Raw genomic sequence first — 61,709 nt, forward strand, 5'->3', positions numbered from 1 at the left:
CCCAGAGAGAAGAACTGGGGGACTGAGCGACTGCTCAGCACCCACAAGCCCTGGAGTGTCTACAAAGAAAGGGGAAGACTAAATATGTAACACAGAGAGCAAGTGCTTATTCCAGCCTCACTGGCTGTGCATCCCTTTCATGGCTCTCCTCCAAAGAGAGCCAATGAGTACCTTCAGCTGGAAGGTTCCTGTCTGCATTGCAATAGCTACCTGGCTACTATTTATATACTCGGGGTGGGGGCAGCAAATGTCCTTTCATGCTCTGGAGCCCACCCACCTCCCCTGGGGCCTCTTGGATCTCACCCTTAGGTACAGAGACTGTAGGGGAAATACCATGTCTGGTGTTGGCAACCCTGCTGGTTGGGGTTTCTTACTACCTGTTGGACTTCTCAGTCACCAAGTGACAACCTGCCTCAGATTCCCGAATGAACTTCTCTTTCCCCAACCCCGAGCCTTCCTTGAGTTCGGGGAAATCTTGCAGTCTCAGCCTGGGTCACTCTTGTAAATGCTTGCTTAGGCGAACTTCTGATTTTGTTGCAAAGCCAACCTGCCTGATCCCTGTACTCGGTCCTCTTCCTTAATGGCACATTTAGTACATAATGGATAAATGTGGCTCCAGGTTGCCATCTCCTTCTTTGACTGGTCCACCAATTCCAAAGAAAGCACAGAGAAACAAGAGAAACATTTTTCTTGTTTTTCCTATTTTGTTTTTGTACCAGAGATTGAACCCAGAGCTATTCTACCTCCAAGCTATACACCAAACCCTTTTTAATATGAAACAAAGTCTCCCTAAGTAGCTGAGGGGCTTGCTGAGTTGCTGAGGCTAGCTTCAAACCTGCAATTCTCCTGTTTTAGCCTCCCAACCACTGAGATTATAAGTGTGCACCACCATGTCTGGCTCTGAAAATTAAAGAGCAGCGGATTCACAAGGCATTAACTACAGATCACTGAGTGTTAGAACTGGAAGTCACGTTCCTTTCTACCCTTTCATAGACAAGGAAAACCCATCTCTCAGGGTCTTATGTAAGTGGCCAAACTCTGACCAGAATTCAGGTCCTTTGAATTTTTAGCCTATCATTCTATTCCCTATACTATGACGCCTCCCTACTAATTATCTAAAATTATTTTCCTACAATTTTGATAATAGCATTAAAAACTACTGAAATAAATCCAGTCCTCATCATACTCTGTTTGCTGACATAAACTGACCAGCTCCTTGCAGAAAAAAAATGAGTTAAAAAATAATATTTTAGCCAGGTATGGTGGCACACGCTTGTAATCCCAGTATTTAGGAGGCTGAGACATGAGGATCAAAGGTCTGCAGCGAGCCTCAGCTACTTAGTGAAGCTCTCTACAACTTAGTGAGACCCTGATTCAAAAATAAAGAATAAAAATATAGGGGGAGGTGTAGCTTGGAGGTAGAATCCTCCAGGTTCAATGCCCAGGACTACTACAACAGCAGCAGCAGCAACAGACTACAGCTCTTTCTAGGTTAGGAGTTCCAGAGCTTAACTATTCTTTTGTTCTTCATGTTCAACATTTATTTATTTATTTATTTGTTTGTTTGTTTATTTATTTATTTATTTATTTATTTATTTATTTATTTATTGTTGCAGTACTGGGGATTGAACCCAGGTCTTGTGTGTGCTAGGCAAGCACTCTGTCACGGAGCCACACCCCTAGCGTTCTTTGTGTTTAAGAATGGGTGTGTGCACTCGTGTTTGTGTTCAGGTCCTTGCTTGGTTAGGGTTGTGTCGCAGTGATAAGCTGATGGGGCCGAGGCTTTGCCATCCTGGGGGGCAGTCCGCTCAGGGCTGCTCTCTTGTGAGTCAGTCAGGATTGCCCTGCCTGCCAGGGCCCCACCCAGGCAGGAAAGTCCAAAAGACACTGGGAACTTTGAACTTCAGGTGGTGGTGGTGGTGGTGGTGGTGGTGGTGGTGTGTGTGTATGTGTCTTTAACTTAAAATTTACACAAGTAATGTGCAATCATTTTTAGAAATATTAAAAAGACAAGACGAAGAGCATCAGCCATCATCCTGTGTCTTACACTATTAGCCTTCTGATGTGTTTTCTTTCAGACAGCTTTTTGCACGTGTTTATGCAATGCGGAGCCAGGGGTGAGTTTTGTGAGCCGGACAGAATGAGAGGCTCACGGAAGTTGAGATCAGAGGCAAGGAAGTGGCTAATGACTGTGCAAGGAATTTAAACTGATAAGGAGGGCATGATGGGAGGAGGGCAGAGAGGAAAGCTGACATGAATTGTCGGTCTCAGTGGATCCAAGGAATGTTGAATTAGGTTTAAAATAATAAAAGAAGCTGGTTAAGAGAGGGTGGCTTGAAATTCAGATGGTAAAGAGATGAGAAAAGGTCTCTTTGTTCTTATGCTATGCAATGTGGGGCCACTGAGCACTAAAACTGAACAAGTCCAAATTGAGATAGACTGTCAGTATAAAATCACACCTAATCCTCATAAATTAGCACCCCAAATGTAAAACATTTCAGCAATAAATTTAAAAATTATTGAAATGATGTTTTAGATATATTGGCTTAAGGTACACTAGTAAAATCAATAAGTAATTAATTTTTTTACTTGTTTTTTTTTTGATACTGGGGATTGAACTCAGGAGCATTCTACCTCTGAGCTTCTGAGTTACCCCTCCAAACCTTTTTTTTTTCTTCTACTTTTGAAAGAGGGTCTCACTAGGCTGATGAGAGTCTCAATACTTGCTGAGGCTGTCCTTGAACCAATGATCCTCCTTTCTCAGCCTCCCAAGTACTGGGAACACAAAGCTATGCCACCATGCTGGCTTATTTTTTATTTTTTGAAAAATTATGTATCTGGCTGGGCGTGGTGGCACATGCTTGCAGTCCCAGTATTTGACAGGCTACAGGGCAGTTGCTGGTTTGAGGCTACCCTCAGCAACTTAGTGAAACCTATTTTAAAATAAAAAAAATAAATAATAGGGCTGGGGGTATAGCTCAGAGGTCAAATATCCCTGGGTTCAATCCTCAGTGCCACATACATATAATCACACACAGTTATGTGTGTGGCTGATGTGATATTTCTATTATATTTCATAGGGGTAGTAGTGAAATATGGTAAAGTCGTGAGTGGAGAGAAATTCATGAAAGGGAAGGAAGGGTGATCTACATGGATACCGGTGTGAGAAAGCAAAGCAATCTTTTATATTGAATTAGTCATGTAGAAACAGGCAGTCTTCCATTTTGTAATTGTAGCTTAGCTATCCGCTTTGTACACGTGCCTCTGTGCTCCACTCCCAGGTGTACTGGTTCACGTTTTTCTTGTAAAATCTACGCAGTGAAAACCAGCCAACCAGACTCGACTGTAAAAGCCAATGGGGAACCGCGTTGTGTCTCTCCAGTTAGGGAATAAAAGGTCGAACTGCCCAGCCAGTGTGAGTACACTCTTCTGCGCAGAAGCCAGTTGCCTTGCTGAGTTAGTTTTGGTTTCACGAGGTACTTGCGGCTTCCCTAAAATCCATGACTAAGAACTCATGGCAGAGTCGTTCTGGAATGCGAGGCAGTGACCTAGAACATAACAATGTTCAAGAAATGACTTCTGCCCCGGGTGAGAGAGAATTGTTTTTTTTTTTTTTTTTTTGGTGGTACTGGGGGTGGAACCCAGAGGCTTTCTACCTCCAGGCTATACTCCCAGACCTTTTTTTATATTTTATTTGGAAACAGGGTCTCACTAAGTTGCTGAGAGCCTCACTAAGTAGCTGAGGCTGGCTTCGAACCTGCGCGATCCTCCTGTCTCAGCCTCCCAAGCGCGGGGATTACACGTGTGCACCACCACGCCCGGCTAGTGACAGATAATTGTGCCTGCAGTTGTATCCAGTTTAGTGAAGTGGTGTCAGCTGAGAGATCTCAGGGAAGGTCAATTATTTAGACGCAGCCGTGATGATCCACGCAGGTATTTGTTCCAAGGTCAGGGTTAATGGTACAAAGGTTGTGGTGAAGACATTGACTGCCACTTGGAAGGTCGCAGAGGGGTGTTCTCAGAGGATATCCGGGTTAGGGCAGGAAGGGAGAGAGTGCTGGAAGAGGATTTGCTGAGAACGGTCTCTCTGGGCTGGACGGGGCACTTTGGTGCCAAGAGTTGAGCAGGGGACTGAAACTTAGGATGGGCTGAGGACCTGGACACACTGGGATGAAGAGGCTTAATGACGTGAGCTCTGGTGGTCTCTAGGCAGAGTGAACCGAGGGAAGCGAGGCCTTAAATGCAGGAGGGCTGGCGGGGAGGTGTCCTTTCTTCATACCTGATAGGGACGTGGTTTCCAGGAAAGGGCAGTGGCACTGGAGACTGAGGAAGGGCGTGTCTCACTATTCCCCCGGCCACCAAACGCTGGACTGCACGAAAGCCCGTCATCCTACGCTCTCTTCTCCACTTCCCACTCAGTCCTGGCATTGTGGTTGGATCTTGGACGAATCCAAAGAATCCCATGTTGAAGGCTTGGTCAGCAGCTCCTGGTGCTTTGGGGACTTGGCCAAAACTTGAGGCAAGGCCAGGCATGGTTCTGGCATGCCTATAATCCCAATACTTGGGAGGCCGAGACAGGAGGATCTGATTTGAGGCCAGCTTCAGCAACATAGCAAGATCTTGTTTCAAAATAAATAAATAAATAAATAAGTATCTTGTTTCAAAATAAATAAATAAATAAATGAATAAGTAAGTAAGTAAGTGCCTTGTGTAACTTGGAAGTAGAATGCACAAAACAAAACTTTAGGTGGGGTCTAGTGAGTGGAAGGAAGTTAGCTGATTGGGGGCGTGGCCTGAAGAGGGATCCTGGGATTCTCTCTCCCCAGCCCCCCTCTCTTTCTCTCTGCTTCCTGGAATCCACAAGACTCCAGCCATCTTGACGGCTTCTGCCATAATGTGCTGTGCAGCTACAGGCCCAAGATCAGTGGGCCAAGAGACCATAAACGGAATCCTCTGAAACCATGGGCCAAAACAATCCTTTTCTTCCTTTAAGTTGATTTATTTCAGGTGTTTTGTCACAGCAGTGGAAAGCTCACATAGCGTGATAGGCGATTTCTTCAGCCAGTAATAACTTTACTTCTCAGAAGCAGGTGATTTATAAATGTGAACCTTCCGTATAACTCTCTCTGCTCTGCCCGCTGTATTCTGGCTCACTCGGGGCATGTCTGGGACAAAGCTTGTGTTTCTGCTCGGCCAGCTGTGCCTCTCAGCGGAAAGCACCACCTTCCACAGGGGCAAGGCGTCTGCCAGTGCTGGGGGGAGCTCACCCCGGCTCGCTCCCTCCCTCCCGTAGTCAACCCATCACTAGGCTCCGTCTGTGACTTCATGTCTGGGAACCTCTCTGTCCACTTTTGCTCTTCTCCATAAACCTCCCCTCTGTGTGGAGATCTCCACCATAGCCTCTGAACTCCTGCTATCACTTACGCTGCCCTTGGGGTGGTATCTTCAACATCCCCCATTCTTTTCAGTCTTTGTTAATCTCAAACTGCAGGGCTCCCTAATGTTCTCAGGATAGAGCCAAAGCTCTTTTTCACCTGGATTCTCCCTGGCCCCATCCAGCCTTCTCTCTATACAGTCTTCCCGTGCTGTCTGAAGTTGTCACAGGGCCTTGCAGGAGCTGCTCCCTCTGTAGGGATGCTCACCTCCCGGAGGCCTAGTCACCTCTGCTAATCTTTCAGCTCTATTTGGACAGCCCTACCTTGACCTCAGAGGCCAGATCAGGTCTCCCAATTACTTACTCTTTCAGGTCCCAGAAACAGTTGCAGTTTTATTTTTGTTATTATTATTATTGTTCTTATTGTTATTATTTGGTACCCGAGGGCATTCTACCTCTGAGCTACATCCTAGCCCTATCCCTATTTTCTTTTCCCTTTCTTTTCTTTTCTTTCTTTCTCCTTTCTTGCATTAGGGATTAAACTCAGGGGCATTCAGTCTTCAAGCTATACTCCCAACCTTTTTTATTTTTTGCTTTGAAATAGGGTCTTGCTCGGTTGCTATTAATCTTGTTAAATGGCTGAAGCTGGTCTTGAACCTGTGATCTTCCTCTGTTAGCCCCTCAAGTATTGGTATTACTTGAGTGTATGTCCATCACACCTGGTCTCCAGCTCTATTTTCTATATTTTATTTTGAAACAGAGTCTCAGCTGGGCCTCATGGCCCACACCTATAATCCCAGTACTTTGGAGGCTGAAACAGGAGGATAGCAGGTTCAAGCCAGCCTCAGCAACTTAGGGAAACCTTGCTTCAAAATAAAAAAGTATAATAGGGCTGGGGGTGTAGCTCAGAGGTAGAATGTCCCCGAGTTTAGTCCCCAGTACTACAAGAAATTTAAAATAAAATAAAAAATAAATAAGAGAAAAAAAAGAAGAAGAAAAAAGGAAAGGAAAGAGACAGTCTTTCTGAGTTGCCGAGAGTCTGGCTGAGTGGCTGAGGCTGGCTTCAAACCTACAAGTCCTCCTGACTCAGTCTCCTAACTACTGGGTTCAGTAAATACTTTTTGAATAAACAAATGATTTGAAATATCATAAAACCCTTATGCTTCATCAAACACAGAGCCTGTCTTGCTCGATTACGTGATTTCAATGGTTCTGAAAGTCAATTTCAGTCAATAAACATTTATAGGCCCTGGCTGTGTGCCAGGCCCATCCTCCTCGGCTGTTACTAAGCGGACTAGGAACTCGGCTGCAATCACGAGCGGCACAAGCGTCTCCGGCCACATCTCACACTGGAGTACGAAGGCTTTTGTACTGGTTTGCGGGCGGACGTGTCTTAGCATCTTCTGGTCTTGACAGACACCTTTCTTCTTTCTGAGACAGTGTCCCCTTGCCACGTAGGTTATGCCTCTGGGTGGTGAGATGAACAAGACACTGGGTGGCAGGAAGGGCACCACAAAGAAGGTTGGGCAAGCTCTGAGGGTTAGATCATGGGTACCACTTCCTGCATTGGGCCAGCCTAGTGGATTTCTGCTAAGCCCACCTTCTTAAAGGCAGTGGGGGTGGTGAGCGGCTGGTGAGATGTAAGTAGTGTCAGCTTCCTCTATAGACGCACCCCCTTTCATGAAGTACTTGTTCCCGGTAATGGTTTAATCGGTGAGGCCCGGCTCTCTGATTTTGGCTTCCTCTGGGTGCAGCAAGGAGGCAGCAGCAGATGGCGCACTAGCAGCCGCCTCGGTGCCAGCATCCTGCCTGAGCTGCCCTGGGTGCCTGGGTCTCTTTTCCTGTCTGCTCCTCTCCGCTCCCGGGGCGGCTGACTTTTTGCCATCTGACCATCTGCCTTGCTCTGCCTCCCGCGTTTCTGACTTGCTGACGCCTGCAGTGCCTTTGGGTGCCCATCTGGTCCAGCCCTTGGGATGGAGCACCCCTGCCTTCTGCTCCTCCCCTGACCTCATCTCTGTGGCTGTCCTAGGCAGACCGGGCTCCCCTGGACCTGGAGACCCTGCAGCGGCTGCTGCTGCTGCGGATCTGATAGGATGATGAGGTTTCTGTGGTGGGGAAAGGCCACCTGCATACTGGCATTAGTGTCCCACATCAAGAGGAGGATTAAGATATTTTTGTTGTTGTTTGAGGGCAGACATTGGAATTACTGCTATTTATTTATTTATTTGTGGTACTGGGGATGGAACTCAGGGGATATACTACCTCCAAGCAATACCCCCAGCCCTATGTTTTATTCTTTATTTTGAAATAGGGTCTCACTGAATTGCAAAGGGCCTCCCTCAGTAGCTGAGGCTGTCCGAGAACCGCGATCCTTGAGTCTCAACCTCCCAAATGCTGGGATTACAAGTGTGCGCCACCACACCTGGCTGGAATTACTGTTCCTTATATGGATAGTACCTACAATACAGAAGTTGCTTGGTAAATACTGGTTGGGCTGGGGCTGGGGAAGGGGAGGGGCAGCACCCAGGGAGGAGGCTCTGGTGCCCCCCTCCTAGGCTGCCTGGCAGAAGGGAGGCTGTCAGTCCTGCTCTTCTGTTGGGGAGTTGGCCCTGGGCGGAGCAGGGAGCTGCTGGGCTCTGGCCTCCGCTAGCTGGTTCCCTCCCCTCACCCTACACCTCTACTGTGTCTGCAGTCCCACCAGCAAAGCATTCTTTTGTCCTGACAAGCAAGTGCCAGCGGGATTAGGAGTGCAGGAAATTTGGCAGCAAATGGGAAACTGCGCCCAGTGCCCAGGGTGAGGAAAGCTGTGCAGCAGGCAGGGAGACACGGCGGTTCGCTTCTTTCCTTTGTCTTTTTTTAGATGATAAAAGAAATACATGCTCACAGAGAGAACGAAGACAGTGTAAAAGCCTTTTACCTCCCTGTGCAAGATTTTTGAAATACCTTTTGAAAATGCACTAGTATATAAAAGCATGTATATATACAACTTGCAGGTACAGAGTGTGTGTGTGTGTGTGTGTGTGTGCATGTCGCGTGTATGCAGATAGATGGAATTTGAGGATGTCATGTGATTAAAAGAGAAAATGGTGGTTCTGGGGTGTAGAGTTGGGTTAGAGCTACTTAGTGAGGCCCTTTGCAATGCAGTGAGACCCTGTTTCAAAATAAAGAATAAAAAATAGGGCTGGGGAAGTAGCTTGGAGGTAGAATGCCCCTGAAGAGGAGGAGCCACGCAATACCAGGATGAAGGCAAAGCTGGGGGATGGGGCATGGGCAGGAAAGTTTAAATGATAAAATATTTTTGTTGCAAAAAATTGCACGGTGGAGCTAAAAATCTAACATTTAGTTAGTCGCAGTTTCCTTAACTAAAAAAATGGGATAATAATGTATATTCTGGCAGGTTTACTAGGAGGATTAAATGGATTATAAAGAACTTAGCATTGCAGCTATAAAAACCTACTATGAATTATCTGAGCGTGTGCTATTTGTGTGTGCATGTGGTGCTGGAGGCTGAATCCAGGGCCTCATGCATGCAGGTAAGTGCTCAATTACTAAGCTACACCTTCAGCTCTGAGTGTGCAGTGTTTGAAGTCGTTCCTGCCACAGTGGTACACGGCTGCCATTAGATTGTATAGCGTGGTGCCTGGAACATAATCAGTCCTCTGTCCAGCTGTGGTCAGCATATGGAGAGGTTCTCTTGATAGTATAGCTCTTTTCATCTTGGAATTCATTTTTTGGTTACTAACCTGTTTCTTCGTTTTTTATCCATGAATGCTTTGGCCTTCTTACTTGAAATCTTTCTGGTACCTGGTGGATATGTCATGCTAGGTATGTAGGGATGCTTTAGGTAGCAAAGGTTAGTATCCATTTTCTTTCTTTTTCACCCCGGCCTGGTTCTAAGCTGTGGGGCATACTTTAGGTGGGGACATCCATGGATTTGCTGAACTTTATGCATACCTGAGGGTACTAATCAGAATTGCTTGCTTAAGCTGGGCGTGGTAGAACATGGTTGTAATCGCAGTACTTGGGAGGAGGATGAGATTGGAGGATTTCGGATTCAAGGCCAGCCTCAGATTTTTAGTGAGGCCCTCTCCAACTTACTGAGAGCTTGTTTCAAAATAAAAGAATAAAAAATAGGGCTGGGAGTATAGCTCAAAGGTAGAATGCCCCTGGGTTCCATCCCCAGTACCACCAAAAAAAAAAAAAAAAAAAAAAGGGCTGGGGATGCGTCACCCATGACGCACTAAACCAGGCATGGTGGAGCATACTTGGGAAGTTGAGACAGGATTGCAGGTTTATGTCACGCCTTAGCAACATGCAGTCCTCTGCAATTTAGTGAGACCCTGTTTCAAAATAAACAATAAAATAGGACTAGGGGTGTAGCTCAGAGGTAGAATGCCCTTGGCTTTGATTCCCTGTACTGTACACACACCAAAAAAAAAAAAAAAAAAAAAAGAAAGAAAGAAAGAAAAAGAAAAATATCTAGTCAGACTCTGTGGTGCACACCTGCAATCCCAGTATTGGGAGGCTGAGACAGGATGATCACAGGTTTGAGGCCAGCGTCCGCAACTTAGCAAGAGCCTCCGCAACTTAGCGAGACCCTATTTCAAAATAAAAAATAAAAAGAGGGAGCCGGGTATGGTGGTGCAGGCTTGTAATGCCAGTACTTGGGAGGCTGAGACAGGAGGAGGCCTCTTGGCCAGCCTTAGCTACTTCGTGAGGCCCTCTGAACTGAGACCTTGTTTCAAAATAAAGAATAAAAAATAGGACTGGGGATATAGTTCAGAGATAGAAAGCCTCTGAGTTCAGTTCCTAGGACTGTAACATAAATAACAAGTAAATAAAGCAAGGAAGCGAGCAAAATCGGGGGTATAGCTGAAAGGTAGAATGCTTCTGGATTCAATCTCCAGTATAAAAAAAAAAACCCAAATACCCCCATAAAGCCAAAAACAAACAAACAAACAAACAAACAAGCATCTACAAATCCTCAGGGATTTGCACTCCTGCCTAATGCCTGCACTTTAAAAGCATTAATTCTGAAGCTCTGCTTGGGCCAGAGATTCTGTCCTTCTGGGAAATTCTGTGTTTCTACTTGTATTGCGGATGGCTGGCTCACAATGCTCGGTAAAACTAAGCTTGCCTACGCACTTTTCTATTCTTGATTTATAAATAGGTTCAGCTGCCTAACAATTACACATATTCCATTTTACACACACACACACATACACACACACACTCCTTAGAGACTCTCAGAAAGTAGATGAATTTTACCCTTATTAGCTTATCTGGAAACTAACTTTTTCACTTTTTTTCCAAGTGGGCCTATTTTGAAGGATGGTATGAGACCATAGGCCTGCAAAGCCCAAGAATCAATCTCCAACGTTCTCAGGAAATCCAATATCAAAATTCTAACAGATCTTCATAGGGACAGACCCATGCCCTGTATGTTCACGTGGGAGAGGTGTACATCACACATTTTGGGCCATATGGGACCACACATGCTGTGGCTCTGAGAAATATCAGCCACAAAGACAATCAAATGCCAGAGAAAGCAGAGACCAGAGAGTCTGAGAAGGCCATGGTGATGGAGTCTTAGGGATAATGAAGGGCTTAAGGTTGAAGGAAAGGTCCTGCCTGTAGGGACACCGCGGAGAAATCTGCCTGGCAATCAGGAAAGGAGCACAGAGGGAAAATTGCCTGAGGCTGACTGGGTCACAGTTTCCCATTCTGGGTGGGACTGGGACTTGAATACTAGTATTGAGTATGGCAAATTTCAGATATGGCAATTCATCCCCCCGCGAAATGCAATAAGGCAGGTGGACTAAACACCATCACTTACAGAGGACTAAGTGCAGCCAGTGAAGGAGATGTGTTGGTTTTGAGTGTCCAGCCCGGACTTCACTCTCTGGAGCACTCTGCTCTCTCCACCCTTCACCTGACATGGGAGGGGGCGCTCTGCTCGAGACCCCGGGCCCATCTCTTTTGGCTTGCGTCTCTCATAAGTTAAGGGGGTGACTCTGCACAACTCTAAAGCATAGCTCAGACGTTCCTGGGCAGTAGGGTGTAGCCGACTGGAAGGACCAGCCCCTGGAAGCTGAAAAAGAGCATGAACAAGTCAGAAGTGGGTCGGGGATGAGAGAATAGGAAAACGCCTAGGGGCGGATATTGAAGTAGAGGTCGGAAAGCCTGACTCCCGGAAGAATTCAGACAGCGAGTGGATTAGTTCCCCTGTGCCATTTAAGAGAAATAACGAATCCAGGTCTGGTCTCTTTTGAGTAGCCTGGGGCGCAGAGTCACAGGCTGAGGAATCCGGTCGGACCAGTGGGGGGCTCCACCGAGTGCAGCCTCGCGGCTCCCAAGATCCTCACCGTGGCCCAAAGGCTCCTTGAAGCGGTGGGCCGCGGAGAGCGCCGAGGAGCCGTGGCGGACGAGGGCTTGTCGCCAGCATCTGCGTCCGTCATTCCGGGTCCGAAGTGTGCGGAGGGCCCTCCCTCGCCTGGTCCCCGCTCTCCCACCTCGATTCCGCGGCCCGGGCTTTCCCTGCGGCCAGGGATCTACAGGCTGCGGCGCGCTGGCTCTGCGAATTCCTAGATGCCTTAGGAGGTTGCCCAGCATTGGAATTTAGCATCCCCCAAGAACTCCTGAGGTTCGTGTTTCTACCCCAGCCGAGCTTGGGGACCCCCGCCCAGCCCGGAGCCTAGTTCCACCCTAGCCCCTCCAGCCTGGGCGGACTTTGGGGCGCGGGAGCAGGTAGAGGCAGGCGGGGAGAGGGGGCTGGGATGCTCCGGTACCTCTGGGGCAGTGGCCCGCCGGCTCGGCCCGCAGTGGGGTCGGTGAGTCAGATCTCCGGCACCCGCGGGCCGGGCCGGGAGGGGGAGCAGGTCAGGAAATGACATCAGAGGCCTGTGCCTGGGAGGGTGGTCTGTGCCCGGCCGGGGCGGCGGGGAGTGGGTGGCGGCGGGTGGACCTCAGCGGAGCCTCCGGCCGGGGCAGGATCGGGGGCCCCTTCCTGGGGGAGTTTCCTGCCGGGTCCGCCCTCCCCGGCTCTCCCCGCCCCCTCTCGGGGCCGCTCCTTGTATGGTCTGGGCGCGCTCTCTCCCCGCCCCCTCCCTCCGCCCGCCGTCTCTTTTCCCCGCGATCGTCCTCGCCCGGCTGGAGGCTGCTCGGGACCGGGACGCAGAGCCCGCGACCGGCGGCGAGCCGGCCCGAGACGCCCCGGTGAGGCAGGCGCGCGGCGGCCCCGAGTGCCGCGTCCCGGGGGAGGCGGCGCGGGCCCCGGCGGGTGGGGGGCGCCCAGGGGAGCTGGGACCCTCGGGGCTCCCCGGCCCGGCGCGGCGTAACCTGGCCACCCATCCCCAGCAGCCCTGCCCGGCCATGGCGGCCCCACGCCCGCCTCCCGCCATCTCCGTCTCTGTCTCCGCGCCGGCCTTTTACGCTCCCCAGAAGAAGTTCGCCCCGGTGGTGGCCCCAAAGCCCAAAGTGAATCCTTTCCGGGCCGGGGACAGCGAGCCCCCCGCGGCGGCCGGGGCCCAGCGTGCACAGATGGGCCGAGTGGGCGAGATCCCCCCGCCGCCCCCGGAAGGTATGCGCCCGGGCTGGGGGCTGGACCCCCGCGCTCCGGGGTGGGGGCGGTGGCTTTGCGAATTTGGGGTGTCTGGGAATGTTGCCGCGGAGGGGGCTGGGCGCAGCCGCCCCGTCCCGAGCAGATGGTCTTACCTCATCGTGGAGCGCGTGGCTGGGAGCCAGGGATCCTGGGACCGTTCCAAGTCCCCGGCCTGGGCTCGGGAGGCGGGAATGTGGGCCACGAATCTTCGCCTCCGGGTCTGTTCTCCGAAGTGTAACGGGAGCTGCCAGCGCCTCTGCCGAGGCCCGTCCTGACCCTGGGCTCCCAGGGCAACCTGCGCTCCGGGACCCCAAAGAGAGTTCTTGGGTCAGGAGTTAGAGCTGTAGAGGGGGGGGGGGTTGGGGAAGCAGGCCCCTAACAACAGCCCTCTCTCCTTCTCCAGACTTTCCCCTACCTCCCCCTCCGGTCCTTGGGGATGGCGACGACTCCGAGTGTGCTCTGGGAGCTGCATTCCCACCGCCGCCGCCTCCGATCGAGGAGTTTCCCCCTGCACCCCTGGAGGAGGACATCTTCCCTTCCCCACCGCCTCCTCTGGAGGAGGAAGGAGGGCCCGAGGCCCCCACCCCGCTCCCGCTCCCACCGCAGGTAGGAAGGCTGGGGAGGGGGCTGCTGCTTAGATGCTCTGAGGAAGCCAGAGGAGGTTCTTTGCTCTTACTGCTGGGTGGGGTGAGAGTAGAGGCCTGACCTGGAGCTCTGGCCGCCCCCCTCTAGCCCAGGGAGAAGGTGAGCAGTATTGACCTGGAGATTGACTCTCTGTCCTCTCTGCTGGATGACATGACCAAGAATGATCCCTTCAAAGCTCGGGTAAGGGACCAAGGGTCTTGGTAGGAGAAGCTGGCCCAGGGGAAGAGAAGAGGGTGGCAGCCTCTTCTAACTGGGCTTCTCTCCCCTCCTCTCCTCCCATTTCAGGTGTCATCTGGATATGTTCCCCCGCCTGTGGCTGCTCCATTTATTCCCAAGCCCAGCACTACTAAGCCTGCGGCTGGGGGCACAGCGCCTCTGCCTCCTTGGAAGGTCCCTCCCAGCTCCCAGGCTCAGCCTCAGAGCCAGCCCCAAGCCCAGGCCAAGCCTCAGGTCCAGCTCCAAGTTCAGCCCCAGCCCCAGGCGCATCCTCAGCCTGTGGCTTTGACTAACACCCACCCCCGAGCCCCCCCAGCTCCAGCTCCTAAGTTTTCTCCAGTGGCTCCCAAGTTTACCCCTGTGGCTTCCAAGTTCAGCCCTGGAGCCCCAGGTGGACCTGGCTCACAGCCCAGCCCAAAATCGGGGCCTCCAGAGGTACCCTCTTCCACCAGCACAGGCTCCCCTCAGCCCCCCAGCTTCACCTATGCTCAGCAGAGGGAGAAGCCCCGAGTGCAGGAGAAGCAGTACCCAGTGCAGGAGAAGCAGTACCCAGTACAGGAGAAGCAGTACCCAGTACAGGAGAAGCAGTACCCAGTGCAGGAGAAACAGCACCCAGCACCTCCACCCGCTCCAAACCAAAACCAGGTGAGAGCTTTGGACAAGGCTGAGTTTAGGGGGTTGGGGACGGGGCTAAGTCAGGTGCAGAGACCTTTGGTGGCGATACTGGGGCATCAAGGTGGGCATGGGGGTGGTGGGATTGTAGTTTCCATCCCATAGGGTTGGACTGGTTAGAAGTGGTCTGCAGCAGGGGCCTGGCTGGGTGGGGCCTGACTTCCCAGGCCAGAGCAACCGTGCTCTGAATTAGAATGTTAAAGGAGAGGGTGAGCTCACCAGTCAGTCCAACCTTTTTCCCATTCTTGGGCCTTGAGTTAATCTCCCAGCTCCCCAAGCTGTCACTGCCCGAGGGCCCATCTGGAGATAAGAGGCAAAGCACCAGGTAAACAACTGGCCGAGCCAGCATCTGCGCCAGCATCTGCGGAGTGCCAGGCACTGTGCTCTGTGCTCTGGAGCCTGGGACACCTGGGACACCGGAGAGAAGAGAGCTCTCCAAGAGGTTCAGCCTGCAGGAGCTGGTGGACCAGGGATAGAATTCACAGGCTGTGAGACCTGGGCAGCTTAGGTGAACTTGGAGTCTGTTTCTCCATCTCTAAAATAACATCATCTGTCCCATCCATGCGCTGTTACACTTGTGAAGAGTAAGCTAACGCTCAGGAGGTGCTGGGTTCTCTGTCTAGTATAGGGATGCTCAAAGTAGAAACAGACAGATGGTTCTTGCTCTTCAGTTCAGGAGATGAGATCTTGCAAGTTCAGGGGATCCTGATGGGCCCCTTTTCCCGCCATGCATAGAGTCTGACTGATGCTGTGAATGCCTTTGTGTTCTCAGAGGCAGTATAGGAAGTGCTTCCAAGTGCCAGTGAGCTCTTGTAACTCGGAATCCTGTGACTTATAGGAACCAAGAACAGAGGCAGCAAGGAGTTGGCAAGTTAGGAGAGGCTTTATATGGCCTGGGTGCCTAGAAGGTGGGGTAGGTCTTAGGAATCCAGAGAGGAGATGGACAGGCGTTCGGACAGGAATAGCATCGGCCAAACTCAAGGGTGAAAATACACAGGGGTTTTCGGAGCACAGAAAGCAGAAGGTTCCTGTGGGAAAATTATAGAGCTATACTTAGAGAGGTAGGTGGGGGCCAAGAGGACGTAGGAAATGAAATCGCGCACCAGGGAGCTCGTCCAGTCTGTATTGGAGAGTCATTAGTGGTTTCTGAGTAGTGTGCAGCCAGGTCAGGAGGATTGGTGAAAACAGTGCTTTTGGAAGCTTTCTGGAAAGTTTTTCCAGCAGAGATGTGTGCTACAGGTAGGGAGGGAGGTCAGGAGCGAGTGTTGAGTTCACTCCTGGGCCACTGTAACATAAGTTGCAATGAAAATAAGACCCAGGGATGAGAGCTGTTATAAAGGAAGAGGCAATGGGAGGAGGCTACTGATAAGCGGTTGGGAGAGGAGAGGAGAGGAGAAAAATGAGGGGGATATAGGGTGGGGTTCCGAGAGCCTGATGTTTAGAGAAGTCCAGAAGAGGAAGTGGCTCAGAAGGGAAGAGGAGGGGTCCAGCTGTCAGCATATTGAGCAACAGGTTCCAGGAGCACTTGCAGCATCAGGCTAGGGCTGTCAGTCAGCTAGAATGGGCGGGCCGAGGATTCAGGAGCAGCCCCAAACCAGAGGTGTGCATATGGCTGTGTGCACCCAGGCTGGGAGCCTTCTTGGCGCTGTCATTATTTTTCTGTGTGTGCATTATTTTTTTGTGTGTGTGTACTGGGGATTAAACCCAAGCTATAGCCTCAGAACTTTTGTGTTGTTGTTTTGAAACAGTGTGTCCCTAGGTTGCAGAGACTAGCTAAGTTGCTGAGGCTGGTCTTGAACCTGTGATCCTCCTGTCTTGGATTCGTGTCTCCTCCTTTAACTTTCAATGGTGGTGTGCACAAGCCATTGAGGCAACTGGAGCTGACAGGCTTCCAGGGACCTGGATGAGGGGAGCTGAAGGCCTGGGAGGAACCTTGGGTACTTCCATGTTGGTCTGGTGGGAGAGTGAGCAGGCTGGAGCCCTTCAGTGGGGTGTGAGGAGTAGGAAGACCCAGATAAGGCCAGAGATTTGACTCTTAGGACATCCTTGATGACCTTGGGGTAGCCTGTTTGTGCCTCATGGTGGAGAAAGAATGTAAGGTGTTAAGAACTGAGTAGGTGGTGAGAATGTGAGTTTGTTGGGGGTATATCTTCAAAGGATGGCGAAAAGGAGGGCTGAGACGAGGACTCTGTGTGTATGTGTTGGTTCAAGTTAGGGGATGAGGCTCCAGGTGTACCTGTAAATCTGGAGGCCCATGATACCGGGAGCAGGGACCAGCAGGCAGTCCCAGAGTGCAGGGACGGGGTCGCACGCCGATTGTGTGTGTGCAGAGGTAGCGCACGCTGGCTGGCTGCCTGCCATCTTCCCAGTCTTGTAGGGGGTGAGGTCATCCGTGAGCGTGAGGGGGCGAAGCTGTTGGGGCCCCCGAGGAGATGGAAAAGGCTTGGAACAGCTGCAGGAGCGGAGGCAACTGGGAAAACGCCGGAGCCAAATACCAGACAGACGAGCCAGCCTGCGTGGTGTGGGGGTGCTGCAGTGTTGTGCGGGCTCTCTGCAGTGTTCAGTGATCTCTCCACCTACTTTCTGCAGCTCGGAGGCAGAAACAGGAAACAGGCGTGGTGTGCCCTGGGAGTGGAGATCGAGCCAGATAGCTGGAGGGCAGCTGAGGGCGCGGGAGTGACAACCGGAGCCTGGTGGGTGGGCATAGCTGGCTAAGGGGCCAGCCTGGGGTCCTGAGGAAAAGGGACGTGGGCAGGTGGGGGGCAGGACACACAGGGCTTCTGTGAGGGTCACTTAGCAGCAATGAGTGCTCAGAAGGCGAGTCAGGAATGGCTGGGAAGGATCTTGGGGGCAAAGAGAACTGTGAGCCTTGGGTCTAAGGTGTCCCGAGGTGGGAGGTGACTGGTGAAGTTTGGGGTCCTGGGAGGTGAGGGGGTCTAGGTCCTACTCCCTTAACTGTGAAGCAGTGGTTTGGCTGCTGGCAGGCTGAGGAAGGAAGTCGCTGATGGAGCGTCCTAAAGGATGGGGGTGCTATGGAGCAGCGATGTAGCTGGAAAGGTTATCCTTCCAATTAATGGAACAGGCATTTTCAGTGGCATCGGGGAACAAGGACCAGAGGGTTTTTTCTCTGCCCCCCTCCCCCATGCCAGGGAGGGAAGGCTGGACAGGTGGAAGGTGGAGCTTGCATTCAGGGACTAGACTCAATCAAGGGTAGGAAGTGGCAGGAGCCTTATGGGAAGGGGCTAAGACCTGGGGGAGCCCCACCTCTATGGATATGTGCTTCCCTGGGTGAAGCAGAGCAGGTGCATCTGTGGGTGCAGGGGTGGGGCTGTGGGCAGGGGAGCCAGGCAGAAGCAAGAGTGACCGAGGGAAGGGGCAGCAGGAGGCTTGGCAAAGGTTCCAGGTGTTGGAGGGATGTAGGTCCAGTACTCTGGGACGAGTCACGGTCCATGGTGGCCTCATGCAGTGGTCAAGAACCACGTAGCAATCTTGTGGAGCGTTGCATGAGCACGCTGGAGTTCTGGGTTCCAGCAGGGCCCTGTCTCTAAAATCCACCCCAAACTCCATCTTCAACACTCACGATTCCCGAAATACAAGAGGTGGGCTGGTATTTGGACCTCCTCTGAGGCATGAGGGGGAGGGTGGGTCAGGTAGACCAGAAGCCCCTCGCTCAGGAGGGACTCAGGTCTTCCCATGGGGACCGGGGCTGGGCTCCCGCCAGCAGCTCTGAGGGTTTAACCTATACTCCTGGCCTGTGTTGCCTCCTCACGCTGACAGGGGCTGCTCAGCAGCAGGCGGGACGGGTAGGTGCGTGTGCACGTGTGTGCACGCGTTGCGTGCCCCCTCTGTGGGGCGCTGTGTCTGAGCATGCACTGTGAAGTTGGTCGTGACCCTGGCGTGTTCGGTGCTTCAGTGACCTGAGCTGCTCTGTGCGTGGCTTCGTCATTCTGGCCTGTCTGTGACTGCTGGCAGGGTGGTGTTGGGCTTTGGGGGTAGCGGGTGGAGAGGTCTCACTGCTATAGGAGACCCAGGCTCAGGTTGTCTCCTGCCCGTGTCATGTGCGTGGTGCTGGGGCCCGGGCAGGGAGGGAGAAGGAGCTTTCAAGGTCAGAGCCGAGCATCTAGGAAGTAGGGGAAGCTGAGTCCTCTTTGGAAGGAGCGGGTGAGCTGGCCTGGGAGGGCTCTTGGAAGGAGTGACCCTTGAGAGTGTGAAGAAAGTGTTGGGGTTCCAGGTGCGCTCTCCTGGGGCTCCAGGCCCCCTGACCCTGAAGGAGGTGGAGGAGCTGGAGCAGCTGACCCAGCAGCTGATGCAGGACATGGAGCATCCTCAGAGGCAGAATGTGGTCGTGAACGGTGAGCCCGCCGCCCGCTCCGGTACCACACTGGCTGGGGCCCGAGCTGTGAGATCCCTCGAAGGTGAAGTCCTTCCTCCACTGACGGTGCCCTTCTCTGGCCTTCCCAGAGTCCTGCGGTCGGTGCCACCAGCCTCTGGCCCGCGTGCAGCCCGCGGTCCGGGCACTGGGGCAGCTGTTCCACATCACCTGCTTCACCTGCCACCAGTGTCAGCAGCAGCTCCAGGGACAGCAGTTCTACAGCCTGGAGGGGGCGCCATACTGTGAGGGCTGCTATACCGTGAGTTGGGTTGAGGTTCTGGGGCAGGCTGGGTGGGGCTGAGCCTCAAAAGCTGCCCCATGGCATCAGTTCCCTGCCAACCTGCTCCTTCTCCCTCCGCAGGATACCCTGGAGAAGTGCAATGCCTGTGGGCAGCCCATCACTGACCGCATGCTGAGGGCCACGGGCAAAGCCTACCATCCACAATGCTTTACCTGCGTGGTCTGCGCCTGTGCCCTGGAAGGCACCTCCTTCATTGTGGACCAGGCCAACCGGCCCCACTGTGTCCCCGACTACCACAAGTGAGTACCCTCTCTGCCATGTACCTACTTTCTTGGCTCTTCTCTGGGCTCCAGCCATGCTTTGGTACCCAGGGATGCCTCCTGCCCAGATACCCACAAACTCCTGGTCTTGCTATGAGGTCTCGTGTCCTGCCCGTAGATAGCTAGGAACAGCATAGATGGATTTAGCTGTGTAGTCGCCCCAGGCCTGGGTATAAAGTCCTGCGACTGGCTGCTCTCACCCTGGCCCTCGGCTTGCAGAGGCTTCTTTGGGTGTGTGTTCAGCACTCAGCTATGTGAGCTGGGAGGACTTGGTTTCACACACAGGTGGGGTTCTGAAAGTGCCTTTGGAGATGAGTTGTGGTGAGCACTGATTTCTCCCTGGAAACAGCGTTTATAGGCAGCCACTTTCTTGGGCCAGCTGGCAGAATAGCCTGGTGTAGCTGAAGGGTAGGCTGCAGATGTGGGCCTGAGGGGTACATTTTCAGGATTGCTCTGGGGTGGCCAGGTCCCCGTGTCCTGCAGCGCCCATGGGTCAGGGCATGCTGGGGGTGGGGGTTGGGTGGGGGTGGAGCCTCCCACACGTTTCCTGCTGAACTGTGGGTGTGGATGGGATTGGGATGATGGTAGGGCTTTGGTGGGAAGACCACCGGGACACCTGTGGCACAAGGCGGTCTGCCACGTGGCCATACAGCCTGGCTCTCATCCCTTTGTGCTCTCCAAGGGGAGGTGAGCAGGCGGCGCCCCAGCCTCCCTGACCGAGCTCTGCCCTCTGTCTCTCCCAGGCAGTACGCCCCCAGGTGCTCGGTGTGCGCAGAGCCCATCATGCCGGAACCTGGCCGCGATGAGACCGTGCGAGTGGTCGCGCTGGACAAGAACTTCCACATGAAGTGTTACAAGTGTGAGGTCAGCGGTCCTTCCCCTCTCCTCGGGGAGGGAGGTCAGCTTGCATCTTGAATAAATTAGGGAAGGGCCTGCCCAGTGGGAGGAGTTGTTCTGTCAGGGCACGGGATGGGAGAGTCAGGGAGGTTCTAGAAGAAAGGTCAGGGGGGAGAGGCCTCAAAGCCTGCCTTGGGGTAGTGGGGGTGTGGAATCTCCCTGCTGCCCACCCTGCAGAGAGGCCTGGTGGGCTGTGAGGAGGGGGAGGTGGTGTGCATTGCCGGACACCGGCTCTGAACCACGCAAGCACTTGGCCTCCTTGTTCAAAGATGGAGCTGGAGGACATTGGTGTGGAGCAAGGACTTTCCCAGCCAGTGCCCCCCTCACCTTTCCTTTTTCCAGGACTGTGGGAAGCCCCTGTCCATCGAAGCGGATGACAACGGCTGTTTCCCGCTGGACGGCCACGTGCTCTGTCGGAAGTGCCACACTGCTAGAGCCCAGACTTGAGGACAGGCCGCCTTCCAGACTGCAGGTCTGCCCATCGTGGACCCCCACACTGAGACCAGTCCTTGCCTCCGCTGCCCCGAACCTCCCTCCGTTCCAGCTCCCACCCAGCGTCTCCAGGGCTCTGACCCAGCGGTGCCGAAGCCCCGCGCCCGCCTGTCCTACAGGGATCGCCTGGTCCTCCAGGGTCCCACCCGAGGGCCGTCAGGTTTAGCGTTGCTGCTTCCACTGCACTGACACCCTTGGCTGGCTTGGTCAGCCTCTGTATTCTGCTTGCTGAGGGTGGGGAGGTGCCCTGGCCCCCTGGGAGCCTGGCCTGACCAGCTTGTGGCTATAGCTACAAATTAAAAAACAATAACAAAAACTTTTTTTCCAGAATGTTTAGTAGTCAACTCTTTTGTAGAGCCTACAGCTGTCAGGAGTATCACAGAAAGGGATAAACATCAAAAGAGCAGGAGTAGGGATGAAAACTCAATCCTGTTTATTTACAAAAATATATATGAATATGTACGTATATATATATTAAACCCTCCCCCACCGCCCACCTGCCCACAATTGCCTTCACATCTCCCCCACCTCCCTTTTTAAAACAAAGAGGCCCCCGGGGTCCAGAGACAGTCCTGGGGGAATGGGCAGGAAAAGCACCGATAACCTACTCTCGTAGGTTGAGGAAGGGCCCCAGGCGGGAGTGACCAGGGCCCTGCCTTGCTCCCTGAGGAGGATGGGAAGGGAGGAGCGAGCGTGAGGTATCCACTCCATGGCTGTTCAGTCCTTAAATCCCTGTATACTGCAAAGAATGCGCTTTTGGTGGCCCGGCAGCGTGATTCCCATCTGCGTCAGGTCCCTGTGGAAGAGGAAGGGGTAGGCCTTGAGTCCCGAGGTGGCTCTGAACCCGGCTGCCCCCGCCCAGGCTGCCCCAGCCCGGGTGCGCACTCCGCCGTCAGCTCCAGCACACACTCCATGGTGTCCAGCCCGGCCGAGCGGAAGTGTAGGATGTAGCGCTTCATGCGGATGGACTCCAGCCACTCCGAGACACTTCGATAAGGGATCCCGTCTGAGCCGCTCAGGCTGGGCAGGCGGAGAGTCACCCTGGGGGATACAAGGTAGATGAGCCTCCGGGCAGCGCAGGGGCTGGTAGGCCTCCATTGCAACATCAGCAGCTGGCAGTGCAGTGGCCACACAGATCAGCTAGGCCTGGGGGATCAGCTGGCCATTGTCTGAACTCGCTTCCTGGCCTGTTATCTGTTGTGTGCACAGCGGCGATGACAGCCCGGCTATGTGGACAGACCGAGGGGAGGTGGATGCCCTGGGAGTCCCTAGCAGAAGTGGACACAGGCCCATCAGTTCTGGGCACTTGACTGGCTGCTGCTCACACAGAAAAGTCCCTGCTGAGAGGAAGCTGAGCGGGGAGGGCAGCGGCTTTGTGGGGTGCGGGGTCCTGTCTTTTCTCAGGGACTAAGCAGCCCTCGTTTCCCACCTTCAACCTTGGCTGTTATCCTGCACTCTGACACCCACGATACAATGAGTATTCCTGTACTAAAGCCAGCCAGAGCCAAAAACCATTAGCAAAATAAATCTGCTGGGGGGGAAAATATCCAGCATTCCAGAAAGATTAGCACATGCAGTCTCCAGTGGATAAGGGAGCCGTGCTCCAAGAGATAGTTTCAAAAGTTGGAACTTGGAGCATGTTTTTCTACCAGAAACAAGGTTATATATGGTGGTTTGTTACAGAGGCCAGGGCGCCAGGCTGGTTCACCCTGGGTAGAGCACATGACGTACAGCATGCTCGGCTGCCCCCTCACCCCTCCTGCCGCTTTACTCTCTACACGTTGGTCTTGTTTTTGGTGAAATGCAATTTTGACCATGGACACATTTGAAAAACAAGTCAGTTCTCTGTTGTCAATAAGACCAACCCACCCAAGAGGCTGGTCCTCTGCTCTCACCCCTGCTGCCTCACCGCCCTCGGACCTGCTGTTCCTGAACTGGTTGCTGTTGCATCCGCAGCCTGTCGGCCCTGGGCTCTGCAGGCTGGCCACGTGCCTGGAGAGCCTTCCCAGACCTCCGTGCAGCCCCTGTCGCTCCAACCTTGCTGCCTAAGCTCCCTGGGGGTCCCTTAGAGTTCCCTCAGAGTACCAGGCTCTGAACCCTGAGGCATCTCCAATCCCCAGCAAAGAGCAGCAACGTGTAAGGCATGTGTGAACCTTTCCTCCATGTGCAAGGACATTTCTAAGGGGGTGGGGGGGCAACCTGAGCCCCTCATCCGGGCCACAAAAACTGCCCGTACGAGGATGTCTTTGGTCATGATATAGTGGGACAAGGAAGGGTAACTCCAGGAAGGGTCCCAGGAGAAGTCAGGAGATTGGGGCCTGGCTGAACCTTTCTGCGTTGTGGTTAATCTATAGTGGATCTCTTTTAATGTTTATCTTGCTTAAATTCTCCACGTGCATTCCACCTCTGTGTGCCTGCTCCCCATCCTCAAACTACAGCAATAGAGGGCAGGACTACATCTTCATCAGCGGGCTCTCCAAGGGCACGAGCTAGGGTCCGTCATACTCAGATCCTGTCCAGAATTTCAGGGCACAGCTCATGGTAGATGTAGTGGAATGCCCCTTCCTTCCTTCCTTCCTTCCTTCCTTCCTTCCTTCCTTCCTTCCTTCCTTCCTTTCTATCTTCCTCCCTCCTTCCCTTCCTTTCCCTTCCCTTCCCTTCCTTCTCTTTGTCCTCCTTTTTCTCCTCTTTCTCCCCCACCCCTTGCTTTTGTGGTACTGATCGGGACTTAGGGCCATTTTACCTCTGAGCTATACCCCATCCCTTTTTGTGTTTTAGTTTGGAACAGGGTCTCACTAAGTTGCCAAGACTGGCCTTGAATCTACGATTGTAGAGGCCTGCCTGGGTTGGGCTGCCTATTTCTGTTCTTCCAGATCTGCTTTCTGAATTCCCACCCTTCTCCAGCACGGTTACCTGGGGTCAAAGTTGGCCATGGTCCGCAGGGAGTGGGGGTTGGCGAGCAATTGCTCCAGATGTGCCTGCAGCTGGAGGAAGTGGGGCCGCCGGGCACGGTCGTATGCCCAGCAGTTCTTCATGAGCTCATACAGAGGGGCAGGGCAGTCCACCGGAGGAGGCAGCCGGTACCCGTCCTCGATGCTCTTCATCACCTGCAGCAGGGAGCGGGGAGAGCTGCCTTAGGTAGGGAGCCCACCTGGAGGCCCAGGAGAAAACTGTCCACGCAAGGCCATCGCCGTGGAGCCTCTAAGCACCCCTGCCTGGGGTGGCAGGGATAGAGATCAAGGCGTGGCGCAAAGGGCCAGGGGAGACAGGAGTGCAAAAGAAAGTTGGGATCAGGTAAAGCAGGCACGTGCAGGAAAGGAACTCGGGAGGGATGTGCAGGGACAAACGGGGATGGCATGGGGAGGAATGGCAGGCTCACCTCCTGATTGCTCATCTCCCCATAGGGCTTGTCCCCAAAGCTCAGCACCTCCCACATCACAATCCCAAAGCTCCACACGTCACTGGCCGTGGTGAAGATCCTATGGGCAATGGCTTCAGGGGCTGTCCAACGAATGGGGATCTTTCCTCCCTATGATGGGACAGAAAAGTGATGTGTTTCAGGGCATGTGCAGGGGTAAGAAACAAAAACATCGAACCATGTGGGAAGGGGATGGAAGGTTATTGTGCTGACATGCGCACAAATCTTTGTGGCTGCACACGTGTGAATGGCATGTAACGGCGAATGTGGACGTGGACACAGCGTGTGCACAGCTCTCACCTGGGTTTCATAGGTGCCATCAAAGTCGTCTAGGAGGCGAGTCAGGCCGAAGTCAGATACCTTGCAACACAGGTTCTGACTCACTAAGATGTTCCTGGCGGCCAGGTCCCGGTGAACATAATTGTGGTCACTGAGGTAGTTCATGCCAGATGCTATGCCCTGCAGCATGGCCACCAGCTGCCCAGGGACCAGCTGGTCCTCCCGCTCCTGCAGCGGGACAAGTGGGTGGTTCAGGGGATGGGCAGGATCTCCCTCCCTAGGTGCAGGGCTCCATGCCCAGCCCTTCCCCATGGTCTGCTGCCTCCTTACCCTCAAGAAGGTATCCAGAGCGCCATGCTCCATGAACTCTGTGACGATCATGATGGGCTTTCCTGAGACAGAGGCGGCCATCAGCCCCAGAACCAGCCTTCCCGCCACTCCTTCCTCCCCACACCCTCCCCAGCTCACAGAGACCCTGCCCATACTCTTGGTGATGACACCCTCCAGGTGCAGGATGTGCGGGTGGTTGAACTGGCCCATGATGGTCGCTTCTCGGAGGAAGTTCCACCACTGGCCGTCTGGGGACGTGTCTTTCAAGGTCTTAATGGCCACGGTCTTGCAGTCTTGACTGGGGAGCCTCAGGGTCCCTCGATACACTTCCCCAAACTCTCCTGGGTGGAAAGAGAACCTAGCTGTGGTCTGATGCACTGTCGGGCCTCCTTAGGGTCCAGCAGGGATCCCCTCCTGTCCTCCAGCCTCTCCTCCTCTGGAGGAGCAGAAGCATGGAGTGGCCGTCCTGAGTCAGGGCTTGGGCTGTCCTTCCTGGAGAAAAGTCAGTCTGGAAGTGGCAGGAAATGTTGCAACCTGCCCCCCACCATCTTGTAGCATGAACACACGTTTGGCTTCTGATGGGTGCTCACTAAATGCTGGGGGAACGAGCCCTGAGCTGTGGGCTGTGTCTGTGAACAGCAGGCCGGTCCAGGGCCAGTGCCCAGTGGTGGGGAGGCTGACCCTCACTGCTGGTCTTCCAGGAGTTCCTCCTCACGCCTCAGCCAGCCTGGCTGCACAATTGGCAAGGACACTGCCAGGCTTTGTTCTCTGCTCAGATCCATGTCAGCTGGTGAGCCAAGGGTTCAGGGCAGCCCAAGGATATTAGGCCCCCGACTGGGCAGAATGCCGGCCTCGGCCTGTGCTGGGTCACTGATTTGCAAACAGCCAGAGTCTTGGTGTGGCAACATCTCTGTGGACAGAGATGATGTGCAGGACACGCTATCAGAAGCCCCACAACCACAGAGTATGCAAAAGAGGGCTGTTCCGAGGTAGGCTGTTCTGAGAGGGGGTTTAATGAGAACATGGCAGTTCAAAGAGCAAGTGTAATCACCTGGGAACTCTGGGGCCAGAGGGGAGGCCAGCCGGGCTCCCCCAGGGAAGGCCGGAGGAGCTGGCTGGGCTGCAGGGCAGGGCTCACCTTCCCCTATGACTGTGTCCACCAGTAGCCAGGCCGGGTCGAGCTCCTGGGTGAAGTCCAGGGCTCCCTGCGCAGGGTCCTCATAAGCTTGGAGGTCCACGTAGGGCTTCAGCCACAGCTTGTCCTCTGTGGAGAGGTTGAGAGGGGGGTTCAGCTTCAGGAGACCCTCTCCACGGCTCAGAGCATGGCAGGCGAGGGAGGGGCTGACAGCTGAGCCCGCTCTTCTTGTTTCTCTGCTCCCTGTGCAGAGCCCTGGGTTTTGGCTCACGTGGGAGAAAGTCTCTATTCTGAGTAGGGAAGCTGCCACATTCTGGCCTCTCTTCTTCCTGTCCACTCTCCAAGCTGTGTCCTCGCTCCCCGGGGTTCAGAGCAGTGGGTCAGAGCCCAGATCCAGAGAGCAAACTCCCTGCCTAGAGTTGCCCAACTGTCCCCGGGTTGGTGACCTGGCTTCTGTCCCCAGGCCTCTCCTGTCAGCCACACCTCATTCTCCCCCACTCCCGCCACTTGGATAGAGGACCGCTGGCTTCTCCTTTGGCAGGGCCACCTAATGAGGTGACAAGCAGGAAGCCGGCATACCTCAGCTGCCTCCCATCTCCCTCCTGCTTAGCCTCAGCCCACAGACAGCCCCCAGGATGGGGAAGGCTGCTCGGAGCCCGGCCTGGTGGTGCAGCGGCCCAGCCAGCAGCTAATGGCGTCAGCGCCACTGACGGCTATCAGGGCAGAGTTAATTAACCAGAGTTAATTAGGTGGCAAAACACAAGAGCCCTAGGGACAACAAACCTGCCTGCACACAGCCCTGGAGTTGACCTGGCAAACGTGGTCCCTCGTTTGCTTCCCAGTGGACACGCACACGCACCCAGGAGACTCACCTCGATCCGCGTCATTGACACGGTCCCGCTGCCTCTGCTGTTGCCGTTGGACTCTCCTGTGTAGGGGAGGGGTCTTTTCAAGGTCCCAGAAACTCCTCAGCCAGTGCCCCAATGGGCTCTGCCTCAATTTCCCCCAGAGACCACGGGGGCTGGGTGTGGAGGGTGAGTTTTAGGGACATGCTTAAGTTTTGGTAGTATTTAGGGGAAGGGAGAGTCATCAAGGATACAGTTGGGAATTCTTTTTTTTTGTGGTACTAGGGATAGAATCCAGAGGCATTCTACTTCTGAGCTACACTCCCAGCCCTATTTTTTTTATTCTGTATTTTGAAACAAGGTCTCACTACGTTGCAGAAGGCCTCACTAAGTAGCTGAGGTTGTCTGCAAACCAGGATCCTCCTGTCTCAGCCTCCCAAATGCTGGGATTACAAGTGTGCTCCACCACGCCGGGCTATTCTGACCAGACAAAGGGACTGTGGGTGGGTGGGGAGGGACACGAGAGGAGCCAGCACCTTGACCGGAAGACATAAATCCCAAGCAGCAGAGCGAGGCCAAGCAGCAGCCCAAAGATGATGGCCACAATCTCGCCTCCCGTCAGGCTCCTGGCAACTGTGGACACAGAGGATGAAGAATTCGGGGTTCAGCTCATGGGGTGGTGGAGGCTGAAAGGCAGAGCCATGGGGTTGCCCAGGGGTGGCCCCTCTGCAGGCATTAACCATCTCTGCCCTCCAGAGCAGGGAGGTGGGCGTGTGTGTGGAGAAGAGGGGGGCCACCGACTGGAAGAGAAGCGGAGGCGCTTCTGCAGATGACCAGCGTCTAACCCACCTGGTGGTGGGCTTGTCCGAAACTCATGTTCAGGGGAGAAAGGACCAGGGCCCAGTGGGGTCAGCGTTCGGACTCTGACGATGTACGTGGTGTCTGGCTGTAGTTTGGTCAGCAAGACCCTGGGTTCTAGAACCATCTGGTGCCATTCTTCATCCTGTGGGCGGGGTTTGTGTTAACTGGGCCGAGTTGAGCCAGATTGGATGGGGGTGATAGACAGTCATGGGGGATTGTACAGATTTTTGTCCTAAGAAAGCCCCCCGCTGGCTTGCACTGGTGAACTCTCCATCCCATACCCCAGGCTAGGAATGTTAGGTGTGTCCAGGCCTGGGCACCAAGGACGTCTCCCAGGAACATCCTGACCTGGTTCAACACATGCAGCTCGTAGCTCAGGTTCCCCCCAGGGCTGCGCGGTCGGGACCCTGCCCAGGTCAGCTCCAGCTGCCTGGCTTCTTTCTTCACCAGTTTCAGAGACAGGCCCGACAGTGACTCTGGGAGGCCGGAGAGACAGAGCCGGAGGTGAAGGGAAAGCAGGGACCACACAGCTTCCTGCCTCCCCACTTGTCCCCATGGTCTCAGACTCTGGGCTTGCCCCAGGTGTCTCACCTGCGTGCCCCATGTTGATGCTGAGCGAGGCGCTCTCTGGGCTGGAGCCACCCAGCCCCGACACTCCGTTTTGGGATTTGATGTGAAAGGTGTAGTTGGCATAGGGTTCGAGGCCGTCCACTCGCACAGTAGGCAGGGTGAGCCCCCCAGGCCCAGGCGAGAAGCGCACTGCTGTCCCGCAGGGCTGGCAGGGCCCCCTGTCCTGGGCCGCGCCCTGACACTGCAAACACTCCACGCTGTATCTGACATCCTGGCGTCCGCCCGTGTCTTTGGGGGGTTCCCAACGCAGGGAAAGCTGAGCCCCTGATATAGAGAAGCTCAGGTTTCGGGGAGCAGATGGGGGGCCTGTGGGAGAAGAGGGGCTGTCAGTAGGTAGCAGCCTTGGTGTCACCTAAGCTAGAGACCCCTTGTCTGCCCCGTTCCTGCTCCCACCCACACTCTAGCTCCTGAAGCCCTCCTAAGCCTTCAGGAGGAGATCAGACTTCTGCTAGAGAGAAAGTAGTATAACCACATCTCTGCATTCTCCTGGGGAGGGCAGAGGGTGGGAGGGGGACTATGAGTAAGTGCCTGACACCCTGGACAGACTCCAATACCTGAGAAGCTCTAGAAAATTCTGATTCTAAGAAGGGTTCAGCAGAGGTCCCACAGCTCCCACCCCAAGATGGCCTTGCCCTGCCCCTTGGACTCACGACTGCATGCCGCCGGGTGGCCCTCCCCAGGGGCTCGGTAGTGGCCGCGGTCACAGGTACAGATGGTGGCGCCCTCAGACTCTGAGCTGCTGTGTTGGGGGCACTTGAGACAACGGGGTGTGCCCATGTCACTCCGGTAGGAGCCCGGAGGACAGGCTGGAGAGAGAATTCAGCAGGGCCTTGACTTCCAGATGTTTTCCCAGGTAGAACCAACCCCACCCTCTCTCTGCCCCAATCCCTAGTGCCAGAAACACTTCTGTAAAGGTGTACCCTGGTGTTCTTAGATGCACAGGTTAAAAATCACTGAGTTAGAGCATCTGCTTTTTGTCCTGCCCTGGTACCCAGGAAACCCTCCCAAGTGGTCCCTGGGGATTCTCCATGTTCCTTCCTTACCAATGCACCCCCCATGGCTGCTGTCTTCCTCATAGCCGGGCTGGCAGTGGCACCGGCCCACAGGCACCAGCCACTCGCCGTCAGCACTGCAGTGCATGCGGGGTGTCCCAGAAGGCCCGGGGCCGGCCTGTGCATGGGGCAGGCAGGTCCCCTCCACTTCTACCAATCCACTAGGTCCTGGGAGGGTGTTAGGGAATTGGGCCAGGTTGTGCACAGCCTTGGGACAGTGCTGGTAAAACACCCGTACAGACACCAGGGCCACACAGGCACCTGGGTTGTGGAAAGCAAGGTAGAGGCCGCGGCGGGTCAGACGGCCCAAGGAGCTGCGTTCCACATTCAGCTTCACGGAGCCAGATGCCAGGTCACGAGTGGTGAAGCTCTGGTCAGCAGCCACCGTGGTTACCTGGGAGGTTGGAGGGGAGAAGAGAGAGAGTGATGGCAAAGTCATGCTTTGTTCCCAGAAACCCCTGTTTACTTAGTACAGGTTGAGTATCCTTAATCTGAAAATCCAAAGTCTAGAATGCTTTCAAACTTGGAACTTCCTGAGTGCCCACATGATGCCACAGGAAAAAAAAATGCCACACTTAAGTTAATGTGACAGGTTACAGTAAAAACATGGGCATAAAGCTGGGCGTGCTGGCACACAGTTGTAATCCCAGCATTTGGGAGGCTGAGACAGGCGGATTGCGGTTTGCGCCCATCCTCAGCTACTTAGTGAGGCCCTCTGCAACTTAGTGAGACCCTGTTTCAAAATAAAGAATAAAAGATAGGGTTGGGGGTGTAGCTTGGAGGTAGAATGTCCCCAGGTTTTATTCCCAGTATGGCAAAAAAATAAAACAACAACAACAACAAACGACAGGCATACTAAAAACGTTGCACAAAACTACCTTCAAACTACATGTATAAGGTGTACATGAAACATAAAATCATTTCATGTTTAGACTTGGGTTTCCTTCCTAAGGTGTCTCATTATTCACATGCAAATATTCCAAAGTCTGAAAAATCCTGAAATTGGAAATACTTCGGATGCAGGCATTTCAGAGAGGGGATGTTCAACCCCTCCTTTGCACCGTGCCTAGCCATGACTGGAAGGCATCGTACACATGAAGCATCAGGCTAAGTATTTGGTGTGCACTATGTGATTTGGCCCATGCAATGATCCTGTGAGGTAGGATGTCTTATCATCTCTTCTTAGCAGATAAGGAACCTACAGCTAAGAGCGATTAGAGGCCTTGTTGAGGCCATAGCGTGATGACGTGATGGTGCCAGGACTGGAACTCGGGAAGCGGGACTCTTAATAAAATTTCCACCACAGGTCGGTGTTCCCAACCCTGGCGCCAATCAGGTGATCAGTTAGTTATATGGTATGCTATAACTAATTTATCACTAATAACAAACTTTGCCACATGTACTCTTTGGAAAGACATGAGAACACACCCTGTAATCTATTTCCTGAGCAGAAAAGAAAGGGACGGGATTAGACACCTCCAGCAAGAAGCTGCCGACTACAAAGCTCTAGCTATATTCGTTGGGGTATGTTGCACATGAACGTAATTGCTACTGATAGAAAAAGCCTAAATACTTCTGCACTGCACACCCGTCCTCCTCCACGGCACTGTCATCTCAGTGCACCACAAGAAGCCTCTAGAATAGAAGAGGCTGGCCCTATTTTATAACCCGGAAACCAAAGCTTGGAGAGCTTAACAGGCGTATCAAAGAGGAGCTCAGATCCAGCCTTTCTGGTTCCCAGTGCCACATTCTTTTCACTATTCTACACCTGTACTCTCTTTCTGTCTCTGCCACTTCTTAGCTGTAGAAGCCAGGCAGGGGCTGGTGTCAGGAAGGAGATGCGTGGAGGGGTGGCAGTACCTTTTGGAACAAGGGCCGCCGGAGCTGGATGCCCACATCCTGGTCACTCTCCATGTACAGGAGGTTGAAGGTCTCCTTGCAGCCCAGAGGCCTGGCTCCCCCGGGGAAACTCTTGCAGTCGCGAACGGTGAACTGCAGCTCCACGAGGACGCGCGAGGCCTCCTCCCCTCGGTAGATCCAATTGGAACGAAGCCAGTGGTCAGTGTCTCCGCCTTCCTGCAAGGGGCAGTCCTGGTACATGTACAAGGGCGTCCCGTTCAGCATCTGCTGCACCTCGCTCCACTGGGAGAAAAGAATCAGAGTCAGGCCCCGAGTTGACCAAGAAGCAACTGGCGCCTGACGTCTCCACTACTTGTCCGGCCCAACCTGACCTCTTGGCCCTGGGCGACCAGGTTGGGTGTTTAAAGTTGTAGATCTGCTGGGGTAAGATGAACGAGATAATCGACCCTTGACATCCCTGGTCAGAATGGTCTCTTTGGTTAGCCTACTCCAACTAGGAAGAGTTTGCGCACCACGTGTTAACTATTATACCAGCGGCACTGTATGTCAGGAACCCCAAAGGCAGAGCTTATTCACAAAACTGCTTATCCATTCAGTGAAGAGGAGACTGATGTAAGGAATACAAGAATACACAAAGAATTGTCTGCATAGGGGAATCGCACCCTCTCCAATTACTCCCACTGGTTATAGTCATTATAAAAATCAAGGGCACCGGGCGTAGTGGCGCACGCTTGTAATCCCAATAATTGGGAGGCTGAGACAGAAACATCTTAGGTTTGAGGACATCTGCAGCAAGTAGTGAGACTCTCATCAACCTAATAAGACCCTGTTTGAAAAATAAAAAGAAAGGGTAGGGCTGGGAGTATAGTTTGGAGGTAGAATGCCCGAGTTCAGCTATGAAGAGAGAGGGTGGGGACAGGAAGCCAGATACTTGAGGCTCCAGAGTCTGTTTTTTGTAATTTTGCTGCACTGGGGGTTGAACTCAGGGCCGTGAGCATGCTAGGAAAATACTGTACTGCTGAGCTATGCTCCCAGCCCTTTTCTTCTTATTTTTATTTTGATACATGGGCTCGCTAATGTACCCAGGCCGGCCTTGAACCTATGACCCTCCTTCCTCAGACTCCTGAGGGTAGCTAGGAGTACAGAGTGTACCATCATGCCTGGGTGAGTTTATTTTCTTAATCATTACACCTCTGTCTGCGTATGATAAAAAGCCAAGGAATAAAAACTTACACAGAGTAAGAAGATTAGGTCCCTTCATCCTTCTACCCTCGTTGCCAGAGGCAGCCACTCAAGGATTCCAAGTAAAACTTTCCAGACCGCTTTCAATGCCTCCAGAGAAATGTCTAAATATTTCTGTTTTTTTTTGTTTTTAACATAAGTGAGATCATACAAGTCTTATTCTGTAACCTACTTTCTGTTTTAACAAGTGTGTCTTGGGAAATCTATATGACTATATAGAGACTTGTCTAGCTTTTTTTTGCCATCTATAAATATTATCCCATTGTATAAACATACCATCACTTATTTAATAATTTCCCATATTGTTGGGCATTTAGGCAGCTTCTAGTTTTTGTGGTTTTTTTTTTTAAAAGAAAATGTAGAGATTAATACAAAATTTGTGTAGAACTGCTGCATCAAAGGGCAGATACACTACACATTTTTTTTTTTTTTTTGGTGGTACTGGGGTTCCTGGAAGCCCTCCTTCCTCTGGGCTACACTCTCAGACCTATTTTATATTTTTGAAACAGGGTCTCTTACACCAGCACGGCTGGCTTCGAACCTGCGCGATCCTCCTGTCTCCGCCTCCCAAGCGCGGGGATTACAAGCGTGCGCCACCACGCCCGGCTACACTACACATTTTATAAGACACTGTTAAATTGCCCGCCAAAAGGCTTTATCAATTTATACTTCTACCAATAACACAAGGGGGCTCATTTTCTTAAAAATCTCATCAACACTAAATATTAACGATCTTTTTTACTTTTTGCCAACCCTGTGGTCAAAACAGCGTCTTACAGTAAAATTTCCATTTCCTTAAAGAGGAGGCTGTGTGCTTTCCTTTCGTTCCTTTGATATCTCTGTGTTTATGCAATTATCTGTTAATAACCTCTGTCTGATAGTCTGTTGTTAGCATACGATCATTCACGTGGATGAGGTTTCTTTTTGACATGCTGTGGACATTAATCATTTGCTTGATGTGTTATTCTTCAAATATCCCCTGCCACAGCACTTCTTTATGAAAGTTGTCTTTAAGCTGGCTACACATTTCCAATTTTTACATCGCTTTCTTGGGAGGTTCTCCCATCCTGAGACTAAAGAGCTTCTATCTTTTCTCCTAGAAATTGTATAGGCTTGGTTTTTAGGGTTAAATTTTAGGGTTAAATCTCCCTAGAATTTATGTTTTTGTGTATGTGGTGTTAAATGGGGGCAGTATCTTTCTTTCTTCTTTAAAACTACAGACATCGGATGAATATTCAATGACTAGTAGATACTTTCCTTTTGATACCTTTGGGCTCAGAACACACGACCCCAAAATATACTTCTCTGACATAATATTGTGCTGGTTATTCTGAGAAACTGAGATGAAGAATTTACATGTCTGAAGGAAATCTACATTGGTAAGGTTCGGATACATCAGGAAGAAAGCGACTTCAAGATAACTCTCTTGCCTGATAGACTTCTATCTTATCTGTAGAGCAGTAAAACCTTCATTCAGGCATTTTATTCATGGGTGGGTCTCTGCCTACCTGCCACTAATTCATTCATTCATTCTTTCTCTCTCTTTTTTTCATTCCTTTTTTTCTTTTTCTTTTATAGTACTGGGGATTGAAACCAGGAGCATCTATCTCTGAGCTACATTCCGAGTGAGTCCTAGTTAATTTTTTTGTTTTGTTTTGAAACAAGATCTCCCTAATTTTCAGAGGCTGGTTTCCAACCTTCAATCTCCTGTCTCAGCCTCCCAAAGTACTGCCCGGTTCCTGTCTCCAACTCAGGATGACTTACATGTTTTAATCATCTGAGCTTTTCTCGATTCTAAGATTGTGTGGGTCTCCTGCATGTATGCACGTTAGTTAAAATAGATTTTCTCCCATTGACTTATCTATTGTCAGTTTCATTGGTTCATTTAAAGAAACATCAGAAGGTAGAACGTTGTTCTGTCCCTATGATATTTCTCACAATGAACTGCAAAGCCACTGTCTTTCACATTAAAAGATATATGTGACAGTACCGGGGAGGCTGAGACAGTAACACAGTTTCCAGGCCAGCCTCACCAACTTAGTGAGACACTGTTTAAAAACAAATAAATAATAAAAAAAAAATAGGGGGCCAAAGCCGGGCATGGTGGTGCATGCTTGTAATCCCAGCAGTCGGGAGGCTGAGACTGGAGGATCGCGGTTCACGGATAGACTCAGCTACTTAGTAAGACTCTCTGCAACTCAGTGAGACCCGATTTCAAAATAAAGAATAAAAAATAGGGCAGGGGTTATAGCTCAGAGGTCTAATGCCCCTGGGTTCTATCCCCAGACCTGCAAAAAAATAAAAAAATAAAATAGGGGGCCAGGCATGGTGGTGCACGCCTGTAATCCTAGCATTTGGGAGGCTGAGACAGGAGGATCACAGTTCTCCGACAGCCTCAGCTACTTAGTGAGGCCCTTTGCAACTCAATGAGACCCTGTTTCCAAATAAAGAATAAAAAAATAGGGCTGAGGGTGTAGCTCAGAGGTAGAATGCCCCTGGGTTCCATCCCTGGTACTACAAAAAAAAAAAAAAAAAAAAAAAGGCGGGGGGGGGGCTAGGGATATAGGGGAATAGCTGGAAGGTTGAATAACCCCTAGGTTCAATCTCCAGCACAAAAACAAAATCAAAACAAAAGCTATGTGGGGTTTGTTTCTGGACTTTCTATCAGTTCCACTAGCCTGCATGCCGATGTCAATGAACCTGTTTTAATTATTACTGACGCTCTGATATTTGCTAGTCGGCTAAATCTCCCATTCATTCTTTACCAAAAAATAGTCTCAGTCATTATTAAGTATTTTCCCTGCCCGGTGAAATTTAGAAAGGAGCTCTCAAATTGTATAAAGAAGTCTATTGATATTTTGGGTGCTACCCTGTAATTAAAGAAGAGACAGAAAGTTGGTCTTCCCGGGGTTTTTACTCCACTATGGTGCATGAGCTCTGAGCTTTGGGATTGGGAAAAGGCAAGAAAAAACACTATTAAGAATCAGCTAGGCTGGGCACGGTAGTGCAGGCTTGTAATCCCCGTGCTTGGGAGGCTGAGACAGGAGGATCGCACAGGTTCGAAGCCAGCCTCAGCTACTTAGTGAGGCTCTCAAGCAATTTAGTGAGACCCTGTTTCCAAATAAAACATAAAATAATAGGTCTGGGAGTATAGCCTGGAGGTAGAAAGCCTCTGAGTTTCACCCCCAGTACCACACACACACAAAAAAAATTCAGCTAGGAGCTGGGCATGGTCTTGCATGCTCGTAATCCCAGCATTCGGGAGGCTGAGACAGGAGGACTGAGGTTTGCGGACAGCCTCAGCTACTTAGTGAGGCCCCTTGCAACTCAGTGAGACCCTGTTTCAAAATAAAGAATTAAAAAATAGGGCTGAAGGTGTAGCTTGGGGGGTAGATGCCTGGTTTCAATTCCCAGCAACACACACACACACACACACACACACACACACACACACACACGAATTGGTAGCCAGGAGTGGTGGCCCATGCCTATAACCCCAGTACTTAGAACTGCAAATTTTAGGACAGCCTCGGCAAAGTAGTGAGAATTTCAGCAACCAAATAAGACCCCATTAAAAAAAAAAAGGGTGGAGGTGTAGCTCAGATGTAGAATGACTCTTAAGTCAATCTCTAGTACCAAAAAAAAAAAAAAAAATTCAGTAGTGTCATGGGGCATAAATATAATTTGTCTTTGCATTTTATATCAGAGAGCTCAAAGATGGGGCAAGGGCCATCTGAAAGGCAATGAGACTGGCATGAAAAGAGCCTGTGCCTCTGAGGAGCTTGTACTGGGAGAACACAGGTACCTGGGAAGGTGGGGATGGTGGATGGTAACTATGCCGCTCATTAGCCAGGCTGCCAGGGCTGCAGCTGGAGCCTGGAGGAGCAGATGTTCCCAGCTGCAACCCACCTCTCCTGTTCCAGCAGACAGATGGGCAAGAGCCAGCGGGCCAGGAAGCGCACTAAGGACTTCTCACTTGTCACTCATGCGCAGCTGGCCGCATCTGGGGAGGCTGACCCTCGGAGTGTGCCTGTGTGTTCTGAAAAGATGCCGAGGGCTGGGAGTAGGTGACTGCCGGCTTGTCTTCCAGCCTTCACAGCACAGAACGGTTTTCTCAGCAAAGCTTTTAGAGGTCTGCTCCCAGTCTGGCCCAATGAGGGAAGAGTTACTGGGAGGGGGGGTGGCAGGGCCCCAGTAAAGGCCCGTGGGAGCCAGCAGATGGACCTGCACCCATCACTGCCGAGTGATTAGCTGGTTTACGAGATGAGGCGCCTATTAGGGCTGGTCTAATCCAGGATTTTCTGAACTGTCCAACCTGGAGGATATATTATGGCTTAGTCTATTAATTCTAATTATAGGAATTCAGTGGGAGAGCAGAGTGGAGCCAGGACCCTCAGACTAAGAAGGAAAGAGACCCCTCCGGCTCCAGAACAGAGACAGGCTGAAGTCTCAGGTACTGGGAGATCAGGGTGCAGACAGGGCGGCCACCTCCTGTGGCTCTGTGGCCAGCTCCGTGGGGGCAGCAGCAGAGGTGCTTTCTGTGGACTTCGTGTCCCAGTGTGCTGTCTGGGACCCACCCACAGCTGACCTCTGCTCACCGGGTCTCAGGGACACCCAAGGGAGAAGACTCAGAGCAGGCCCTTAAACCCTCAAAAGGCTGAAATGTGTGGGGTGCCCCAAGCCTGCCTGGGAGGTGTGCCAAGGGCCCGGGACTCAGAGGGGATCAGCTATGAACTTTGGGGAGTCAAAGGTCCTTTGAATCTGATGAGGGCTTTGGTCTCCTCTCCAGAAACAAGCATGTAAGCACAGTTCAGAATAGACTCTAGCGGGGTTCCCGGACGCCTCTCCCTGCAACTGCACGGTAACAATGGAGCTGAGGTAGAGGGTGCTTTTCTGTGTCTGGGTCCCTCCCCAGGCAAGGTTCTGGTAGGGCCAGGGCGTTCCCCAGCAGGAACACTCTGGGGATGGGGGCTCGCCTCCCCCGGGTCTTCACAAGTGTTCACCCCTGGAGCAAAGAGGAGGAAGGTCAGGCCGGGGAGGCATTCTCCATGGGGTGATGTCTGCCCCACCAAGTCCCCTTCAGGAGGCTCTGACTCAGCCCCCTCCCCCTCCCGGAGGAGCCACTTCCAGTTTTTCCTGCTCTATTCCGTTCCTCCACCCACCTCTCCACCCCATTTCCCATTGGCCTTGAGCCTTGGGCCATCCCAAAACCTTCCTCCCCACACTTGACACTTACCCCATCCTCTGGGGGATCCAGCAGCCAGCCCAATTCTCCCTGGGCTGTGCTTGTGTCCATGAGATTAACTGAGGGGTGAGGGAGAAGAAGGCCATCAATCACCTCTGGGCGAGGAGATGCCCATGCAACCCACATTCCTGGTCCTGGGGCCCCAAGTTCTGACATCCTCTTCCTAACAGCGGCTACATCCCGAGGCTTAGGGGAGCGAAACGGGCCAGGAGCAAAGAGCTTCAGGGATGAGAAAGGGTGCAGGTAGGGCCAGGCAAGGGTTGGAATGGGAGTTTGGAGCACAGTAAAAACAGGAGGAACGGCAGCCCCGGGAGAGCTGTCTCAGCTCAGCCACGGGGTCTGTGCGGATGGGACCCAGCTGCAATGGCCTCTGTGCATCCCAAGCTGGACCCCGGGTGGGGAGGCTGACACCCACAGTCAGAGGCCTGGTCTGGCTGGTGACTGGCGGTAAGAAGTGGGAGTAAAGGCCCAGGTCCAATTTGGGGTGGTGGAGGGGGCAGGGTGGAAGAAGATGTGCAAACCTCAAAGTGTAAGGTTCCACCCTACAACTGAGACCCCGGGGCCTGGTCTTAACCCTTCCCGGGATGGCAGGCAGGCCCCTCTGCTGCTTGGCCTCGGTTGGCAGATGGCGACTCCACACCTGGGACTTCAGAGGGCACCTGTAGCCGGGACCCTGGGCCTGGGCACGAAGGGACCCAAGACAGATGGAGTGGGGGTGCAGCTTCCTGGCCACGGTCAGGAGCTCAATCTCCACCTCGCAGGCAAGAGCTGCTGGCCAGCAGGGGTGGGGTGACTGACCCGGGAGAGTTGCAGTTGGGGTTAAAGACCAAAGACTGCCTGGCCAGTCGATAGCTCGGCGGCCGGGCGGAGCAAGGGAGCGGGCTCGGGCGCGGGGAGCAGGGCGCCTCAGGAATGCCGGCTCCTGCGGGGAGGCGCGGGCCGGGCGGGGGAGCGGCGAGGGCGGGGGTCGGTACCTTCCTCGGCGCGCGCCCCCGGGGGCAGCGGGGCGCAGAGCAGCAGCAGCAGCCCGAGCCCCAGGGGCCAGCGCCGCTCCATGGCGCCGGGCCGGGACCTGGGACCTCGGCCCCGACCGCTGGGCCAGGTCGCGAGGGACTGAGCGAGCCGGGCGGGGGCGGGGGGCGGGGCCAGCGCCGGGGGCGGGGCTCCGGCCTCACCTGGTTCACCTTCTTAAAGGGACAGTGGGGCAGGAAGGAAACTTGTTCGACAGGTAAACTTCAAAACCTGGAGGCGTCTTAACCGGATTGAGACTGCTGGCGCCGCCTAGTGGGTGGGACCAGCATTGCTTTATTTAACCTTTCCCAATCCAACCTAGTCTTGACCCAGCTTTTAACCTAATTCTACCTCTGACTTGAACTACATCGCATATTCCTCTCCTCTTCTGCAGACCCTAGACGGGTTATAGATACTAGGACCGGTAGGAGTGAGAGACACGCCTTTATCCTTTGGTGCAGGGCACTTAGATGACCACAGTACAAATCTGTTCTACCCTTAGGTGGGAGTGTGCGGGGTGGGAGAGGGGGAGATAGAGGAGGAAGCAACCTCATTGCAGGGTGCATTAAGGGAGTCTTCTGGGAGAACTTGGTGTGATCTGGGTTCTCAGTGGCAGAGACTGGGTAAGGCATGAGAAAGGCCTGCAGGCCAGGAGCCCCAAAGAGCGCTTAGGGAGGAGTGAATGGACCAGTTTGACTGCTCGGGCATAGGGATTGCCTTGGGAGCCAGGGCAGAAAGACAGGTGCGGGCAGAGGGGAGGCCTTGGTAAACATGTGAAGGAGTTGGAGCCCTGTGTGGGCTCAGGGAGCAGGCCGAGGAGGTGCAGGTGGAGCCGCTTCCTGCCTGCCTTAGACCTACCTAGTGCTGTGGCCTCTGGGCCCTTCCATTCTCTTGGACACTGGCAGTCCCCGCCCTAAACAATGATTCTCTTGAAGTGTGTTGAGGGCTATGGCCAAACCAAGTACCCAGAGGACTCCGCAGGAGGGAACCCCACTGGAGGTGCAGACAGGGGTGGCTGTAGGAGGTGATGTGCCCAAGGGAGGCGCAGCTGCTGGGGCCCTCCTTCCTATACCCTCCTGGCTTTCTTTCATGGTTTTTTTTTTTTTTTTTTTTCTGATTTAAATTGGCGCATGTTACCCCGGCGTGGTGGCACAGGCTTGTAATCCCAGCATTCGGGAGGCTGAGACCAGAGGATGGTGGTTTGCGGACAGCCTCAGCTATTTAGGCCCTCTGCAACTCAGTGAGACCCGGTTTCAAAATAAAGAATAAAACATACGGCAGGAGGTGTAGCTCGGAGGTCAAATGCCTCTGGGTTCCACCCCCAGACCCGCAAAAAAAAAAAAAAATAAATAAAAAAATAAAAAAAAATTGGCGCGTGAAAGAAGAAAGGTGGTAAATTATAGGTGCTTATTTTATGTTAAATTAATGCTTCCCAGGTTTTTCCCCCTTTTTAATACAGGTAAATACGTGATAAACATGGCCCATAATTTCGTGGCCTAACCTATACTTTTTGGCAGAAACAAATAGATAAAATTCATGTGTATTGTTTAGAACACTCATGTTGAAGCCAGGCATGGTGGCACAGGTGTGTAATCCCAGTTTGGGGGGATGCTGAGACAGGAGGATTTCAGGTTCGAAAACAGCCTTAGCAATTTAGCAAGGCTCTCAGGAATGATGTAATATCTTTTTGCAAAACAAAAACCATATGTATATATGATAATCTCTCTATATAATATATAATCTCTATCTATCTATCTATCTATCTATCTATCTATCTATCTATCTATCTGGGGGTATAGCTCTGATGTAAAATGCCCTGTACCAAAAACAACAAACAAACCAATAAAGAAAAAAGAAAAAGACAAGAAAATCCATGTTGAACAGAAAGAAATGGAGCTCTCCCTCCCCCAGTCTCTAGTGTCTGTCTCCCCAAGTTAAGCACCATGCACCCTTTTTTCTGGTTCCTCTCATGATCCCACCCCCATGTATGTACACACCATCATATATTTTTCTCTCCATCCCTCTCTCTGCCCCCACACACATACATTCTTTTAAACCCTTGCACAGAAGGGGCAGCTCCGCACTTTCCTCCCCAGCCAAGGCCTCCTTTGTGATGCTAAGGGCTTTGCCGAGGAGAGGGAGGCTCCCTGCTGGCCCTCTGGGGTCAGAGCTGTGTGATTTCAGTGGGGTGGAATGGGCCAGGGGTGCAAAGCCAACAGAAGGGGGGAAATGGAGCGAGCTTTGGACAATCGCTGCGAGGAAATAAGCCAGACTGTGATGAGGTCATGCATGTGCTTGCTGCTGCAGTTTGTAAAAGTTAGAAGACCCTGGGGACTCGGGGGGACTGGAGGGGGGCGCCATGCCGTGAGGAAGGGGTGGAATCCAGAGCCCTGGAAAGGAGGCTTGATTTTGCTTGAGGATAGATTCTCTCTCCTGGTCCCAAAGTCTCCCATATAGATCTGTTTATCTCCATTAGGACAAGCCTCATGGGACATTTTTTTCTTACATTTGTTGGGAGAGGAGGTCCGCCTTCGATTTGGGAATCTGCCTTTGCTGGCACAACTGTGTCGTTATCGACGCTCTCTGGGCTTCCATCTTCCTGGACCTGTGTGATCTGAGACCACTCCAGGGATTGCCCCAGATCATGGAAAGATACAGAAGGAGAGTCCAGAGACTCTGACCGTTTCCCTCAGCCCTTCTGAGCCTCAGTTTCCTTACATATAAAAATGAGATTAATCATGCCTACTTCATAGAGTGGGTGTGATGATCAAAAAAAAGAAGAGAAAGTGCTTCATTAACTGTTGGGTACTGAGCAAACGTTAATTTGCCAGGAGAAGGGTGGAGGCTGGGACTTGCCGAAGGTCTTCTGGCCCCCAGCTTACTCCTGGAACAGGCCAACCTGTGTGACTAAGACATCAAAGTCAACTTGGACGAAGGAAAATGTGCAGAAAATAAATTGTAACCGGTCCAAGTGCACGGTTCCATGGGCTCTTAAGATGCCCACACCCTTGTCATCACCACCTCATTCAAGACAGAGAACGCTTCCTTCCTCGTTTTGCCCCCTTGACTCAGTCCCACTTACGGCCCCAAGCATCTGTCAGTATAGATAAATATTGCTGTTTCCAGAATTTCACGTCATCTCTGGGCTCTGGCCTTTTCCTCTTAGCATGATATTCCCAAGATTCATCTGTGTTGCGTGTGTAGCGGTTTGCTCCTTTTCACTGCTGACCAGTATTCCCTGCAAGGATGTCCCAAGACATTATTTATTTATTTTGGGGGTACTGAGGATGGAACCCAGGGGCATTCCACCTCTGAGCTATACCCTCAGCCCTATTTTTTATTATTTATTTTGAAACAGGGTCTCACCAAGTTGCAGAGGGCCTCACTAAGTAATAGCTAAGGCTGTCCGCGAACCGTGTTCCTCCTGACTCAGCCTCCCAAGTGCTGGGATTACAAGTATGTGCCACCATGGCTGGCTCAAGACATCATTTAACAATTCAAAGTCAAGTTAGGTGTGCATGGTGTAAATGTCTATAATCTCAGTACTTAGGAGTCTGAGAAAGGAGGATCACAGGTTCAAGAATATTGTGAGCTAACTTAGCATGACTCTCAAAATAAAAATAAAAATGCTGGGTGTATAGCTTGGTGGTTCAATTCCTAGTACTGCCAAAAAAAAAAAAAAAAAAAAAGTCAAAGTCAAAACTGAAATTCTCCTTTGCTCTGATCTCCTAGGAGCTGTGGGCTCCTGGAAGGTCCCTCTCCTTCCTGCTAAGGAAGAACCCAACACATGTGGTCTGGAATTGTCCTTGTTCTGCAGCCAGAAAAGAAGCACACAGAGTATCTGCCCCTGGAACTACCTGGTTCCTGGTTGTCCCAGCAGCCCTGATCTTAATGCCACCCTGTTTATATGGTTCCCCACCCCTCCCCATCTGTCTCCTTTCTGATGTGGAAAAAGGTGAAATTACACCCACCTAGGTCAAGGTCTTGGGTGTGCACAGGGCTGGGGTCAAAACACAACTTCCATCACCAGCAGGCTGACCCAGTGAGAGTCTGGTAACCACTTGGAGACCATTAGCACAAATTAATTTGTGAGATTACTATCAGGTCTCCTAGCAAGGGCCTGTGCGGATAGAGGAAAACAACTCCGCAGGCCGCGTGGGGCGGGCTACACTCGCAGTCAGCAAGACTGTGTGGGCAGTGGGAGGGGAAGAAGAGGCGGCTCCGTGGATCCTGCCCATCTCTGATCATGTCTGCCCCTCTCCTCGCCTGTGCTCTTACCTACCTCTTCTCCCATCCTGGTTTACTATCAGGTGCAGGGCGGGGATAATAATAGTCATCGTTTATTACAGCACCTACGCATGCTGCTGGGCACTTTACATACATTATTTCACGACTTCTCCCACCAACACCGTGGGGAAGGTGTTATTAGTCCACTTTATGGATGGAAAAGTTGGAGGCACAGGGAAGATAAGTTATTTGTTTGTAGTCGCCCAGTTGCAGAACTAGGATTTGAACCCCGTTCTGTCTGGTCCCTGGGCCTGTGGCCCTAATGCCTACCCAGAGTTTTAAGAAGCACAAATGTTGGTGAATGCCCTCCACCTCTGATTATTTCTTCTCCCCCTCTTCCACTCAAGTATACTGACAAGTATATTGACTTAAAACATTGGGCATAAGGACTACCTGTTTTTGTTTGTTTGCTTTGTTTTTTGTTTTTTGGGATTGAACTCAGGGGCACTCTACTTCTAAGCTACACCCCCAGCCCACTTTATTTTTTATTTTGAGCAAGAGAGTCTCACTAAGTTGCTGTGGCTGGCCTTGAACCTGCCACAGGTGCCTACTGAGGGCTGCTTGTTTTGAACTTTATTAATGGAGTCATCTGAAAAGTTCCCGCTGGTGTTCTGAGTTCTTTCCTGTGCAGTATATGTGTGTGTGTGTGTGTGTGTGTGTGTGTGTGTGTGTGTGTGTGTGATTTAGTGACAGGGCTATGTGTTGCTACATTCCCCAAATGCATGATTCACGCTCATTCACTGTAGTTTTAGAGGCCTCTGCATCTACACTTGAATTGCCACATTGGGTCACTCCCGGGGCTTATCCAGTTTGTCCGTTTGTAATCCATTGGCAGAGGACAGGTTTTGCTAACCCAAATGGTCATCAGTTGATTAAATAATAGCAGCAGTGAGCCGGGCATAGTGCCTCATGTTATCACAGAACTTGGGAAGCGGAGACAAGAGAAATGCAGGTTCAAAGCCAGCCTCAGCAACTTAGCAAGGCTCTCCGCAACTTAGCGAGACCCTGCTTGGTGGAGGACGCTTGTAATCCCAGCATTTGGGAAGCTGAGACAGGAGGATCCCAGTTCTTGGACAGCTTCAGCTACTTAGTGAAGTCCTTTGAACTCAGTGAGACCCTGTTTCAAAATAAAGAATAAAAAATAGGGCAGGGGGTGTAGCTCGGACGTAGAATGTCCCTGGGCTCCATTCCCAATAGTAGTAGTAGTAGTAGTAGTAGTAGTAGTAGTAGTAGTAGTAATAATAATAATAATAATAATAATAATAATAATGGCTGAGAGTTTAGCTCAGAGGTAGAACACTCTTGGACTTAATCTCCAGTACCCTCCCAAATGTAGCAGAAAGTCTGTGAGCAGTGGCACCACCCCCAATTATGACTCCCCTCCCCAAACATTCCCCTCTTTTTTGCCATTACTTTGCTAAGAGGCTGGCACTCAACGGTGTTTAGGTAGATGGATCTTCATATCAGAGGTGGGACTGTTTGAGACAGAGACAGTTGGAAGTTTTCCTTGAGATGTCTGAAGCAAAGTCACCTAGTAGAAGGTTTTGGTATATCACTTAGCTGTGTGATATGATCACTTAGCTGTGTGACATCGGGGCAAATGATGTAGGTTTTTGTGCCTCTGCCTTCTGTGTTCCTCAAAATTTCGTGCATGGGAAACTGAACTTCCAAATTTATATGCTAATGACAGTTGGAGGCGGTGCCTTTGGGAAGCACTTAGGATTAGATGTGGTCACGAGGGTGGGGCTGCCAGGACGGCACTGGTGGCTTTATGAGAAGAGCCACCGACTTAGCACCTTGCGCTGTCTCGCCATCCGATGCCCTTTGCCACGTTAAAATGCAGCAAGGAGACCCTGGCCAGATGCCAGACAGATGTCGGCACCATGTCTTTGGCTTCCTAGCCTTCAGAACAATGAGCTAAATAAATCTCTGTTCTATATAAATTACTCAAAATGAAGACAGGTGATAGTGATGTTGGGTCATACACACCCACACCAATATGTGGAGGAAGTACAGATTTTTTTTGTGTGTTGTACTGGAAATGGAACTCAGGGGCTTCCTACCTCCGGGCTACACCCCCAGTCCTATGTTATATTTTATTTGGAAACAGGGCCTAAGTTGCTGAGATCCTCGCTCAGTAGCTGAGGCTGGCTTCGAACCGGTGCGATCCTCCTGTCTCAGCCTCCCAAGCGCTGGGAGTACAAGCGTGCGCCACCACGCCCCGCATAAGTACAGATTTGATAAAGTGTGTGAGCATAAACCCCCCGGGACCACCATGCAGCCTTCTCATTTTGTGTCTTCCTGCACAGACTTTTTTCTGTGCCAGACAGATTTAAGGAAATCAAAAACGAAGTCAGCAAAAGGAAGGAAGTCACCGATTAGCATCAGCTCTGGATTAAACGGATGATTGGAGGAAGCTCAAACCTCAAGAAGTGGCAAGAAAGACTAAAGAAGGAACTAAGAGAAATCACCCTTAATCCATTTTCAGCACAGGGCGTTAGGAGAGTAAATGCCACACTCCTCCACTTTCGGGATAGATTGCATTTCTCTCTGCATTTTTTAAAGATGCTGAATCTATCTCTGAGATATTAAAATTCTCCAGTGCATTCTGTCCGTTCCAGGGGCAAGAAGCGAGTGGAGAAGCTGGGAGCCCGCATTGCATTCGGCTCAGAAGAGGAGTCTCGAGTTGAAGAGAGGAGGGTCTCGGCCTCAGGGAAGGAGATGGGCCTGATTCTGGAGCTGACAGATAGAAAAAGGGAGTCTGATGGGAATTCACTTGCAATTGTGCATTACATCCAAGAGTGAATTTAGTTTGTCATTGTTTAGCTGCTGGAGATTGAACACAGGGGCATTCTACCTCTAAGCTATACCCCATTCCTTAAAAAAATTTTTTTTAAATTGAAACACGGTCTTGTCAAGTGCCTGAGGGTCTTGTTATGTTGCTGAGGCTGGCCTCAAACCCCCGATCGATCCTCCTGTCTCAGCCTCCCAAGTACAGATATTACAGATGGGCGCCACCATGCATGGCACAAGTATGTATTTAAATACAAGCCTTTACCCCAATACCTTCTTAGCACTCTGCTTAGTAAATCTCACACCAAAGTAAATAAAACCAAACCCACAATTACTCTATTATTTTGATTTATTTTGGAGCCGCGAAACAAAAATATGGAGGGTCAATTATGGGAAGGGGCCGTGGCTCACTATTATTATAATATTTGTGGGCATCTCATGAAGAATCACTGTTCTGGGCTGCCTGAGAAGACAGGGTTGCTAAGTCGTGGAATTACGACTATGGGTTAATGGTTGGACAGGCAGGAGGGTGGAGGAGAGGAGAGAACAAATGTAGCTTAGTGAACCGGGCATGTTAGAAATTTAACAAGAACAAGTTGAGACAAGTGTTAAAACAGGAGGAGCCCCAGGAGCACAGCAATCGCTTGGTCCTTGTCAAGAAGCTTACCAGTTAGATTCCAGGAGGGGAGGAGAAAATGGCAAGTCAAATGTTATAAAGTTGATTTTCATCTAGCTGGGACAAGGACGGAGATGCCTGGAATGAACCATTGGCTTTGTCTTCTGTGTTAGACTCGCATGCTTTATTTGGAAAACATACAATTTTATGGCTAGTCTAGGCGAGAAGTTCTGAGGCATGAGAGAAAGTTGGGTCGACGATTGCCATAACCTGCCCTTATTTTTTAAAGCACTTCATAGTTTCGAGGCCAGATTGGATTGTTGTCTTATCAAAGAAATATGTGGTAGGCATGAGACCTCTGAAATGGCATAAATTGGATTTCTTTTACATTTTGCTTTGAAGAACTTACTTCTCACAGGATTCTAACAGGCAGCTTAAAGACTTCTAACAGGCAGTTTATAAGTTCTAGTTAGAAAGTTGATATTATAAGTTTATACAGATACATACGTACACATCTGAACACACAGATAACAACCACCTCTGGTAAGAAATTAATGTCCACCTTTCCAAAACTGCCTGTGAGTTTGGAAGGGACCCAGGCCACAGGTCGTAAAATGTGAGCGCCACCTAGTGATCAAAGCTGTAACTGCATTCATCTTCAAATTCTAGGTAATGCTCTCGGGAGTAATTTCTGTTTAAAAAGTCGTGGACTATTATGAGGATATTTGTCAACATGATGTGAAACTGATGGTGATTTTTACATATTTCTATTGTTGTGTATATGGGTAGTCTTTTAGGTAGAAAGCATCTTTTTTTTTGGTACTGAAGATTGAGCTCAGGGACATTCTACTTCTGAGCCACACCCCTCTCCCTTTGTTTTTAACATTATTTTTCTTTTTATTTTGAAACAGAGTCCCATTAAGTTGCTGAGGATGTCCTCAAACCTCCAGTCCTCCCATTTCTGCCTCTCAGGTACTGGGATTATAGGCGTGCTCCACCACACCCAGCTAGCTTTCTTAGCTGGACTTAGTCATTGCAGTCATGATACCGGTTTGCCCAGGTGAGAAAGGGAAGGAGGGGTTTGTGATGATGTTACTTTGGTGATTTCTGCTTTGGACCCTAAAAAAGCAGAAACCGGGGCATCTAGGAGGCACTGGGTGGGAGGGAAGGCCCAATTGTCACTGCGCTGTGCCTGGAAGGTCATGAGCTGATACAGCATTCTAGGCCCACGCTGTCGTGGCCTCTGGGCAGCGCACCAACTAAGAAAAAATCTGCCTGCCTGCCTGCCCTCTCTCCTCTTCTTTCACCTTCTTACCCCGGTCTTTTCTTCCTTCCTTCCTCCCTCCCTCCCTCCCTTCTTTCCTTCCTTCCCTCCTTCCTTTTCTCCCTCCCTCCCTTTCTTTTCTCCCTCCCTCCTTCCTTCTTTCTTTCCTGCCCTCTCTCTTCTTTTATCTTCATACCTTGTTTTTCTTCCTTCCTTTTTTCTTTCATTCCTCTCTCTCTTTCCTTCCTTCCTTCCTTTCTTTTTTCAAAAAAATCCTGGGAATTTCTATATGCTTGACTGAAATTAAAACGCAATACTCATTGTATTGGGTGTTTAATTTCCTTATTTTTTATTTGTTTGTCATGAGAACAACTCAGATGCTAGAGGAAAGAGTGTTGAGGACTTAAGGATCAGTAGAGTGAGTCCTGGCTCTCTGCCTCCGAGGTGTAAGACCTGGGGCCGTTTTCTTAATCTCTCTGAGATTTACCGTCTTCAGATGGATTCCTTAACCTTCTGTGGTCCCATCGTTCCGTGGCGAATGGATGCACCCATCTGGAAGGCAACTTCGGCAGAGGCAAAGACAAGCAGACGTCGGAATCAGGGAAGCTAATTTTGGCAGGATCGGTTTGGGAAAAGGTGACCTGTGTTGAGCCTGGCAGAGTAGTAACTTCAATGGGGGCAGTTTTGATTCATTCAACAATAATTTACCAAGCCCTTTTTATGAGCCCAATGCTGTTTGGAGTATTGAGGATACACTATAAACACAAACGCAGACCCCTCCACCCCAAACCTGCCGTCACTGAGGTTACATTGTGGTGGGAGGAGCCAGACAGTACCAAAATAAATACCATGCTTTTCAGATGGTGAGAAATACAGTGAGAAAAATTAAAACAGGCAAGGGGAGTTGGAATTGTATGAAGAAGTAACTATTGTATAGATGGGGAGGTTTGAACAGAGAATTAAAGGAGGGAAGGAAACCAGTCACACTGATTTTTGGAGGGAAGAGCCACCCGGGCTAAGGAAACCTCCCCACGCCAGGGCATGCTCAGAGAGGAGGTTCACAGAAGAGCCGCGGTCATGCCGGGCGTGGTGGCCACGCTTGTAATCCTCGCACTTGGGAGGCGGAGACAGGAGGATCGCGCAGGTTTGAAGCCAGCCGCGCTGGCTTAAGAGACCCTGTTTCCAAATAAAAAGCATAAAAATAGGTCTGGGAGTGTAGCCCGGAGGTAGAAGGGCTTCCAGGGACCCCAGTATCACAAAAAAAAAAAAAAAGAAGAGCGGGCAGTCAGTGCTTCTATCAGGGCGAGCAAGGGGAGGTGGTAGCAGAGAGGTATTGGCAGGAACAGTCCACTGGGCTCTTTCAGGAGGCTCTAACTAAACACTGGCTTTGAGGAGGAGTAGGGCCATTAGAGGGGCGTCATCATAGGAGATGCACTCTTACTTTTTTTTTTTTTGTACTGGGGAATTGAACCCAGGAGCATTCTACCTCTGAGCTACACCCCTCGGTTCTATTTTGTTTTGAAACAGGGTCTCACTAAGTTCCTGAGGGCCTTGCTAAATTGCTGAGGCTGGCCTCACACTTGCAACCCTCCTGTCTCAGCCTCCCAAGTCCTGGGATGACAGATGTACACCACCGCATCTGATTAAGACTTACTTTTCCTGGGACCACTGTGGCCAGGGTGCAGAGAATAGCTGAAGTGGGGGCAAGGGCCGGGGTTGGATCAAGGCTTAGGTTAGGGGTCTGAACCTTTTTCTCTAGCGACTCAGAGCCAGCAAAGGTTTTGAACATGGGAGCCACATGCTGAGAGGAGTGTTTGAACAAATAGACCAGATGAGTGCTGGAAACAGGATAGAGGAAGAATTGGTGAGGACAGAGGAGAGGGGTCACATTTGGAGACACAATGGTCCGGGGAAGCATGGTCCATGAGGGCTCAGACTTGGGCCCTGCGTGGAGAAAGGAATGGGGGTGAGAGATTTTTATTGGCTGGTTAGATGTGGAGGTGAGGGACGTTAAGTCTGCTTCTTTGATCATGTTGACAGAAGTATAATTTTGATTTACAAAACCACATTTTATCTGGGTACAGTAACGCACGCCTGCACTTGGAAGGCTGAGAGCGGAGGAGCGCAGGCTCCAGGCCAGCCTCAGCAACCGAGCAAGGCCCTCAGCAGCTTAGCCAGGCTGCTTCCTTTTTCTTCTTTCTTCCTTCCTTCTTCTTTCTTTCTTTCTTTCTTTCTTTCTTTCTTTCTTTCTTTCTTTCTTTCTTTCCTTCCTCCTTCCTTCCTTCCTTCCTTTCTCTATTTCTCTTTCCTTCCTTCCTTCTTCCTTTCTTTCCTTCTTTTTCTTTTTTCTCCTTCCTTTCTTCTTTCTTTTTTTCCTTCTTCCTTTTTCTCTTTCTCTCTTCCTTTCTTCCTTCCTTCCTTCCTTCTTTCTTTCTTTCTTTCTTCCTTCCTTCCTTCCTTCCTTCCTTCTTTCTCTTTTTTTCTTTCTTTCCCTTTCTTCCTTCTTTCTTTTGTGGTACTGTGGGTTAAGGGACATTCTACCTCTGAGTTGCACCCTCAGAATTTTTTATTTTTATTTATTTTTATTTTTTTGGTGCTGGGGATTGAACCCAGGGGTATTCTACCTCTGAGCTCCACCTCCAGCCTAAGTTTTTATACTTTTTTTTTGTGTGTGTGGTACTGGGGGTGGAACCCAGAGGTTTTCTACCTCCGGGCTATACTCCCAGACCTATTTTTGGAAACAGGGTCTGACTAAGTTGCTGAGAGCCTCGCAAAGTAGCTGAGGCTGGCTTCGAACCTGTGTGATCCTCCTGTCTCAGCCTCCCAAGTGCGGGGATTACAGGCGTGCGCCACCACACCCGGCTTTATACTTTATTTTGAAACACCGTCTCACTAAGTTGCAGAGGTCTCACTAAGTAGCTGAGGCTGGCAATGAACCCAGATCCTTCTGTCTCAGCCTCCTAAGTACTGGGATTACAAGCATGCACCACCAAGCCTGGCTTTTATATGTTTTGAAACAGAGTCTCACTAAGTTGCTAAGAGTTTCATTAAGTTGTTGAGGTGGGTCTTGAACCTGCAGTCTTCCTGTCTTAGCTTTCTGAGTGCTGGGATTACAGGCATGCGCCACCATGCCCATTTGAGCCCCTGTTTCAAAAAGAAAAAAAAAATAGGAGTGGGGTATAGCTCAGAGGCAGAATGCCCTTGGGTTCAGTCTCATTGTGAAAGTAAGGATACTGAAATGAGTTTGTGTCACCTGGGAAAAGCTTTAGAGACCAAGATGGTACACTGGAATTTTGTTTGGCCAAGAGGAGTGTGTGTGTGTGTGTGTGTGTGTGTGTGTGTGTGTGTGTGTGTGTGGTACTGGGGTTCCTGGAAGCCCTTCTATCTACAGGCTACACTCCCAGACCTATTTTATATTTTGAAACAGGGTCTCTTAAGCCAGCACAGCTAGCTAGCGTGTGTGTGTGCTGGGGGAAGACTGAGAAATGGAGTTGACTGTGGAGAATGAGAGGCAGACATCCAGAAAGGCCTGGAAGGGGGTGGGTAAGAGAAGGCAGTGGCGTAGGTAGGGACTTGTCTAATGCCCGTAGGAGCAGAACACCAGCTAAGCGCAGCCAAGATACTTAACAGGGACATGTATGTGGATGGGAGGTGGCCTCCTTCTGACTCCCCTGCGGTGACTCCTGTCCAGATGAAGTCATTCTGTGCTGCCTGTGGATTGAGTGTCCTGGGTTTCTCAGAGCATGTCAAAGACACTTTCCCACCGAGTGATGCTCGGGTCTTTCTGTTTCCCTCTCCCGCTTGTCAGCTGGTGTGAGAACAAAACAAGTGATCATTTCAGCTGCACTCTGATATTTGCCCCCTTCTCTCTGTTGAACGCACTCAGTCCTGGCTGCCCGCTCCTCTAACCCGTGTTCTGCTCGGATGTGAGTTTCGTGCTCTTTAATCTCAGACAGTCTGGCTGGCTGGAAGGCGAGGGTCAGTATCTACCTCCTCCTTTGCTTCTCTCCAGCCCTCTCCATCCACGCCTGCCTCTCCTGCAGTCCTCCCTGCGGCTCTGGCCTTCTGCCAAAGGTTGCATTTGTCCAGAAGGGGATCCGACGTCTACCCAGTTCTGTACTCTCTTTTAAAAATTTCTCTTATGAGATTTGTTCCATCTTCCTTTATCATCTTGCCAGCTTAAAAATGCAACCCTTGCCGGGCGTGGTGGCGCACGCTTGTAATCCCCGCGCTTGGGAGGCGGAGACAGGAGGATCGCGCAGGTTCGAAGCTAGCTGTGCTGGCTTAAGAGACCCTGTTTCAAAATATAAACTAGGTCTGGGAGTGTAGCCCGGAGATAGAAGGGCTTCCAGGAAGCCCAGTACCACACACACACACACACACACACAAAATGCAACCCTTGCTGTCTTTTAGCAACTCTCAAAAGTTGAAAACAAAAACAAGAAGCCAGACTGGAAGATGCACTTCCTGGGCATCATCATCATCATTATCACCTTTACGGCTAAGTCCTTATGAGACACCTCAGTGTAACAGGCCCGTAGGGAGAGAAATGAACAGCCTTCACATTGGTACAGAAGCTCCTTAAAGAGTTGCAAGTCTCTAAGCCCAGAACCATGGTGCCCAAACACAACAGAGATGACCAAATGTTCTAGTTTTATTGGCGAATCCTAACTTCTTTTGCCCTTGAAATCCATCCTTTGTAGCTACGGGACCTTACGCAGGCCTTTTACTCTCTCTTGGTTTTGTTCTCGCCTGAAGTAAGGGGCAAGGTTTCACCATCTGTCTAAGGCTCTTCGGCATCAAGAGGGTTAACTGCATGAATATTGTCCACTCCACTCCCCGGAAGAAAGTCATAGTTGACTTTGGAGATGAGGTAGTACTAAAGAAATAAGATGATTGTGCTATCTAGGTCAGAATACAGGCCTTTGAAATGTACATTGCCACAGGAAAGTTACAATCGGCTCTTGGTCTGTACACCCCTTCGGCTCACCCTGGGACAGAGGATCAATACCTCTTTTGTATTTAAAAAAAATACATTTATTGTGCATTATAGTTTCACATTCTTTTGCTTATTACATAAGCCAGAACTATGTCGAGCAATTTGCATACATTTTAGTTTAATCTTATAAGAATTCATGTTTTGGGCATGATGGTGCATGTCTGTAATAGCAGTACTTGAGAAGAATTGACAGAAGGATCGCAGGTTCGCGACCATTCTCAGCAATGTAGGGAGACTCTCAACAACTTAGCAAGACCCTGTTCTAAACCAAAAAATAAAAAAAAGTCTGAGGGTGTAGCTTGGAGGTGGATGCCCTTGAATTAAACCCCAGTACCTCTTCCCTGACACAAATCACAAGCAGCAGACAAAAACTTCATGTGATTTGCTCATTGCCTAGATAAGGACACTGGCAACCAGAGAGCCTGAGAAACTCAAGATTCTGCATCTAGCAGTGGCAAAGGTGACCTTCAAACCCAGATGGGCTGAAGCTAGAACTCAGACTCTCCAACACTGCATTTCACTGTCCTCTACCCATGTGAGGAATCTGGCCTATGTGCGGAATTAGTGAAGCTTGGGTTCTTGGGATACTAGGCTCTAGATTGTCCAACACATAAAGAAGGAGTAAAGAATGTTGCTTTTCTCCATCCCTGGAAGGCAAGGAACTTGCACTGGGTGTGGGGAGAGTGAGGGTGTGAGAGCTGTCAAGGGCCATTGGTCTTGCCGTGGACCAATATCATTTCTGGGTGTCCAGTTCCTGAGATGCCCATTGAAGTTGTGTCTCCTACAGGAAGATGGATCTCTGAAAAGACCTACTCTCCAAGGCCGCAGGAAAAAGCACATTCCTTGGAGGTAGGATGGCTTTCCTGTGTCTGGGAGCTTCGAGTCCCTGGTGGCGAGGTAAAGTCTTGAGTTGGAGCCGGGCGTGGTGGCGCACGCTTGTAATCCCAGCATTTGGGAGGCTGAGACCTGAGGATCGCGGTTCGTGGACAGCCTCAGCTACTTAGTGAGGCCCTCTGCAACTCAGTGAGACCCTGTTTCAAAATAAAGAATAAAAAATAGGGCAGGGGGTGTAGCTCGGAGGTTGAATGCCCCTGGGTTCCATCTCCAGACCCGCCCCCCCCAAAAAAAAAAAATAAGTCTTGAGTTAGTCTGAGACTACCAGCTGTAAGCAGGGATGAACAGCTGTGGGAGCTGAGCCCTGAGCAGCTGCGTGAGGTGTGGAGCTCGCAGACCAAGCTCGCAGGGCGCAGAACCCAGCGTCATGGTGATGTGACATTTGTCCTCCAGGCTGTGGGGATCTGGGGGAACAACTGCTACAAATATCTACAGACTGATCCTTTATCTAGGCCTCTATTTATCTCCTGCCAAAGTGGGCAGTATAAGTGTATTATCTATTGCCATAGGTGCCTTACCAAAAGATAAATTCTAGTTTGTTTCTTTTGGACTTAATATTGACAATAGGCCCTCAAGCTTTTAAGGAGGGGTGTTTTGCAACCCATAACCCCTGAGAGTTAATCCCCTATGTTTTGTGTATATATTTTTAACTAGTCATATCAGCTGGATATGCTGTATACATTTTTCTAAAACAGCTTTCTTCCCTCAGTTATCTTTCTAAGAACTCCATCTATAGCAATATATACAGATTTAGCTAATTCTTTTAACTGGGGCAGGGTATTCTCTAGTATTATGGACCTTTTATGGGAGGGGGTAATGGGGATTGAACCCAGGGGCATTCTACCTTTGAGCCAAACCTTTGTCCCTATTTTATTTTGAAATAAGGTCTTGCTAAACTGCTGAGGGTCTCAATAAGTTGTTGAGACTGTTCTTAAGCCTACAATCCTCTTGTCTCAGCCTTCTCCTAAGTACTGGGTTTACAGGTATGAGCCACCACCCCTGGCTAATGTCATATACATTAAACATTAAAGTTACTCTGGACCAGTGCATCTCCCAGGATAGGCAATGTCCCCCAAAGATCCACAGGTTAAGAGCTTGGTTCCCAAGATGGTATTGTTGGAGGTGGTAGAACCCTGAGGAAGGACCCTAGTGGGAGCTTCTTAGGTCATTGTGGGGATGACCTCCAAAGACTCTGTGGGACCCTCCCACCCCCGCCCCTCATTATCCTCTCTCTGCTTTGATTTTAAGTGTGACCACCTGCTTCTACATGCTCTCCTGCTGTGAAATGCTGCCATCTGCCCCCTCCAGAGATCAAACAAAAGGGGGCTGCCTCATCTTGGACTTTGGAACTCAGAAGCTATGAGCTAAATAACCCTTTTTTCTTTACAAACTCGAATCAGTTTTTTGTTGTAGGGACATGAAACTGATTAATATTAGCCCCCTTCCTAAAAAAAAAAATATTAGGGAGTAATCCTTGTATGATGCTGAAATCAAATTCTCAAAATTAAAAATTGCCTAAAATATTAAAAACCAAATTCGTGTCCTATGATAAAAATATAAAAAAGACCCACTTCTAATAAAATAATATCCATTTTCTTATAAAAATGCCTCGACATATTGGAGCAGACAGTTGCTCTTCCTTATCTGTAAACTAAGGGCATGCCACAGCTCCAAATGCAGGCAGGTTTTGGTGTGTTTCGTTCTTGATTGAGATACCGTGGGTGAGGTTGTCATCAGCTTCATGGTCTGTCTTCAACGATCAACACCTTGTGGTGAGATTCAGCTAAACAAAGCTCCAAAGCCTGTGAACTTATTCGGCTGTTCCATTTTTAGAAAAGTATTAAAACTGCAAAAATTACTTGTTTATATTTAGTGTAGTTAAATTCTTGGCTCAACTTCTTTTCACCCCCCACTATTGTAGGATGGAGGAGAATTCTTCATTGTGTGGCATACATCTTGGTACCAACCCATAAATGCCAGTAGTGACCTCAAGTGTGGAGACCCTCAGAGAGAATCATGATTTAATGATGATATTATGACATTTATTTGTTTTTCTCCTCTAGATTTTTGCTTTTAGAAAAAAAAAAAAACAAGGAGCATCCTTTTAGACGTTTTCAGACACAAGAAAGAATAATCCTTTGGGAAAAATTAGTCCCACTTACTTTCAATGAAGGAGCCTTGTGCTTAGCCTGGGACAGGAAGTGTGACTTCTCCAGGGGTGGCTCTTTCTGTCTCATTTCTTTCTTCTGTGTGACTCCCAGCCTGTGTTGAAGCAAGTGCTGGTTCACTGGGAAAACCCAGATCCCTAGCCTCTCTTTCTTCTCTGGAAATGCAACTCTTCCCCGGGGGAGGTAGCTCTTCCTCTCCTTCTCAGGGTTAGGGAGTGCAGCCATGATTTCAAAGAGCTCACCTTGCTTTTCCTAGGATGCTCTCCTCAGCAATTCTGACTCATCTCTTATAACTTATCGCACGATTTCCATAGCTAGGTCTCCAAGTCTCGGGCGGGACACCCTTTGACTGGCATGCCACTACTTGGGCACAAGTCAGATTCAGAATTGGAGCAAAATGAGAGGTTACTGTATTTGGTTGATTTTGGTTAGAGAGGCATCTTCATTGAGCTCACTGAAAATTGTGAATGGCTTGAAGACATTTCTTAGAGAGGAAGCGCTATGTCTTGGATGAGTGTCCCTACGTTCACTTGCTGGAAACTCAGTCTCCATTGCCATAGTGTTGACAGGTGGGACTTTTAAGAAAGCACTAGGCCATGGGGGCTCCGCGCTCATGAATGGATTGTCATTGCCATGAGAGTGGGTTTGCTACAAATGTGAACTGGTCACCTCTTACTGGCCTTCTTTTCTGCCCTCTGTCATGAGATGATGCAATTTAGACCAGGAACTTTGCAATTACTGGAAGAAAATGTAGGACCAACACTCCAACACATAGGCAATGGTAGAGACTTCCTTAATACAATCTGAAAGCCCAGGAAATAGAGAATCAATAAATGGGATAGTATCAAGGTAAAGTTTCTACTTATCAGAAGAAACAATCAAGAGTCTGAAGAGGAACTTAAAGCATGAGAGAAAACCTTTGCCAACTACACTTCTGATGGAGAACTAATATCTAGATTGTACACAGAGCTTTAAAATAAAAACTAAAAAACAAAAACAAAACAAAAACAAAAAAACAAAAAAACAAGCCCAGAGTGGTTGTGCATGCTTGTAATCCCAGTACTTGGCGAGGCTGAGACAGGTGGATCATGGCTCATGGACAGCCTCAGCTACTTAGTGAGGCCCTCCACAATTAGTGAGACCTTGTTTCAAAATAAATAATAAAAAATTGGACTGGGGGTGTTGCTCAGAGTTAGAATGCCCCTGGGTTCCATCCCCAGTACCACAAACAATAAAACAAAACTCAAAAAAACAAAACAGGCAAATGAACTGAATAGACACTTCTCAAAAAAAAAAAGATGTCTAATAAATATATAAAAGCATTCACCATTATTAGCGGCAGACAAGGAAATGCAAATCAAAGAGACATTGCGATTAGAGTCCATCAACTCCAGTTATGACAATCATAAAATATACAAACAATAATACATGCTGGTGAGGATGTGGGGAAATAGGACCTCATACTGTTGGTGGGAGCGTAACTTTGTACGGCCACTATGGAGATCAGCATGGAGATTCCTCAAAAGACTAGTAATGGAACCACCATATGACCCAGTTAGACCACTGGGTGTCTTTCCAAAAGAATCAAAACCAGAATACTATAGCGATACATTCATAGTTACGTTTAAAACAGCACAATTTACGATAGCCAAATTAGGAAACTAACCTAGGTGTCCAACAACAGATAAATGGATAAAGAAAATGTGGTGTGTACACACAAATTGAGTTTTACTCAGCCATAAAAAGAATAACAAAACCATGTCGTTTCCAGGAACATAGATGGAACCGAATTATATTATGCTGTGTGACATCAGCCAGTCCTATAAATTCAAGAGTCAGATCTTTTCTTCATATGTAGAAGCTAGAGAGAAAATAGGAAAATAGGAAAAAGATACTTCAGATAAACGAGGACCAGTAGAATTGTGGAAGGGGACAGGGGCAGGAGGTGGGGAAAGAGAAAAGGAGGTTTGGTTAAGGAAACAGTTCGGATAATGCCACGTTCATTTACGAAGGCGTCGCCACCAATCTTGCTGACTTGTACAGGCAGAGGGACAGCGGGGAGGGATCCAGAGGGAATCGCAACACTGCTGCACGTACGCGTGGTATCACAATGAACTATGGTGTATAATTGCAATGTACCCTTAAAAGTATGTCAGTAATAATAATGACAAAGAAAATCTTCACCAGATACCAGTGCCATTCTCTTGGTCTTTCCAACTCCCAGAGCTGTGAGAAATAAACTTCTCTTATTTATAAATTTTCAGTCTCAGGTATTCTGTTATAGCAGCACAAACCGACTGAGACAGGTGGTTAAGTTTGGACTTTGTGACTGATGAAAAGGAAAGGGATGAAAGCTCTCAGACAGCCGGTGGAAGGAGAGCGGAGTCAGACTCCTGGAATTGCACGCTGCCAGGGAACTTGCAGGATATTTCATCCCAGACTTTGGGTGCACATTCCGTGAGGGAAGGGCCGATGAGGCTGGATGCCACTGGATGTTCTGAAAGAGGCAGGAGTCCAAAACATTAAAAGGACACTGTTACAAGACTTGAGATTCTTTTGTTAGTAAAAACTAGAAAAGAAAGCATGTCTTTAAAAATGAGTAAAGTGGGCCTGGCCTGGTGTTGCATGCCTATAATCCTAGTACTTGGGAGGCTGAGATAAGAGGATCCCAGGTTTGAGGACAGCCTCAGCATATAGTGAGACTTTCATCTACCTACCAAGACTCTGAAAATAACAAATAAATCAGGCTGGGGGTGTTGTTCTAAGGTAGAATGCTTCTGGGTTCAATCCTCAGTAACACACACACACACACACACACACACGTAAAGACTGCTGGGTATGGTGCACACGCTTATAATTCTAGTACTTGGGAGTCAGAGGCTGGAGGATCATGGGTTTGAAGCCAGCCTCAGCTACTTACTTAGTGAGGCCCTTCTCAATTTAGTGAGACCCTGTTTCAAAATAAAGGATAAAAAATGAGGTGGAATAGGTAGAATGCTCCTGCTTTCAATCCTCAGCACCAAAAAAAAAAAAAAAAAAAAAGTAAAGACTTTGGGTAGGAATGTAATACAATATGGGTTTCTCTCTCTCTCTCTCTCTCATTTTGGCGGTACTGGGGTTGAAACACACGGGCATATTATCTCTGAATGACACCCTCAGCCCTATTTTTTTATTCTTGATTTTAAAACAGGGTCTCTCACTGAGTTGCAAAGGGCCTCGCTAAGTAGTTGAGGCTGTCTGTGGATCCTCCTGTCTCAGCCTCCCAAATGCTGGGATTACAATCGTGTGCCACCATGCCCGGCTGAGTTTCTCTTCAAAAACGGAAAGTAACAGATAATTTGCAAGGTTTTCATTTAATTACTTTTGCATTGTTTCCATTATCTTTTCTATATTGTGCTTGTTTTGCTTAATAATAGAGTTTAACAGTGTCGAAGAATATATGTAATACATACATAATATGCAATACATTCTTTTACATTCGTGCATATATATGAATATACATATACATCTATATATATTATAATATACGACGATATTTATACATATTGTCGAAGAATATATGTAATACATACATAATATGCAATATATTCTTTTACATATGTGCATATATATGAATACACATATATTATACATCTATATATATTATAATATATGACAATATTTATACATATTCGTGTGTGTCTGTGTGTGTGTGTGTGTGTGTGTGTGTGTCTGTTACTGAGGAATTGAGGATTGAAGCCTTTGAACTAAACTCACATCCCTTTTTAATTTTTAATTCAAAACATGGTCTTCCTAGGTTGCTGAGAGCCTTTCTACATTGTTAAGGCTGTCCTCAACCCTGTAATTCTCCTGTCTCAGCCTCTCAAGTCCTGAGATTACAGCCCTGCACCACCAAACCTCGGCCTGTCAAGTATTCTTGGCCTTGACTCCTGTTAATTGTACCCATGGAGTTTGAAAAAGAAGGGAGACTGACCCTAGATCACATTGAGCAAGTGACAGAAATAAAACTCGAGCCGGCGTCTCCTGAATCTACACTACAAGGATGTCACGATGAGCAGTCTATTTCTGAAGCTTTCTTTGGAATGTCAGGCTATTTATTTTCTTAGACTGTTTCTCATGTTTGCCTGCTTGGGCGTATTTATCCATTGCCACCTGGTGGTAAACAAGAAATATTATGGGGGAAGAAGAGAAACAGGAGGTGAAAAACAGTTGTTAGCAATTCAGAACGCCATCTTGTTGAGAAACTTGAGACTTACTCATCAAAAAATGGCAAAGAGATAGAGCTGGTTCCTTTGGGCTCTGCCAGGCCTGGAAAATTCCTCAAACCCAATTGCCCACTCGGAGCCAAGGTGGAATTGCAACACCCAATTGCCCACTCGGAGCCAAGGTGGAATTGCAACAGCTTCACTGTATTTTGCAAACAACAAAACAGGCCTAGGCTGTACATCTACCAATAAGGAGCAAGACTAGGGTACATAGGACATTCTTAATTAAGGTTAAATGGGAAATTATGGGTGCAAATGTTTAGCACAATGCCAACCAAATAGTAGGTTTTTAAAAAAGCATAGGTCAAATTGAGATCACATATATATGTATATATATATAATATGTATATTATATATTATATATATGAATATATATATTTTCCTGGAGCAAATTAATACCTTGTGATTTTTTCTTTTTTTTTTTTTGCGATACTAGGAATGGAACCCAGAAACATTCTACCTCTGAGCTACACCCTCAGCCCTATTTTTTTTTTTATTCTTTATTTTGAAACAGGGTCTCACTGAGTTGCAAAGGGCTTCACTAAGTAACTGAGGTTGTCTGAGCACCATGATCCTCCTGTCTCAGCTTCACAAATGCTAGGATTACAAGCATGTGCCACTACTCCCCGGTTACCTTGTGATTTAAAAAAAAAATATTTGTTCTATACTTTGTTTCCCTGGTCTGAGGGGAGGAAAATAAACTCATCCACCTGCCTCCTTGGGAGCCTGGTACTCATATACTCATATTCTCTCCTCTCTCTCTCCTCTCTCCTCTCTCCTCTCTTCTCTCTCTCTCTCTCTCTCTCTCTCTCTCTCTCTCTCTCTCTCTCTCTCTTTCTCATTCAAGGGATTGAACCCAGGACCATTCTACCTCTGAGCTACACCCCCCCCTTTTTATTCTTTATTTTGAAACAAGGTCTCAATAAGGTGCTGAGCCTGGCCTTGAACCTGTGATCCTCCTGTCTTAGCCGCCTGAGTACTGGCATTACAGGCTTGAGCCATCACGCTTGGCCGGGTTCATACTCTTTACCTGGGGTTCCTGCAGCTGCTCTGAAATTCTCCCTCGGCACCTGGCAGGAATGCAGTCGGTTCCACCACATTAAAGTTCTTCTCTTTCTTCCATTTCTGCACATGCGACCATCAAAATGATGGGGATTTTCTATGGGGAATGCCAGGAGGATCTGGAAGACTGGGCATGTTTTTCTAATGCCTATTCCACCTTGAATTTAAGAGGACACATGATCAAGGCCAGTATCAGCAATCTAGACTCTGTTTCAAAAAAAGAATAAATAAATAAATAGGGCTGGAGGCATAGCTGGGAGGTAGAATGCCTCTGGGTTCAACTCCCAGAACCAAAAAATAAAAAGAGGAAACATGTGTTTCTACATCATTTGGGAGATAGTGGATACCTATTTGTTTATTTTATCCTCCAGTTCCCAGCACTACATAAGCATGGTCTCTAGGGTGCCATATTTTGGGCCTCACCCTAAGAAGAAGTTTAATCAGCTGCTACCACCAACGCTGCCCTCAGCCCCAGGCCTCCAGGAAGGGGTGTGATAAAGCATGCCGGTGGGGGCTGTATGAGCACGGGAGGGGGCATCAGGAGGAGACAGTGGAGAGAAAGAAAAGATCTGGAGAAAAATCATCATTCAAAACATGGAAATCTTGGATGATGACTTTTCTAGC

The 61,709-nt window shown here is 50.0% G+C and overlaps 2 protein-coding genes across 2 annotated transcripts; one reads left to right on the plus strand and one right to left on the minus strand.

Moving 5' to 3' along the window:
* Window positions 1–12,509: 12,509 nt before the first annotated feature.
* On the plus strand, window positions 12,510–20,784 carry ZYX (zyxin; the record flags this gene model as incomplete). The annotated part of the gene is made up of 10 exons (XM_080701269.1): window positions 12,510–12,589; window positions 12,731–12,953; window positions 13,378–13,580; window positions 13,707–13,799; window positions 13,905–14,480; window positions 18,739–18,859; window positions 18,969–19,138; window positions 19,241–19,419; window positions 20,184–20,304; window positions 20,680–20,784. Exons 2-10 carry the CDS (start codon window positions 12,746–12,748, stop codon window positions 20,782–20,784), a joined length of 1,776 nt encoding a protein of 591 aa, XP_080557395.1. The 5' UTR covers window positions 12,510–12,589; window positions 12,731–12,745.
* Window positions 20,785–21,546: 762 nt separating this feature from the next.
* EPHA1 (EPH receptor A1) lies at window positions 21,547–38,782 on the minus strand (the record flags this gene model as incomplete). Its single annotated transcript, XM_080701927.1, has 18 exons — window positions 21,547–21,625; window positions 21,715–21,870; window positions 23,743–23,936; window positions 24,209–24,358; window positions 24,548–24,754; window positions 24,857–24,918; window positions 25,012–25,197; window positions 25,995–26,120; window positions 26,864–26,919; window positions 27,373–27,469; window positions 27,686–27,839; window positions 28,046–28,173; window positions 28,289–28,633; window positions 28,978–29,133; window positions 29,371–29,773; window positions 31,240–31,521; window positions 37,718–37,785; window positions 38,701–38,782. 18 exons carry the CDS (start codon window positions 38,780–38,782, stop codon window positions 21,547–21,549), a joined length of 2,931 nt encoding a protein of 976 aa, XP_080558053.1.
* Window positions 38,783–61,709: the final 22,927 nt, after the last annotated feature.

This window comes from Muscardinus avellanarius, assembly GCF_963383645.1.
Source record: "Muscardinus avellanarius genome assembly, chromosome: 9".
Taxonomy (NCBI): Eukaryota; Metazoa; Chordata; class Mammalia; order Rodentia; family Gliridae; genus Muscardinus; species Muscardinus avellanarius.